The sequence below is a fragment of the Zingiber officinale genome, chromosome 5B, assembly GCF_018446385.1.
Source record: "Zingiber officinale cultivar Zhangliang chromosome 5B, Zo_v1.1, whole genome shotgun sequence".
Lineage (NCBI taxonomy): Eukaryota > Viridiplantae > Streptophyta > Magnoliopsida > Zingiberales > Zingiberaceae > Zingiber > Zingiber officinale.
In genome coordinates, this window is record NC_055995.1 from 92448840 (window position 1) to 92520928 (window position 72089).

The 72089-nt window shown below is 41.8% G+C and overlaps 2 protein-coding genes and 1 long non-coding RNA gene across 3 annotated transcripts; 2 read left to right on the forward strand and 1 right to left on the reverse strand.

Annotated features, from left to right (window-relative positions):
- The first annotated feature begins 19001 nt into the window (after positions 1-19001).
- On the forward strand, positions 19002-43162 carry LOC121985018 (eukaryotic translation initiation factor 5B-like). Its single transcript, XM_042538254.1, has 11 exons — positions 19002-21864; positions 21976-22083; positions 22178-22278; positions 22427-22517; positions 22736-22846; positions 22935-23000; positions 40768-40827; positions 40933-41490; positions 42180-42299; positions 42383-42502; positions 42658-43162. Exons 1-11 carry the CDS (start codon positions 19183-19185, stop codon positions 42721-42723), a joined length of 4083 nt encoding a protein of 1360 aa, XP_042394188.1. The 5' UTR covers positions 19002-19182; the 3' UTR covers positions 42724-43162.
- Positions 30269-30731, reverse strand: LOC121985019. The gene is made up of 2 exons (XR_006113053.1): positions 30623-30731; positions 30269-30537 (listed from the first exon to the last, which is right to left on the reverse strand). It is a non-coding gene; the product is annotated as an uncharacterized LOC121985019 (long non-coding RNA).
- A 12306-nt stretch (positions 43163-55468) lies between the features above and the next one.
- LOC121987634 (1-aminocyclopropane-1-carboxylate oxidase 1-like) lies at positions 55469-56889 on the forward strand. The gene is made up of 4 exons (XM_042541378.1): positions 55469-55599; positions 55706-55857; positions 55932-56155; positions 56230-56889. The coding sequence occupies exons 2-4, from the start codon at positions 55753-55755 to the stop codon at positions 56792-56794; spliced, it is 894 nt and encodes a 297-aa protein (XP_042397312.1). The 5' UTR covers positions 55469-55599; positions 55706-55752; the 3' UTR covers positions 56795-56889.
- Positions 56890-72089: the final 15200 nt, after the last annotated feature.

The following is a 72089-nucleotide window of genomic DNA, read 5'->3' on the forward strand; positions in this document are numbered from 1 at the left end:
TTTAGAGCGGTACCCGCTCTGATACCACTTGTTAGATCGTGAAAGTCGAAAGGGGGGTGAATATCGATTTAGAAATTCGTTGAAAATCGAGTGCACAGCGGAAAGAAAAACACAGCGCTAACACAAGTAATTTTTTACTTGGTTTGGAGCTTTGGTCGACTCCTACTCCAAGGCCCGCACTCGTCGAGTGCTTTCGTTTGGCAATCCACTAGCAGTTCGAAAATTTGATTATAAATTTAAGGTACAAGAACTTTTTAAAAAATACTGACAGTAGTAACGAAATAAAGGCAGCACGTTGTCGGAGTCGCTTCGCGGCGTCGCAGGAGCACAGCACGGCAGAGCAAGCTTTGGAAGGCTTTGTTGTTCGTTGTTCTTTGCTCCAGGGTGCATCCTCCTTATATAAGAGGCTCTGGGCGCCCGGATCCCTTCCGAGCACCTGGAGTGTGATGTAGCTCGTCCAACCATGAAGCTCCACGTGGCGAAGCACGTTGGGGATAAAACTTGCATCCCGGGCGCCCGAACCTTTATTTTTCCAGAACCTGAAAAAATCATTAGTTCGAGGAAAAATGCAAAATTACCATGCAAAACAAAGTGTTAGCACAATTAAGTTTATAAGAGTAAAATGCAGTAATTAGATTCCGTCTCCTCGAGACCGGAATCTAGTCACGATCTCAACTTAGATTTCCGAAATGGATCTAAGTTGGATCGACGCCTAATGTTCCCTTCCCACAAACGCGTCCTCACAATCACTCCCCTCTAGTGACTTACCTCAACTTACCTGTTAGATGTCTGGTCAGCCCTTCGACCCATCTGAACGTCGTGCCAGCTATCAGGTCAACCCGTCGACCTAACTGGACTTCGTATCAAGCGTCAGGTCAGCCCTTCGACCCGTCTGGATTTCGTGCCAGGTATCAGGTCAGCCCGTCGACCTAGCTGGACTTCGTGTCAGACGTTAGGCCAGCTCGTCGACCCGTCTGGGCTTCTCCTTCACACTTGGTCAAAGTGCTAGAACAATATGAAACTAACTTAGCCTAGTTTGTCATTCATCAAAACTTGAGTTAGACCATTAGTGCTAACCGCACCAACATTTATAGCTCTGCTTGAGGTGTCTGGAAGGGTTCCAGACGTCTGGAAATGGATAAAAGTTTTTCCCCAATGCAACAAGATGTGTCACATCATGAATGGCTAAAACTTCTATTTCGGGCGTTCGGAGGGGTTCTGGGCGCCCGGATTGAGTCAACTCGCCAATTGACTTTTTGGTCCGGGACTTCTGCTCTAGCTACGCTCGCTTGGGTGATCTCAGCCATCCGAAATAGGGCTCACCCGAGCTCAACTTTCGACCTTCGAGCAATCTTTCGCTCCGACTTCTCGTCCCTTGGAAACGCTGTGCGCCTCCTTCTCATCCGCCCGCTTACTCTTCCGCACCACCTCGTCTCTCGGACGCGCCGAGCTTGTCGGCTCTCTCCTGTGCCATCCTTCTCACTAGCTATGTCTTTTGCTAGACTTCCTGTAGAGCGTAAACGAGTAGAGCTGAGCCGAGCTTTGGGGTGTTCAAGCTTGTTTGATAAGGTAACAAAGCCGAGCTTAAAATGAAACAAGCTTTTAAAATGATTGTTCAAGCTTGGCTTGGTTTATTTTTTATGAGCTTGAGCTTGTTTGAAGCTTAGCTTGTTTAGATGTTATCGAGCTCTCAATTCAAGCTTGGCTTGAACTTGGTTTGAGCTTGGATTGAGATTGGTTCAAGCTTGGTTTGTTTAGATGTTATCGAACTCTCAATTCAAGCTTGTTTGTTGTTTGAAAACTTTAGTTGTTTAATTGGTTATTGAGATTGATAATTTAAACTTATTTGTTTATTTTATTTTATTATTTATTTATCATATTGAAAAGAGTTTTATTAATGAATATGGTTCATGAACATTGTTCACGAACATTATTCACGAACGTTAACGAGCTGAACACATGTGTTCATGTTTGTTTGTTTAGTTTAACGAGTTGTTCAAGCTTTTTTATTTAATTAATCTTGTGTATATTAAATGAACATAAACAAGCTCTTACCAAGACGAACATCAAGCTTGTTCACGAACGCTTGGTTCATTTACATCCCTAACTTTCTATGCTCCTATGTTCCTATACACTTAGACACATGGGTTAAAAATCAACAGGATCTAACCTGACTTGGTTGATCACATTAAAACTAACTTGGGGTACTAACAATCTCCCCCTTTTTGATGCGATCAAATCCAAGTTAAGTTAGGGCAAACTATAAACAAATAGTTATAATTTTTACAAAAAAAGAAAATTGCAAGTACAAAAATAAAAAAGATTAAAATTATACTACCTCTCCCTATACTTAATCTTTACTACTCCCCCTTTTGATTACATTAAAAGTGGGATACGTTAAACATATTACTAGGAAGGTCTAAAACGTCTAAAGAAAAAAAAATATGAAAAGTTAAGTTTCAAAAGCTTTGATTTAAAAAAAACTCTTTTAATAATAAAACCTTTAGCAAGGGTTGAACAGAAAAAACTTCACAGAAAGTTGAATTTTTGGCAAAATAAAAAAAAAATTGCATTTTGATCATTAGTTTATAAAAATTTCTAACGAAAAAATTTCAAAAGATTGTTTAGATTAACTTAAACAAATTTTTAATAATTGGACCCTTTTTAAATAATCTTTTCTAGCAAAAATTTAAAGCATTGGTTGAATGTTTCACAGTAAGTCAATTAAATATTCAATTCAGTAATTGACTTTCAAGCTGTCATGAGACACTATACCTTCTTGATTATTGGAGCATCAACCACTTCTAGATAAAGTCTCTTAAAGAATTTAAATATTTAACTTTCTTTCTGAAAGCCCTAAGAAAGTAATTAATCTAAATATAATTTTGGAACCCAAAATAGGCTCCTTCCTACATGATTAATCAGAATTTTCTTAGGAATGTATTTTTGTGATGTTTCCTAATTTGACCTTTATGGTATTTAAAATACCAGTATAAATTATTACTTCTCCTAATATTTTGATTATTTGAGCATGCACGATTTTTTAAATATTCTATTTCTATTTTCAATTTGTCATTTTTTATTTTTAAATTATCAAACAAATCTACAGAGCATGCATTCGCTAATTGTCTTTTCAAGTCTATGTTTTCTTATTTTAATTTTACTAAATCCTTGGAAAGAATCTTAATAAATTGAAATGACTTTTCAGGAGATAGGGCGCGTACTTGACTTACCTCATATTCTGATGCTCCCCCTTCATCGTAGCTTTCCTCTGATGATCCTCCCCCCTTCATCAATGCTCAACTCCGAGCTATTTTTATCTTCTTTTTGATGGTCTGTCATTAAGGCTAGTCCGGCGTAGGCTTCGATTTCGGGTTCGGATGACATGTCATCCCACGTTGCCTTTAGATTATGCTTGGGTCAGGTTGGCTTCTTGTTCTTCTCCTTATCCTTGTTCTTCAATTTTGGACAGTCATCCTTGATGTGCCCTTTTTCGTTGCAGTTGTAACATCGGGCCTTCCTTTTGTACGGATAATACTTTCTCGTCTGTGATTTAAATTTATTAGATTTAATAAATTTATTAAATTTTCTTATAATAGCGCCGCTTCATCTTCGTCAATTGACGCTTCTGAGTCTGGATTATCCGTTCTTGCCTTCAGGGCAATGTTCTAACTAGGCTCCCATTTCATCTCTGCACATCTAGATTCGTGAAGTTCAAAGGTGAAAAAAGATTTTCTAATGAACTAACTTCTAGATCTTTAGATATATAAAATGAGTCAACTGTAGAGGTCCACTCAGGTGTAGAGGAAACTGAAGGAAGAAAGTGAAACAGTACCTTAATGAATCTTAGTTCGTTACCTTTTCTTTGAGATTCGTGAGTCTGATGATGATTTCTTTGATCCTCGAGTGCAGATGTGCCACTGTTTCACTTTCTTCCTTCAGGAGGTTCGTTAGTTGGTTTCGGAGCAGATCTCGTCTCGTGAGCTTTGCTTCGGAAGTTCCTTCGTATAGTTCTAGGAACTTCTCCTAAAGTTCCTTTACTGATTCGTAATTTCTTATTCGATCTTCCTTTTCATTTCCTTATTGGTTTTTGGGAGTTACAAAATCATATTTGATTATCAAAGAATTTCAAAATCAGTTTTAAAAAAAATACCTCCATGCATTTTTCCCATAATACAAATTCTCCCTCGAACTTCGACGGGCAGATGCTCGGTCCAACCATCGTCTCGGTGCTTCAGTCGGCGGTTAGTCCTTCTGAGACATTTTGGCTCTGATACCACTTATAGGACCCTTGACGGCCAGCTAGGGGGGTAAATAGCCCTGCAAAGAAACACAACATTCCTTAAACTTTATAGCTTAATAATTATCAACACTTGCATAAAATAATTAAAAGACTAAAATAACGAGGCATAAAGAAATTACTTGGTTACAACCGAGGAGGTTGTTAATTCAAGAAAGATATAAAGCTCACTAAAATTCTCCTCTAGATGGAGAAGTCTCTTACAGCAGTTAAATCTCACAACTAGAAAGCTGAACTGAATCAATTACAAGTGTTGCTTCTCTCTTTTTCTTGTTGTGTTTAGCTTCTGGGAGCAAGGCTGCTTTTATAGCCCTGCTCGGGGCACCTGGAAGGGTTCCATGCACTTGAAAAGAGAAAAAAGTTTATTCCCGATGCAATGGGATGTTCAACGTCGTGAATGGCTAAAACTTCTGTCCGAGCACCCAGAGGGGTTCCGGACGCTCGAATTGTCTGCGCGCCTAAACTAAATCCAGGCGCACAAACCAAGTCAACTCGCTAGTTGACTTTTCGGTCCAGACCTTCTGCTCTAGCTCTGCTCACTTGGATGATCTCGACCATCTGGAATAGGGCTCACTCGAGCTCAACTTTCGACCTTCGAGTAATCTTCCGATCCGACTTCTCGTCCCTCGGGAACGCCGCGCGCCTCCTTCTCGTCCGCCCACGCACTCTTCTGTAGCACCTCATCCCTCAGATGCACTGATCCCGTCGGCTCTCTCCCGTGCCGTTCTTCTCGCTAGCTGCGTCTTTTGCTCGACTTCCTGTGCTCGTAAGTTCCTGCACACTTAGACACAGGGGTTAAAAACCAACAAGACCTAACCTGATTTGGTTGATCACATCAAAATTACCTTAGGGTACTAACATAAACCTTGTATGCTTCTGTCTATACTGTGTTCAGTTTCGTGCATGAGTATGTGGCAGTAGGGCTTGAGCAGATGCTAAACGCTTAAGCGTGTCTAGCTGATAACCCAAAATTGGGAATCTACTCCATCGACCGACCAACCTATGCTTTAAAAATTATGTGTAGCCATAAGTTTGGTTAGGGGTGTAAATGAACCAAGCCGCTAATGAGCTGTTCGAAACTCGATTCGATAAAAACTCATTTGAGCTAGTTTAATGAGACTCGTTAAGATAAACAAACCACGCTCAAGCTTCATAATATTTGGCTCGTTAGCTTGTGAATATGTTCGTTAAGCTCATGAATCAACTTTTAAATAAAAAATAATAGTTTTGATATTGAATTTATAAATTTTACACTCTACTTATGAAGTATACAAACAAATATATTAAATTTCTTTAATAGAATAAAATTATAAATTTTAATAAGAATATTATTATTTTCTCTAAATATATAATTTAGTTTTTAATAAATATTTAAATTTATAATTTATATTTATTAAGCTCATTTAGGCTCGAAAAAAGCTCGAATAAGCTCGTGAGCCATGAATATATTCGTTAAATAAAGCTCAAGCTCGACTCAATTATAAATGAGTCAAACTTAAACATTCAAGAGTTCAGCTCGGCTCGGCTCGATTCGATTACACCCTTAGGTTTGGTGTATCTCAGATGACCTTCTCTTGGTTGCGTTACCAACAATTCTTTAGTGTTATGTCGACAAAATGGATAGTAAGCAGATAGCAATTGAGCATTTCATCTCTAATCGCCTTATCTAGTCAAACAACTGAGCGATGCCAAGCGAGCGACTAAGTAGTGCTAAGCAAGCGTTCGAATTTTACACGGGTAACCCTATCTATGACGTGGTGCTAGGGTACAATAGTCTAGGGCTTAGGCGGTTGAGCGAGCACACTTATGACTCGACCTAATGGTTCGAGAGTCTATAACTTAAACACATGAGCATGCATGTTTATAATTCAGTCGAGCGGTCTGAGAGTCTGGAAATTGGGGCGCGCAAGCAATCATGCTTATAACTCGATAAAATGGCCCGAAAGTCTAGGACTTGGGCATATGAGCAAGTACGCTTATAACTCAGACAAATGTTACGAGAGTCTAAGACTTGAGCGTGTGAGTAAGCATGCTTATAACTCAACCGAGCGATACGAGAGTTTGTGACTTAGGCACGTGAACAAGCACACTTATAACTCAGCCAAGCAACACAAGAGTCTGAAACTTGGGCACGTGAGCAAGTACATTTATAACTCAGCCGAATAGTTAGAGAGTTTAGAAATTGGGGTGCGTGTGCAAGCATACTTATTGTTGGTGCGGTTAACACTAACGGTCAAACTCAGGTTTTGATGAATGACAAATTAGGTTAAGTTAAGTTTGTTGTTGTCTAACACTCTGATCAAGTGTGCAGGCGAGAAGTCCAAGCGGGTCGACGGGCTGACCGGACGCTTGACACGAAGTCCAGCTAGGTCGACGGGCTGACCGGATAGCTGGCGAGAAGTCCAGACGGGTCGAAGGGTTGACCGGACATCTGGCAGGTGAGTAAAGGTAAGTCACTGGAAGGGAGTGACTGTGAGGACGTATTCCCGGGAAGGGAACTTAGGCGCTGATCTGACTTAGAACCATTTTGAAACTCTAAGTCGAGATCTTGACTAGATTCCGATCTCGGAGAGACGGAATCTAAGTCATACTCTTTATGTTGAATTTATAAACTATGCTAATACGTTGTTTTGCAGGAAATTCATTATATTTGCCTCGGACTAACCTTGTCTTGCAAGAGAAGGACTTTTCTGGAGAAAGGTGGTCCGGGCGCTCGGAGGCAAACTCTATCCTCTGACGCGACGTCGACACGTAGAGCACGTTGGTTGGGTCAGCCACGTCATGATCGAGGCACCCTGAAGGTTCCAGGCGCCCCGAACCCTCCTATATAAGGAGGGTCAAGGCTGAAGCTTAAAACAACAACTCTGAGAATTGACGATCTGCTCTCCTGCGCTCCTACGACGTTGCAACGCTACTCCGACAAAGCTCCGTTCTTTTCTTATTGCTTTATATTTGTCGGTATTTTATTTCTAGCTTTTCTGTACTTAATTCTTGTAATCAATTATTCGAATTGCTAGTGTATTTCCCAACGAAAGCACTCGACGAGTGCGGGCCTTGGAGTAGGAGTCGACACAGGCTCCGAACCAAGTAAAAAGAACCTGTGTTAGTCGTGTTCCTTTTTACTTTACTTTTCCGCTGTGTTTACTTTGTTTGAAAGTTTTATATCGATATTCACCCCCCCACTATCGATTCTTCACTATTCAACAAGTGGTATCAAAGCAGGTACCGCTCTGATTTGGTGCAACCACCAATCAGACAAAGGGGGGATCTATTTTAAAGTTTTTTTCTTCATTTCTTTTCGTCTTTGGTTTTAAGTTTTTCGTATAATTTTAAACTGGTATTATTACCTTTTTGGAAATTTTTTCCGTTGCAATTAAATCTAAATTGGTGCAACACCAATTTAGTTTTTTTTTCATTATATCTTAATTCTTCCTGCACTCCTAATCCAAGACTAAGTCTTGGGATATTTTGTCTAGTTGTTTACTTGTGTGCAAGATGTCTCAGATCGAAGGTTTTAGTACGGTGCATCCTCCCCTATTCAACGGGGATGATTTTCCGTACTAGAAGAAAAGGATGGAAGTCTATCTAAAGACAGACTTCGATCAATGGTTGAACATCACAAAAGCATACCGAGCACCAGTTGACAGCTCCGAAAATCTGCTCGATCCAGAACAATGGACAACAGACATAAAGAAGAAGGCGTCAACGGAGAACAAGGCGATCAATACATTACAATGCGGATTAACAAGAGAAGAGCTGAACCGGGTCGGACCGCATCAGAATGCTAAAGAGCTATGGGATAAATTGATCAAGTTGCACGAAGGAACTAGCGACGCTAAGGTAACAAAAAGGGATTTATTATTAAATAAAATATTTAATATAAAAATGTAGGAAGGAGAAACAGCGAGTCAGCTGCACGCGAGGATCAAGGATATCCTCAATGGACTCCATGCGATAGGCCACCAGATGGACAACAGAGACCTAATCAGGTACGCGTTAAACGTATTCCCACGCAATAGTTTGTGGGCATCCATCGTGGATGCCTACAAAATTTCTAAGAATTTATCTAAACTTAAATTAGATGAATTGTTTTGTGAATTGGAGTTCCATGAGCAGACTAACGCTGGAGCCGAGAAAGGTGTTGCTCTATTTGCACGTTCCTCAAAGAAAAACAAGCCTGAACCTGAAGAAGACTCTGACCAGAGCTATGAAGATGAAGAGCACCTGGTGAACCTGGTAAGAAAGATGTTCACCAGGAGGAAGAGGGGCTTCAGCAAGAAGGATCTATAAAAGATCAGTTCTCCAGCCGATTCGAGGAACATAACATGCTTCGGATGCAACAAAAAGGGGCACTACAAGAACGAGTGTCCAAGACTGAAGATCAACAAAACGAAGCCGACCAAAAAGAAGGCCCTCAAAGCGACGTGAGATGACTCCTCCTCGAACGAATCGGAGGCCGAAGATCAAAAACATCAGAGCCACCTCGTGCTAATGGCTCGCGAAGCAGAGTCGGAAGACGAATCGGAAGACGGGTCCGAACCCGAATTGAACCACGAGTCCGTACTCGTTTCCGAAGGTTCCGAAGAGGTATACCTAAACTTAAATCGAAAGTTTTTTAAAATTATTTCTTTCTTAAATAATAAGTTAGTTAAATTAGAAAATGAAAACAAATTGCTCCTTGAGGAAAATCAAATCCTCAAGGAACAAATTGTAAATAATAAACCAACTCAAGATCTAACACTTGAGGGGGAGAATTCATCATTAAAATTAGAAATTAATAATTTAAAAAATATGTTAGAAAAATTTACTACCAGATCAAAAAATTTAGACTTAATCCTAAATAATCAAAAAACATGTTATAATAAAACCGGACTGGGATATAAGTCAAACTCAAATAAAACTTTTAAATCATTAATAACCCGATACAAACCACCGAGTAAAGCCTGGGTTCCGAAAGCGTGTTTGATCACGCAAGTAGGACTTAACCAATACTATATACCTAAAAAAAATATATTATATAAATCCGAATAAACCAAATCAAAACCCAAAATGCAAACCTAAACCAAAAAATTCAAAATTTAAATATTTTAAAACTCACCAAAACTTAGACTATCACCAAGTAAATTATAACTATAAAAGAAATAGACATAAACCTAGAACTAAAAATTAAAGTGACGGCCAATAATTTAGGGGAAGGCTCCAGAATAGCTGGCACCTCCAAAACTAACCTACCCGACCGGGTAACCCTAACCAACCTACCCGACAGGGTAATTAGGACTAGTTAAGAAGGGTTCAAGTTTAACTTGAAAAATGGTACTGGTGAAGTTTTGGATGATAGTATGTTAGGGAAGCTTAGTCTATGCATGTCTAGGAAGATATGGCTTCGACCTGGTGCATTTGGCTAAGTAAAACTGACCGAAGCTACCCTTTATGGATCCTAACCAGTTAGACCAAGATTTTGTAATAAGTCCAGTGGATAGGACTATTTGGAAAACCTTGAAGATATGATTACTCTAATGATGTCCAACTGACTCACTATAGCCCTGAAGTTTATCCAGAGAACGCCTATTTGTTGAACCCAAAGTTAAACCTGAATCTAACACAAGTTAAAAATAAACCCTAAAATTGAACCTAATATATCTCACAAAATTATAGGATTCCCTAATTGAAAACATAAATCGGGTGAGATAACTAAGGACCTAAATGAAATTAATTAAATTAATTAAAGTAAATTAAATTAAACTTAATTTAAATTAAATTAAATCAATTAAATTAAATTTAAATTAATTAAATTAAATCAATTAAATCAAATTAACATTTTAAAATTAAAATTAATTTTTTAACTTAAAAATTTGTTTTAAAAATTAAACTTAATTTTTTTTAACTTAAAAAATTATTTTAAAATTAAACTTAAATTTTTTTTAATTTAAAAATTAAACTTAAATTTTTTTTAATTTAAAAATTAAACTTAAATTTTTTAACTTAAAAATTTATTTTAAAATTAAACTTAATTTTTTTTTAACTTAAAAATTAAACTTAATTTTTTTAACTTAAAAATTTATTTTAAAAATTAAACTTAAATTTTTTTTAACTCAAAAAATTATTTTAAAAAATTTAAACTTAAATTTTTTTAACTTAAAAATTTATTTTAAAAATTAAACTTAAATTTTTTTTAACTTAAAATTTTATTTTAAAAAATAAACTTAATTTGTTTTAACTCAAAATTTTATTTTAAAAAATATAAACTTAAATTTTTTTTTACTTAAAAATTTATTTTAATTTTTTTTTAACTTTAAAATTTATTTTAAAAAGTAAACTTAAATTTTTTTTTTTAACTCACAAATTTATTTTAAAATAAAACTTAAATTTTTTTAAACTTAAAAATTTATTTTAAAAATAAAACTTAAATTTTTTTAACTCAAAAATTTATTTTAAAAATTAAACTTAAAATTTTTTTTAACTTAAAAATTTATTTTAAAAATTAAACTTAAAATTTTCTTTAACTTAAAAATTTATTTTAAAAATTAAACTTAAAAATTTATTTTAAAAATTAAACTTAAATTTTTTTAACTCAAAAATTTATTTTAAAAATTCAACTTAAAATTTTTTTAACTTAAAAATTTATTTTAAAAATTAAACTTAAATTTTTTTAACTTAAAAATTTATTTTAAAAATTAAACCTAAATTTTTTTTTTAACTTAAAAATTTATTTTAAATTTTTTTAACTTAAAAATTTATTTTAAAAATTTTAAACTTAAATTTTTTAACTTAAAAATTTATTTAACTTAAACTCAAAAAAAAAAAAAAAAAAAAGAATTCAATCTTATTCAACTTGCTCTTATCAAATCTAAAGAATGACTATAAGTCAAATATTTAGACTAACCCCAAAATTCCTACCTATTGTAGGAAACTAAGTGGATCTTGGACAGTAGTTGCTTCAAATATATGACTGGAGATCACACCAAATTCACTCAACTTACCTATAAAAGCCTAGGAACAGTTGCCTTTGGAAACAACGACAAACTCAAGGTAATTGGTATAGGTAGTATCGAACTAAAAATTGACTTTATTATCACAAATGTTTTACTTGTTGAAAATTTCAAGTATAATCTCCTAAGCATTAGTCAATTGTGTGGTACTAGATATAAGGTTAGGTTTTTATCTACCAAATGCCTAATCAAATACCTAGACAACCCTAACATAAGCCTAAAAGGGCTTAGAAAAGACAACATCTATGCAATCAACCTAACAACTTCTTCAATTAAGTGTTACTTAACACAAAAAGAAGAAACCTGGTTATGGCATAGAAGAATGTCACACACGAATTTCAGAAACATAAGCAGACTAAATAGATTAGTTAGAGGACTACCAAAATTACCTAACTTAGATTCAACGATATGTACTACCTGTCAACAAGGTAAACAAACAAAATCTACCCACAAATCAACTAATCAATCACAACCAATTCAATATTAGAACTTTTACACTTAGACCTATTTGACTCCCACGGAGTCAAATCAATAAATGGAAACTTATATTGTCTAGTAATAATAGATGACTATTCTATGTTCACTTAGGTCAAATTCTTAAAAAATAAAGATGAAACCTTTGAAATATTTACAAATTTTTGTAAACAAATTGAGAATGAAAAAGATATTAAAATTAAAAGAATTAGAAGTGACAATGGGGGAGAATTTAAAAACCACAATTTTAGTAAACTTTGTCTTGAAAACGGATATCATCACGAATTTTCGTGTCCAAAAACCCCCCAACAAAATGGAATTGTAGAAAGAAAAAATAGAACCCTACTTGAAGCTTCCAGAACGATGCTAAATGAGTATAATCTACCTAAGTATTTTTGGGTAGAAGCTGTTAGTACAACCTGCTATGTGCAAAATAGAACAACACTAAATAAAACTCACAATAAAACCCCTTTTGAAATTTACTATAACAAACAACCCAATATAAAATATTTTAGAGTATTTGGGTGCCCAGTCTTCATCCTAAACACAAGAAAACATTTAGGAAAATTCACTTCTAAAATAGAAAATGGAATCTTTGTAGGCTACTCCCTAAATAGTAGGGGCTACAAAGTTTATAATAAGGTTACCTTAAGAATTGAAGAGACTACCAATGTGAAATTTGAAGAATCCAATCAAAACCTAGAACAAACTCAACTACAACCAATTGAATTTATTCAAGAAAACAATTCTGAAGGAACCAACCAACCCCGAAGTCATGAAGAAGAAGATCAACCTCAAGAGAATCAACATCCTAGAACTATAAGAGTCAACCCTAATCATCCAACTGATCAAATAATTGGTGACCCAGACCTAAGAGTTCAAACTAGGTCATCCTTTAGAAATCTAAGCCAAATATCTTTAATCTCAAAAATTGAACCCAGAACCATAGCTGAATCTCTACTTGACCCAGACTGGGTCATAGCCATGCAAGAAGAGCTAGCTCAATTTGAAAGAAATGAAGTTTGAGATTTAGTGCGACCACCCAAAGATAAAAAGATAATAGAAACAAAATGGGTATTTAGAAATAAATTAAGTGAAAATGGGGAAATCACAAGAAAGAAAGCTAGATTAGTGGCTAAAGGGTTCAGTCAAGTAGAGGGACTTAACTACGATGAAACTTATGCCCCAGTGGCTAGACTAGAGTCCATTAGAATGCTACTTAGTTATGCAACCCACAAAGGATTTAGACTCTACCAAATGGATGTTAAGTTAGCCTTCCTAAATGGACTAATAAAAGAAGAAGTCTACGTAGGACAACCACCTGGATTTGAAAATCTAACACACCCTGACCATGTCTATAAATTAAAAAAGGCTTTATATGGACTTAAGCAAGCACCTAGGGCATGGTATGAAAGACTTACGTTGTACCTAATTACTAAAGGGTTCAACCAAGGTCAAATTGACCCAACCTTATTTGTTAAATCGATACAAAAAGATATTTTCATAGCCCAAATCTACGTAGATGATATCATTTTTGGGTCAACAAATTCAGAATTTTTAAATGAATTTACAAGCCTAATGGAACACGAGTTTGAAATGAGTCTAGTAGGTAAATTAACCTATTTTTTAGGACTACAAATCAAACAAACGAATGAGGGAAATTACATTTATCAACAAAAATATACTAAAGAATTACTCAAGAGATTTGGAATGGAAAATACTAAAGAAATAAAAACACTCATGGCAGTAAATACACTCTTAGATGATGACCCCAATGGAAAACCAGTTGATTTAAAATACTATGGAGTGCCATAAGTAGCCTACTATACTTAACTGCAAGTCGACCAGATATTTTATTTGCAGTTAGTATGTGTGCTAGATACCAAACCTATGCTAAAGAATCTCATTTGACTCAAGTCAAAAGAATCTTTAGATACCTTAAAGGAACAACAGATGTAGGAATTTGGTATCCCAGAACCAATAACTTTGAATTGATAGGGTACTCTGACTCTGATTATGCCGGGTGCAAATTAGACCGCAAAAGCACAAGTGGTGGATGTCAACTACTGGGTCCATCACTTGTCAGCTGATTTAATAGAAAGCAATACTGTGTTGCTCTATCCACAACTGAGTCAGAATACATAGCTATAGGAGAGTGCGTTGCACAACTATTATGGATGATGCACACCCTAAAAGATTTTAACTTGAACCTTACAAATGTGAAAGTTTTAATTGATAATATTAGTTCAATTAACCTAACAAAAAATCCAGTGCATCATTCCAGAACTAAACACATTGAAATTAGGCATCACTTTATTAGGGATCATGTTATTAAAGGATACATTGAACTCAAATACATTGAGTCCAAGTCTAATTTAGCTGACATATTCACAAAACCACTCCCTGAAAGTGAATTTATCAATCTGCGTAAAAAGTTAGGAATGTGTTTAATAGGCTAGGATTTTCAAAATTCAAAACTGTCTTGAAAAATGATTGTTTTAAATTCTAAGGTAAAATACTTTTATGTTTTCAAAATTTCCTATTTTTTAGAATTTCAAAAAGGTTTTTAGCCATAGACTAGAAATATTCCCTAGATATCATGTTCCCCTAGGACTAGTACTTGAGCATCTCACCAACACCCTAGGTTTACCTTGCTTGTGATTGACAAACATAGAAAGGGGTGAGATGCATAGGCCAGTTGTCTGGACTTAAGATGCTTATGTCAGTGCATCAATAGAAATCTGGGCGTTAAATACAGAACAAACATTGATCAAGTTAAGATATTCAGTTTAGTCAAACGCTAACTGGTTACAATACACTTAACTTGACTAACCAAGTGAAAGCTACTATCTTCTGATAGTTAGTAAGTACTTAATTGGTTAGACAACTATTTTGAATGTCAAGTTTAGGGGGAGGATTAAATCATCTCTTTACACTTAGCACCAAATTTTTTTTCAGCTTTAAAAATAATGTCTTCTCTTAAAACTTCTCTTTAAAATCTAATCTTTGGAAATCTAATTTGATATATCTATTTTTGAAAACTAGTTCTTATAAAACTAAGCTTTTAAATTGGATTTTATAAACTAAGTTTTTGAAAATTGAATCTTGTGCAAAGTTAGTTTTAATTAGTTTTGAAACGTAGCTATTTCAAACTTAGTTTTGAAATTTTGGTTTTGAAAACTCATGTTTGAAAATTGTTTCAAAGTTGAAACTTATTTTGAAAATTTAAACCTTGATCTTGAAACTTTGGTTAGTAAAGTGTTTCAAAGTTGAAACTTATTTTGAAAATTAAATTTTTTTTTTTTGAAATTTGGAACTTAAACACTTTTGTTTGAAAATTAGACTATCTAAACTTATACTTGAAAATTAGCTTTTAAAAATTTTTTCTTGAATTTGCAAATTCACTATCTTTCAAAATTACTCAAAATATATTAAGTTATGTTGCTAAATTAGCTATTTTTCAAAACTTAGTTATTTTATAAAAATTAAGAAATAAAAGCTAAAATACTATGTGTTAAAATTTAAAAAAAAACTCCCTCAAGTTAACTTGGCATCATTTCTTACAATTTTCTGTATTCTGCATTACTGATTACTTGACTATTTTTTTTGATGAATGCCAAAGGGGGAGGAATAGGTGGTTAAGTTAGAACAACAAAATGTCAAATTTAATAACTAACTTAAACCTTAAAAAACCATGCTTGTTTTTCACTTGAATATTTTTTTCACTAACTTAACCAGGTTGTCATTCCATCAAAAATGGGGAGATTGTTGGTGCGGTTAGCACTAACGGTCAAACTTAGGTTTTGATGAATGACAAATTAGGTTAAGTTAGGTTTGTTATTGTCTAACACTTTGATCGAATGTGCAGGCGAGAAGTCCAAGCGAGTCGACGGGCTGACCAGACGCTTGGCACGAAATCCAGCTAGGTCGAAGGGCTGACCGGACATCTGGCAGGTGAGTAAAGGTAAGTCACTGGAAGGGAGTGATTATGAGGATGCATTCCCGGGAAGGGAACTTAGGCGCCGATCCGACTTAGAACCATTTCAGAACTCTAAGTCAAGATCTTGACTAGATTCCGGTCTCGGAGAGACGGAATCTAAGTTATACTCTTTATGTTGAATTTATAAACTGTGCTAATACGTTGTTTTGCAGGAAATTCATTATATTTGTGTAAGACTAACCTTGTCTTGCAGGAGAAGGACTTTTCTGGAGAAAGGTGGTCCGGGCGCTCGGAAGGGATTCGGGCGCCCGGAGGCAAACTCTATCCTCTGGCGCGATGTCAACACGTGGAGCACGCTGGTTGGGTCAGCCACGTCATGATCGAGGCGCTGTGAAGGTTCCAAGCGCCCCGAACCCTCCTATAAAGGAGGGTCAAGGCTGAAGCTTAAAACAACAACTCTGAGAATTGACGATCTGCTCTCCTGCGCTCCTACGACGTTGCGACGCTACTCTGACAAAGCTCCGTTCTTTTCTTATTGCTTTATATTTGTCGGTATTTTATTTCTAGCTTTTCTATACTTAATTCTTGTAATCAATTATTTGAATTGCTAGTGGATTTCCCAACGAAAGCACTCGACGAGTGCGGGCCTTGGAGTAGAAGTTGACACAGGCTCCAAACCAAGTAAAAAGAACCTGTGTTAGCCATGTTCCTTTTTACTTTACTTTTCCGCTGCGTTTACTTTGTTCGAAAGTTTTATATCGATATTCACCCCCCTCTATCGATTCTTCATGATCCAACACTTATAACTCGACTGAGCGACATGAGAATCTAAAAATTGGGTGCGTGAGCAAGCATGCTTATAACTCGACCGAGCCACATGAGAGTTTAGAACTTGGGTCCATGCAAGCATGCTTATAACTCGGCCAAAGAATCCGAGAGTATGGAAATTAGGGCGTGTGAGCAAGCACACTTATAACTCGACTGAAAGGTCCCAGAGTCTGGAATTTAGGCAGGTGAGTAGGCACGCTTATAACTCGGTAGAACGGTTGGAGAATTTAGAATTTAGGCGCGTGAGCAAACACACTTATAACTCGGGCAAACGATCCGAGAGTCTGGAAATTAGGGAGCATGAGCAAGCACGCTTATAACTCGATTGAACAGTCCGAGAGTCTGAGATTTAGGCACGTGAGCAAACACGCTTATAATTAGGTCAAATGGTCCGAGAGTCTGTGACTTGGGCGCGTGAGCAAATACGCTTATAACTCGACCGAGTGGTAAGAGAGTCCAAGACTTAGGCACGTAAACAAGTACACTTATAACTCAGCCGAGCGACATGAGAGTATGTGACTTAAACCTTTTAAGTAAAGTTTGTCTGCATTAATTAAATGTAGATATTCAACAGGATATATAAATGTATTACAAGCATACTCTCAAGCCCGATAGAGTTGTAGATGATTTACACTCCACAGTCGATCTAAATTTCTCCCTTCAGCATCTTGAAGATAATAGGAGCATAAAGCGAGCTTTTGCACCACTTTGTATGATCCAGCCCACAGACGGTGCCAAATTTGGTCTTGTCTGGAATCGGGGAGGATGATGCATTAGATAGGTGGATCCGATGTTGACCACTAGCAGAGTTCAGCAGGGAGGGACCTGGTACTACTAGCGAACTTGCGTGTCAAGGAGATGAACCAGAAGCAAAAACTGTCAGTCATCGGGCCAGGGAGGGGTCCCCATCACAAACACTTCGACGCTCAAGTCAGGAAAATAGCGGTGGAGAAGATAAAGAACAATAATGATAAATAATGAACTGTGATAGCAAAGCCTTGCATACTTGCACTCGTAAATAAAGATCCCCTTATATAATGTTACTTTTTCTCTTTGTATGAATTTCAATGCATTACTAAAATGAGGCCAACTATTATGACACTTTGACATCTTTTCTGAAATATGCTCACAATTCCTGTGCGTTGCAGGGTAAAAGCTTCCTGTGTATAGCTTGTACAGAGAATATTCTTCTGATTCTCTAACAATGGTTATACAAAATGTAAAAAAAAAATGATAAACTTAGTTAGTCTCATTGACTAGCCCTGGGATGACCGACCCGACCTCATGGAAATTTTTCACTGGCCACCAGGGTAATTAGGAAGTGTGTACGGTGGACAGCCCGGAAGCCCAACATCCTTTGATTGCACACCCCATTTGAAGGAAAAATTCTTGTAAATACATAGGACTCAGCTTGGTCTCTTTGAGGACTCGGAGTTCGATCAAGTGAAGAGGGGACTTGGGATCTGATCGATCGAAATATCTGATCGGTTAGATCACTCGATTGAGCCATGTGACCATGTGCTTATGATTCAAACTAAAATAACTCAGCTTGTGATTTTCTCGAGCCATGAGGACTAGGGCTCTGACCGAACCAAAAATCCAATTGCCTAGATTACTTGACCGAGTCATGTAACCATGTTAGCCTGTTAACTTTGACAACTACATTAACTAACTTTCTTAACTCTAATCTAATTTTCCTACCGTATTTACCGTTTCAATCATGTTACCTTATGATCACATATTCGAATTAAAAAAAAAATAACCTCTTAAACGATAGGATAACGGACGCATTATCCTACATCGCAATATGATCTGACTTTATATTTGAAGAACTTTACCCACCGAATGAACAAAATAGAACATTTTAAATTTTAAACTACAAGGTAATTCATATAATGCGGATTGAAATATATTATAATTTAAAATACAAATTAAATAATATATTACTAAATTAGTATCTATTTTAATATTGGAAAACATATAAAGATAAGAAAGAAAAATAAAAAACAATTAAAGAGAAGATAATTACTTCTTTATTATTTAATAAGTCTATTTATTTATATCATTATTAATATATAAAATATATAATGATAAATAAGGTAATATATTATGATAAATATGAGAATAATAAATATAAAATAATGATAAATATAATTACAATTACAATAAAATATAATAAATAATATATAAGAAATTAATTTTTGATTAATATTTTGAATTTTTTTTTCAATTAATGCCTATTAATGAAATATTTTTTTTTCAATTAATGCCTACTAATTATCTTAATATTACAAAAATATAACATCATTATTTACTATTTTTTATTAGGATTAATATGGATTGAAGTATATTGGACTTGTATAATTATATGTATTAGAAACGTTTTTATTTAGTATTTTTTATTAAAAAAAAAAAAGAAAGAAAAAGTTAATAAAGCAAACACGCCCTAATTCTAGTTCTAGAGAGGGCGTTTTGAAAAGAAAATCGTCTGCGGGGGATGAATAAAAAGTTCCCCTGTTTATAAACCGAATGCGATTTTAGCGTTAGGGTTCTTGTAGCCGATCGCTCTATCTCGCTCATCGTTCGTCGTATGAATTGGAACGAATCCCTTGTGATTTTTTGCCCGGGCGATTTGATTCCATTGAGGAGCGATGGGTCGGAAGAAGAACGTTACCATCAACGACGACGAGTACTCGTTGGCGGAGGAGCAGCAGCAGCCGTCGCCGGCGAATCATGAAGCAGTGGCGGAAAGTCTCCCCGCCGCAGGCTCAAAGAAGAGTAAGAAGGGAGGAAAGAACCAGCGCAACGACGCCTTCGCAGATGAGACCCCGGATGTGCTTTCCACTGCGTCGGCCGCCGATCCTTCTCGAGAGGACGAAGGTGATGGCGCCCCCTTAGTCTTCTCCGGTAAGAAGAAATCCTCTAAGTCTAAGAAGACTAACACTGTTGCGGGTGGGTTCGCCGCCCTTACTGCATTGGGGGACGAGGCGGACGATCAGGAGCCGGAAGAGAAACCGACATCGGAGGTCAAACCTGAGTCTGGCCTCTATGCGGATGATGAAGTGGATGAAAGCAGGGATTTTGGCGTGGAATCAAGCCGCCAGGTAAATTTGGAGGATGCAGATTCAAGGAAGCAACAGAAGAAGAAAAAGAAGGGAGGACGGTCTGCTCGGGAGGAGGAGGACTTGGTTAAACTCCTTGCCGATCTGGGTGAAGCTCCCGCACCAGGCCCTTCTGAATCGCAAATGGTGGACGAAGTCAATGTTCCTGGAGCAGAACTAAGCGAACAGGCAATAATCAGTGAGGTCGCTGATACAAAGAAGCAACAGAAGAAGAAAAAGAAAAAGGGTGGACGGAATGCCCAAGAGGAGGAGGATTTAGAAAAACTCCTGCTTGAGCTAGGAGAAGCCCCCGCAGCAGGCAATTCTGTATCACATGAGGTGGACGAAAGCACAGCACCTGATGAGGAATTGAGTGAACAGGTAATCAGTGAGATTGCTGATTCAAAGAAGCAACAGAAGAAGAAAAAGAAAAAAAGTGGACGGAATGCTCAAGAGGAGGAGGATTTAGAAAAACTCCTGCTTGAGCTAGGTGAAGCCCCTGCTGCTGCTCCAACGCAAACATTGCCTCCAATGTTAGTTGCGAATGATGGAGAGGAGATCAATGATCCAGAACTTGACTCCCAAAAGCCAGGGAATGGAGCTGAGGAATTTGCCTCGAAGAAGCAGCAGAAGAAAAAGAAAAAGAAGAGTGGAAAAACTGCTCAGGAGGAGGAAGACTTGGATAAGATTCTTGCTGAACTTGGGGAGGGTCCACCACCGCTGCTACCGAGTGTGGAAGCTCCAGGACCGTCTTCTCAGGTGGTGCAGGAATCAGTTTTAGCCCCTGTAGAACAGCCAGAGGTAGAGGATAAAGATGGTGAGATTGAGGGTGAGTCAGCAGCTGCTAAGAAGAAGAAGAAGAAGAAAGAGAAGAAGGCTGCAGCTGCTGCAACTCCATCTGTTCCCGCCGCTAAGGATGAGAAGAACGATGAAGCAAAGGGAAAGGTTCCAGACAAGAAGTTACCCAAGCATGTGAGGGAGATGCAGGAAGCACTGGTGAGGAGGAAGGAAGCGGAAGAGAGGAAGAAGAGAGAAGAGGAGGAGAAGCTGAGAAAGGAGGAGGAAGAAAGAAAGCGGCTAGAGGAATTGGAGAGACAAGCGGAGGAGGTAAAAAGGAGAAAGAAGGAAAGGGAAAAGGAGAAATTGCTGAAGAAGAAACAGGAGGGCAAGCTTTTGACGGCTAAGCAGAAAGATGAGCAGAGAAGGTTAGAGGCAATGAGGAAACAATTCCTTTCTCAGAATGAAATTATGGGAGGTGACGCACTTACAGAGATAAAAAAAAGACCTAGGTATAATACAAAGAAGCCTAAGCAGGTTCAACCTAAGGCTGCTGAAACAGACAAAGCGATGGAGAACGAGAATGAAGTTGATGAACCTGGTATGCTGCAAGTTGGGGAAGATGCTATAATTGAAGAGGAATTGCACTCTCAAGTTGGGGACACTGAGGACAAAGTTGAAGGAGATCAGGTCGCAGAAGATGTCAAAGCTTTGGATGAGGATGAAGACGACGAAGAATGGGATGCAAAGAGTTGGGATGATCTTGATGTTACATTGCCCACTACAAGCCCTTTTTCTGAAGAGGATCAGGAAGCCACAAGAAAACCTGTGGTTAAAGGAAATACTGAACGGGAAGGAAACTCTTCTTTGGAACTCCAAGCAAATCCTGAGGCATCTGCAAAGCTTGCTGTAAAAAAGGTTGTGCTGCCCCAGAAATCTACGGAGACTATTGAGGCTAATCAAGGGGTTGAAGGAGAAAGTGAATCTGTTAAGGATGTTAAAAAAACAAAAGAAGCTTTTAATAAGCAAGAGTCAACTGATGTGGAGGGTAATTCCAAGAAAAGTGGCCCTGATCTCCGCTCACCAATCTGTTGCATTCTTGGCCATGTAGATACTGGGAAGACCAAGCTCTTAGATTGCATCCGACGCACCAATGTACAGGAAGGAGAAGCTGGTGGTATCACCCAGCAGATTGGGGCTACATATTTTCCAACAGAAAATATAAGGGAAAGAACAAGAGAGCTAAAGGCTGATGCAACGCTGAAGGTTCCAGGCTTACTTGTCATTGATACCCCAGGGCATGAATCCTTTGCCAATCTACGGTCTAGAGGTTCAAGCCTGTGTGATATTGCTATAGTGGTTGTTGATATTATGCATGGGCTTGAACAACAAACTATTGAATCACTTAACCTTTTAAAAAGCAGGAATACAGAGTTTATTGTTGCACTAAATAAGGTGAATGGTTACAATTTTACAATCAATGAGAATTATACATATTTTTTCTGTACTAAGTTTTCCTGTAAATTTCTCACATGTATGTGTGTATATATATTTCCAATCTTCAAGGTGGATCGACTTTATGGTTGGAAATCTTGCCCAAATGCACCCATTGCCAAGACACTCAAACAACAGTCTAACGATGTAATGAATGAATTCAATATGAGGCTTGTGCAGGTCAGTACTGTGGAAACTTTGATGAATTCTTCACTGTATTATCTTTCTGTTAAAATTTATTGAATCTCAATATTCGATTTCCTCCTTTTCCCAGATTATAACCCAATTCAAGGAGCAGGGCTTGAACACTGCTCTGTACTACAAGAATAGAGAAATGGGTGAAACATTTAACATAGTTCCCACTAGTGCAGTCAGGTAACATCTCCATTGCATGAGAAAGTTCTTGCAAATGCCTATCATCTACATTGCATGAGAAAGTTCTTGCAAATGCCTTTGTTTGGAATTTTTTGAAAGAACTTAATGATGCTTAAATAGTGCTTGATATTTGTGTATATTGTATCAGTGGTGAAGGTATACCAGATCTTCTCTTATTGTTGGTGCAGTGGGCACAAAAAACAATGGAAGATAAACTTACTTTTGTTGATGAAGTGCAGGTTTGTTGAGAGTACTTTTTCTGTATTGTATTCTTTTTGCACACTATCGAATGTTATTTCTTCCTTGATGTTAGATGCACACTTTTTTTTTCAGTTAATCTATTCATGCCTTTAGAATATACAAAACCATGAATTTCTGAATGTATAGATTCTTTGTACTTTTTGTCAAAGAAAGAAAAGTTAGATTGACTTGACCTTGCACTTGATATATATTTCAGTGTACGGTGTTGGAGGTTAAAGTGATTGAAGGCTTAGGGACAACCATAGATGTTGTACTAGTGAATGGTGTTCTTCATGAGGGTGATCAGATAGTTGTTTGTGGAATGCAGGTATTCATGTTTTTACCATCTATTTGGTTCTCTTCCTATGCATTTTTTGTTTTCCACAATTTCTGATTGCAGCTAAGTTTATACTCAGGGCCCCATTGTGACCAGTATTAGAGCTTTGCTGACTCCCCATCCTATGAAGGAGCTCCGAGTGAAGGTGATTTTATGACAGTGATTGTGATATTGTTGTTGGTTTATTGTATGTGAGCTAAAGGATATGGTTTGGTAACTAAAATTCAATAGTTCTTCTCTCATGCCCCAAGCACACACATAACTTGGCCATTTATATAATATCTAATATCATAGCATAAACAAGAAATTGTAGATTCATTTGTATGTGCTGTCTCTAACAGTCTACATCTGAAAAAGTTAATCACATTATGCCATGGTCCAAAGTTAATAAACATTACACAGCTGCATGTCATAATGTAGATTTGATTCTAATGCTAAGGCACCGAATAGGATCCTTCCATGGCAACTAAGGTAAAGTATAAAGAAAATATATACAAGGTACAATTACACAATTTGAACTATTCTATTTTTATAAAAAGGGCAGCTCGGTGCACGAAACTCCCGCTATGCGGGGTCCCAGGAAAGGATCTATTGTACGCAGTCTTATCCTATTTTTTTATAATACATAAATTTGGATTGGATAACTATAAGTAGAACAAACACACTCCATATACTCACTGTGGCAAATAAAGTAAATGTATCTAGTTATTCTGTTAAATGTTGTCTGCTAACACACTTATGACAAACTACCTTGTAGATGTACCATTAGGGTGCGTTTGATTCAGGGTTATTCTTGATAACCTTGGTTATCCATCCAAGGTTATCAAAAAAAATTTTGTTTGGTTTAAGTATTTGATGATTCCCGAGTAATGTTCTATGCTTGATACGTCAGCAAAAGGGTCATGCAGCTCGGAATCGGAAAACCTCATAAAACTAAAGTTTTTTTTGATTCTAGGGTTAACGAATTTTTTATACCAAAAAATGTAAAAATAGGAAAAATGTAAAAAGGAAAAATGTAAAAAAATATTAAAAAATGTAAAAAAAATAAAAAAAATGTTTAAAAAATAAAATTTAAAATTTTTAAAAAAATTTAAAAAATTAATTTGTTTTTTAATTTTTTTTTAAAAATTTAAATTTTTTTAAAAAAATTAAAAATTTTAAAAATAAAATAAATAAATAAAAATAAAAATTTAAAAAATGTAAAAAAAAAAAATATATATATATATATATAAATATGAATAATATAAAAAATATAAAAACATTAAAAAAATAAAAAAACACATAAAAAAGTAAAAAAAATATATAAGAAAAAGAAAAGTAAAAAAAAAAAAAAAATAATAATAATATTAATAATATTATGTATAGTTGATTTTGTAACTGAGGGTAATACGGTAAAATATTAAACTAAGATATTCATTAAAACCTTCAAACAAACAAGTTTTTGTTACATTACCTAGGTTGAACCAAATAACATTTGGTTATGTTTTATTCCCCATAACCTTGGTTATGTGATTACCTGGTAATCACATAACCAAGGTTATACATGATAACTTGAACCAAACGCACCCTTATAGTTATCCAATCCAAATTTGTATTTTATCCATGCTTTATGGATATAAGTGATGGATAGTAAACTAACAATACATGCAAAAGTTAACATAGTAAAATTTGAAATAGTCAGATGTTTGTGTTTGGCTGATGGGAGAATTGTTTGGACAAACATTCAATTGTTCATTGCTGATGCATATATTGTTCCCACTAAACTCAATATTTGCAATTGATGCGGTGATAGAGGGGCCTCATCCTGCGGAGGATAGCGGCCACGGTGGAGGTCAAAGTCAAGACGGTCAATGCGCAGATAGCATAACACTGGTTGGTCGGGCGAGCATACCCGACCGGGTGGAGAAGGTCCTGGTTTGATCACGCCTTCGACACAGGGAGGTGTCAAATGACGACGCTCACTGGAATATTAGATGTCGGACGGAGGAGAAGACGATGTGTAGAAGCCGTGCCGAGCGGACGGAACACAGGAACAACGAAGTTCCGGCCGAGCGGCCAACCCGCTCAACCCAGTAGCATACTCCCTCTGATATCCATCGATATCTTTTTGGGAGTTAGTGCTACTGACACCAGGCATGAACAACTAGAAGATCATACGACGGAAGCTTTCATTGTCACTTCAGAAATATGCCCTGCTTGTTAAGGTACTGTGTCAGGGATACTTTACTGCCAAGTCTTTTCAGGGAAAACTTTGGGAAGCGTGCTCGCCTTGGGGAGGAGCTCTATATAAAGAGGGGTCCAAGCATCGGCGGAGGTACGCAATACGCGATAGACATTGTTCTCGCTACTGTTCATTCTTGTTGCTTCACCTTCTACTTCATCGCCGGTGACTGACTTGAGCGTCAGAAGGCCAACGCCAAGGACCCCTTCCCTGGCTCAGCATTGACGTAATTTGTGTTGCAGGTTGGAGCGGAGTCTAGAGGCGGCCAACGGGAGCGTCACACCCTCAACTTTCCATCTTATCGACTTTCGGATAGGATCATATTTAGCGCCGTTTGTGGGAATCTTAACCTGCATTCGAGTTGAGAAGATGGAGGACGTTGGACGACTCACCATCGTGACGCTCACCAAAGTGAAGCTCGACATGCTTGTGCAAGCTCGAGCGACGAAGATGTTCGAGCAGCAACAACAGTTGGCATTAGCTGATCGGCTAGTACAACAGCCGACGACGTCGGCGGCAGGAGGGCGAGCGGGATTAGAAGATTGACCAGAACCAATTTTCATATGGGGGCAGCATAGAGGGTCGATCGACACTCAGGGGGAAGTGCCGCCCGCACCCATCCCCTTTCATCCCGCCTTGTTCCAAACTCTCTCAGAAATAGCTCAGGCGAACCAGGAGAGGGGGTCATCTTCGGACGACGCTTCCGTTCGGGATGCGCGAAAAGGAAAGACACTTAGAAGTCACGCATCGCCCGAGCGGATCAATCTGCAGTTCTATCAGGCGATCTTGAGTGACCCTCTACCCAGGTAATATACCCACTGACGATCGGGGAATACAATGAAACTACTGATCTAGATGATCATCTGGATAAGTTTGATAACGCGACAACGCTGTATCAGTATACGGATGGGGTGAAGTGCCAAGTCTTTCTCACTACTCTCTCCGGCTTAGCACAACGTTGGTTCCGAAGACTGCCGGACGGATCGATACGTAGCTTCAAGGGCTTTCGAGTTGTGTTTCAACACTATTTTGCCAGCAGCCGACGCTATCAGAAGACGAGCGTTAGCTTCTTTGCCCTAAAGCAGCAGCCCAAGGAAACACTCCGAGCATACATCAGGCGTTTTAACCAAGTAGTCATGGATATCCCCTCGGTGTCATCCGAGACGATGATGAACACCTTCACTCACGGGCTCGTCGAAGGAGAATTCTTTCGGTCGCTCATCAAGAAACCGCCCAGGACTTCGACCACCTACTCAGGAAGGCCAATGAATACATAAATGTGGAAGAAACCTAGGTAGCAAGGAAGGAGACGCCGGCCGAGCCTGCGCCAGCGCCAGCGCCAGCGACCGTGAGCAGCTATCAACCACCCAAAGGGCCAAGAGCGAAGGGAGCACAGCCATACCAGGAGGCTAGGACACATGTTGTGCAGCATGTGACCTCTAATCGGCAGAAGACGACAAGAGGTAAGGTATGAACGTCCATGTTCTGCTCCTTTCACCAGTCAGCGACGCACAACACGTGCGACTGTTACGATCTAACACCGATCGACAGTCGACCGACTTCGAGAGGATACCGTCATCGATCTCTAAATCCCGAGCGGCGACATAGACCATGATTTGTTGGGCGACGAGAGGAGTAAAGAAGAGCGTCCGAACGACACAATCGACACTAGGGGAAGGATAACCTTGATCCTGCCCAAGTCCCGGCAGAGCGAAATAGACTCTCCGTTCGGGAAGAAGAAAATAGAAGCAACGCCGTCCGAGGAGAAATAGGAATGATCGCTGGTGGGTCGACCGACGGTGACTCCAATAGAGCTAGGAAGTCGTACGCTCGGCGATTGGAGATCCACGTCGTCGGATGCAGCAAGGAGAAGGCAGAAGGGCCCGAGATCAGCTTTGGCCCAATGATTTGGAGGGAGTGGAGATCCCTCATGACGACACGCTGATTATCCGGGCGGTAATTGCTAATTATACTATTCACCGAACTTTTGTTAATATAAGGAGTTCGGTGAACATCATCTTCAAGAAGACGTTCGATCAATTACAAATCGATCAAAATGAGTTGTTGCCCATGGCGACCCTACTCTATGGCTTCACGGGCAACGAAGTACTGTCGCTCGGATATGCTCGATTGACCATCTCGCTCGGGGAAGATCCACTGAGGAGAATCAGGACCGCCAACTTCATCGTGGTGGACGCAACGTCGGTCTACAATGTCATCTTGGGCCGACCGACCTTCAACGAATTCCGGACGGTAGTGTCTATCTATTTCCAAAAGATCGAGTTCCCGGTGGACGACCGGTGGGCGAAGTCAAAGGCGATCAGCTGGCCATTCAACAATGCTACGTCGAGATGGTCAAGACCAAAGCGAGAAACGCTCAGGAGAATCCTCGCTTGGAGGTGAACGTAATCATTGAAAAACCTCCTACATTGGTGTACCAAGAAAGGAGGTTCAGATTCACCTCAGCTGATCGGAAGCAACCACTTTTATCGTCGCCGGCCTGGAGGTGGAGAAGAAGGCAGAGTCGATCGCCTGCCTTGGACAAAATTATGATGTGTTCGCATGGTTAACACACGAGCTTCTTAGTATCTCCCCGAGTGTGGCTCAGCATGAGCTTCATGTCCGACCGGATGCTCAGTCCGTGAAGCAAAGAAAGAGGGACTTCAGCGCCGAGCAAAATTTGATCATCCGAGCGGAGATAGAGAAGTTGCTGGAGGTCGGCCATATTAGGGAAATTCAATTCTCGAGCTGGCTAGCCAATGTTGTGTTATTCTCCAAGCCGGGCAATAAATGGCGGATCTGCATCGACTTCCGCGATTTGAACAAGGCGTGCCCAAAATACTCCTATCTGTTACCTAGGATAGACCAGATGGGGGACTCAACGATAGGTTGCAAGCTGATCTGCATGCTCGATGGATACCAAGGATATTACCAAGTGTCGCTCGCCCGCGAAGACCAGGAGAAGGTCAACTTCATTACGGCCGACAGAACGTACTACTACAACATCATGCCGTTCGGACTCAAGAATGTCGAAGCCACTTACCAGAGGTTGATGAACAAGGTGTTCCGACGACAGATCGGCCGAAATATGGAGGTATACGTCAATGACATATTAATAAAATCCCTCCGAGCTGCTAACCTGTGCGCAAATATCGAAGAGACCTACCGAACTCTAAGGGCTTATGGCATAAAGCTGAATCCGAGTAAGTGTCTGTTAGACGCGAAGAGTGGCCGCTTCTTGGGTTACATCGTCACCGAGCGGGGCATAAAAGCCAATCCAAGCAAAGTCAGAACGTTACAAGACATGCCGCCGCCTCGTAACTTGAAGGAAGCTCAACGGCTGACCAGTCGGATCACGGCGCTGTCTAGATTTATATCCAAGTCGTCTGACCGGAGCCTGTCATTCTTCAAAGTGCTTCGCCGAGCTACAAAATTCCAGTGTGACGCCGAGTGTGATCGGGCATTGGAAGAGCTTAAGGAATATCTTAACTCCTTGTCTGTATTAACCAAGCAAATTATTGGTGAGCCGGTCTGGATCTATTTATCGTCCAATGAGTATGCGGTTGGGTCGGCTCTAGTTAGGCAGAACGGTCAAGAGCAACAGTCTGTATATTTTTTAAACCATATATTGAAGGATGCAGAGTCTCGATACACCGGTCTAGAAAAATTAGCTTATGCTTTAATTCTTGTCGCTCGGAGACTTCGTCCATATTTCATCGCACACTCAATCATCGTGCTGACTAACAACTCCTTGGGACGGGTTCTTCTCAACCCCGAGGCATCAGGAAGACTGATCAAATGGACGACTGAGCTGAGCGAATTCGACATACAATATCAACCCCGAGTGGCAATCAAGGCTCAGGCCTTGGCAGATTTCGTAGGTCCTGAATGACGAACCGGAGGCAACATGGAAGATATATGTTAACGACTCGTCCACTTGGCATGGTAGCGGAATCAGCATATTGCTCATCTCACCACGGGAAGACCGGATACAGCTTTTTGTTCGGCTTGACTACCGCGCCACTAATAATGAAGCAGAGTATGAGGCATTGATAGTCAACCTACAAGTAGCTAGGCATGTGGGAGCCGTTAAAGTCCTCATCCACTTGGACTCTCAATTGGCCGCTCAGCAGCTTTTTGGAATGTTCGAAATAAGCAATGCCCGACTTAGGTTCTATGCAGAGGTCTTAGAGAAGCTGAAGACCAACTTTCAGGAGGTCATTATACAAAAGATCTCCCGATCGGAGAACCATGCGGCAGATGAGTTGACAAAATTAGTCAGTTCATTATCACCGATTGTCATAGGGCAATCGATCGAACAGGTCTCGCTCGTGACACATATTGACCGAATGGAAGGAATGATTTTCCCGAACGACTGGAGGACGACTTTGACAGATTTTCTATGGTCGGGAGTGACACCTGCGTCGATCAGGAAGAAGTTCGCTTGCTGAAAAAGAGGGCCGGATGATTCACTTTGGTCGGGGACCAGCTTTATAAGAGTGCATTCTCTAGGCCCCTACTCAAATGCGTCGTGTCAAAAGATGTCGAATACATTCTGCGGGAGGTGCACCAAGGTTCCTGTGGAGACCATCCGGGCGGTCGTGCGTTAGCTCGAAAGATACTCATGGCCGAATATTTTTGGCCAACCCTCTAAGAAGATGTCTCTCAGACGGTGGCCACCTGCTTGTCCTGCCAAAAGTATCACAATCTTTCGCACCGACCGATCGAGGTAATGAAGGCATCCATAGTATCTTGCCCGTTCGACCAATGGGTATGAATATCGTTAGGCCATTCCCCATGGCGACCGGTCAGCGGAAATTTTTGCTTGTCGCTGTGGACTATTTCTCGAAGTGGGTGGAAGCCGAGTCGCTTGTAAGAATAATCGAGTATATGGTCATTAAGTTCATTTGACAGAGCATCGTATGCCGGTTCGACATCCCACGGCGGCTCGTATTCGATAATGGGAGATAGTTCGCCGGTCAAAGACTCAGAGAGTGGTGTGAGAGCTATGATATCTAACAGGCCTTCACCTCTGTGGCTTATCCCCGGCAGTGTTTTAAATCGCGTAGCGTTGGTTCATAGCGTTTTTGTCTTGTCATTGCGTAGCGTAAATAGCGTAGCGTATAGCGCAAGCTTTTCGTGCACGTCAATGTTTAAATTTTAAAAAATAAAATATACTTATATAAGTAAAATAAAAATAACATAACCTAAAATTAATCATAATAATTCATTACATGTCAAAATATCCCATACCAACAATTTAAAAAGTCTTATAATTAAAACAACATAACTTAAAAATAATCAGTATCATCCAACTCTATATCACTATCATCATCAATAGTGTCTATGGTTGGAAAATTTCCACTATCAAAAGTTGGAATTACTCCATAATTTTCAGCATCAAGATGATTATCTTCCACATCAACAAGACTCAACCTTGCTTGTTTGTCTTTGCTTCCACCTATTATATAAGAGATACAACATTTAAGAATCAATTATAGATGAAGTAGATATAAATAAATAATTTGCATATGCTTAGTGCTTACTTGAATTTTCAGCAACTCTTTTTTTTGAATTCGTAGGAGGAACTTCAACTATATCCTCAACATCTTCGACTCGCTTATCTGAGTCGAAAAGACTTTCAAAGGTAGCAGATGGCACACTCACAATAGGGTCACTTTCAAATAATTCATCATCTTCAAGCCATTTAGTAGTTACGGGGAGAACTGGACCTTCTTTCTCAGTTATCCATTCATCATCTGAATTAATTTCATCAACTACAATGGGATCAATCTTGTCTCTCCTCCTAATACTTCTCTCTCTAAGCTTGAAGTTATATTTCACAAACACCAACGCATTCAACTTTGCATGTTCAAGCCTATTTCTCTTTTTTGTATGAATCTAATATTACAAAAAAGAAAACATATATATATAAAAATAAACAATGATATGAAAATTATAAAACAATTAAAATTCAAGTAGAGTTAGAAACTTAGAATACTCACCGATTCAAAAGTGCTCCAATTTCTTTCACATCCCGAAGCACTACAAGTGAGACCAAGCACTCGAATTGCAAATGTAGTAAGCTCGGGTGTCTTACTTCCAAAACGTTCCCACCACGAGACTAATAAGTAATAACATTAAAAAAAATTACAAGAATGTATATAATTTTAAAATATGAATGCTAGTATAATTTTACAAGAACGGTTACAAGAAGAAAATTTTACGAGTTCGCAACATTCTTGTTCGTTTTGCTATTGGAGTTCCAAATTCTCCTTCACTTTATTATATAAGTCCAATTGGATGTCTGCTTTAAGACGATCATCAGAAGACAACATCCTATCCATGCAAGTATACAATCCATCTCTAACTTCATCACAATAAGAAAATCTTTCTTCATAACGCAATTGCGGATTCAAATAGTACCCGGCCGCGTGTAGAGGATGATGAAGTTGTGGAGTCCATCGTGAATCAATTTTTTTCCAAATGGGTTTGTATTTTCTGTCAACTCCCCCACAATTAAATTTTATTGTCTCTTTTGCCTTATCCATAAGTTCATAAATATATCCCATGGCCGATCTCTCCTCCGAATCAACTTCCCTTAACACACTTACAAGAGGAACAACACTCTTAACACAAAATGCAACATGTGGCCAAAAGTTGGGATCATTAATAACAATTCTCTTCACGACCTTCCCCATGAGTTGTTTGAGATAGTGGTGAACTAACCCAATCTTTGGAAGCAAACATTTGTTCAAGTGGCCTTTTAACCTTATGCATACTTTGAAGAGTGAAAAATGAAGTAGCAAAGCGAGTAACAGCAGGACGGAGAATTTCTTTACCGTTTGTATACTTTCTCATCAAAGAAAGTATAGTCCCATGACCATAAAGGAACTTCACAACCATCTTAGCATGCTCAATTGTGTCAGAAAAAATCTTCAACTTTGCAATATCCTCCAACATTAGATCAATGCAATGCGCCGCACAAGGTGTCCACCAAATTCTATGTCTAGTCTCCATAATTTTTTTCCCCGCCTTAATGCAATTCGAAGCATTATCCGTGACAATTTGAATTACATTTTCCTCTCCCACCTCATCAACAACATCATTAAGATATTTAAAGATCAATTCCCATTTTTAATAGAATCTAATGCATCAATAGATTTCAAAAAGAAAGTGTCGGTGGACTATTTACTAAAAATTGATCAAACTTCTATTCTTTCCATCCGTCCAACCATCGGACATAATAGTGCATCCATATTTTTTCCATGCCTTTTATGCTCCTCATATATTAGGTTTATGCCATCAACCTCAGCTTTAAGTATCCAAGTTCTTAACTCATGCATTGAAGGAGGCTTGAACCCTCTTCCATATTCCGCAATGCCCTCAACCATAGGCAGCCAATAAGGATCATTCACAACATTAAACGGAAGTGCGGCAGAGTAAATAAAACGACCAATTCTACGCTTCACATCAACCAACAAATCTTTTTTGTATGTCGAATTTAGGGTTGTTTGTCGAGGTTCGGAACTAACAAACCCATGAAGAGTACCTTTACCTTTTGATTCACCACTACCAGATCCAGAACATCCAATTGAATTTCCCCCTACACTTCCAACTTTTGATGATTGTGTACTCATACTTTGGGGACCTTCACCGATCTCTCGTAACAATTCAGTTTGTTTACTTTTAGATGCTCTAATTTTGTCAAGTGATTCTCTAATTTCTTTCTTAATATCATCCGGAACACTAACACAAGGTGCAACCCCTTTATGAGTTTGAGCTAAATGTTCCTTCAAGCGAGTAATCCCTCCATTCGATATATGATGACAAAATTTACACCGAACAGCTTTTTCCCCTTCATTTTGATAACAATACTTCCAACCAATATCTTTTTTATCTTTTTTTGATAAATTCGTAGACATTGCAAATTCTAACTAGACAATCAAAATCCTAGAAAAACAAAAGAAAAAAATCAGAATAAATAATTAATTAATTAGAAACAAATCAGCAAAAAAAAAAAAAAAAATCAATCCAGGGCATCTGGATCGATCCAAGCAATTGGATCGATCCAGCGATCGATCCAGGGTCGAACAGAAAGGATCTGGATCGGTCGCTGGATCGATCCAGACCCTGGATCGGTCGCTTGATCGATCCAGATCCTTCCAGGGTCGAACAGAAAGGATCTGGATCGATCCAGCGATCGATCCAGGGTCTGGATCGATCCAGCGACCGATCCAGATTTCGAACAGAAAGGATCTGGATCGGTCGCTGGATCGATCCAGATCCTTTCTGTTCGACCCTGGATCGATCGCTGGATCGATCCAGATGCCCGACTTCTGGAAATCGCGAAATCGTTTTTGCTCCTTCGAGAAAAAAAACGAGAAGGAAAACCTAAACGAAGAAAACGAAAGGAAGGAGAAAAGCTTACCTCCAATCGCTGTCCCTCGCCACCACTCACAGGTCACCGCTCGCCGATCGCCAGTCTGCTCTACCTTCGCCTCTGCCACAGTCACGATTCGACTCACCTTTGCCCTAGCTATTGGTAAGCAATTTGTAATTTTAGCGCCCGCTATGGGGCGCTAGGGCATGATAGCGCACGCTATGTGCGCTATCGACGCTTTTGTCCCGAATAGCGTGGGCTATTCGGGACAATCGCGATTCAGCGAACGCTCTGCAGCGTTCGCTGGTCGTAGCGCGCTATTCGCCGCTATTGAATACACTGATCCCCGGGCAACGGATAAGCCGAAGTCACCAATCGGGAGATCCTCAGAGTTCTACGCGCTCGGCTCGACCACGTTGGAGGTAGCTGGGTTGACGAGCTCCCCTTGGGCCCTTCGTACGACTCCAAAGGAAGCGACCGGCGTAACCCCCTTCCGCTTGGTATACGGCGGCTAGGGTTGTAAATGAACCAAACGTTCATGAACAAGCTTGGTGTTCGGCTTGGTAAGAGCTTGTTTGTGTTTGTTCAATATATATAAGATTAATTAAATAAACAAGCTTGAACAACTTGATAAGCTAAACAAACAAGCTTGAACACATATGTGTTCAGCTCGTTAACGTTCGTGAACAACGTTCATGAACAATGTTCACGAACCGTATTTATTAATAAAACTCTTTTCAATATGCTAAATAAACAATAAAATAAATAAATAAATAAATAAATTTAAATTATCAAACTCAATAACCAATCAAACAACTAAAAGTTTCAAACAATCAAACAAGTTTGAATTTAGAGTTTGATAACATCTAAACGAACCAAGCTCAAGTCAAGCTCGAACCAAGCTCAAGCCAAGCTTGAATTGAGAGCTTGATAACATTTAAATGAACCAAGTTCAAGCCAAGCTTCAAACAAGCTCAAGCTTATAAAAAATAAACCAAGCCAAGCTTGAATACTCATTTCAAAAGTTTGGTTCATTTTAAGCTCGGCTCGGCTTGGTTACCTTATCAAACAAGCTTGAACACCCCAAAGCTCGGCTCGAGTCGACTTGTTTACAGCCCTAACGGCGGCAAAGCAGTCGCCCCCATGAAGGTCGGGGTAGAATCCGATCAGGTGCTGTACTACGATGAAGGAAACGCCGAGCAGAGGCTTATGGAGCTCGACTTAGTGGACGAAAGGCGGGAGAAGGTAGCTGTTTGGCTAACGGTGTACCGACAACGAATGAAGCAGAACTACAACCGGAGGGTGATCCCGAGATCCTTCTAAGTCGGCGATCTCGTCTCGAAGAAAGTGAAGCCAGTCGGTGACGTCACCAAGCTCAAAGCCCTATGGGCTGGACCTTTCAAGATCGTGCAAAAATTTCGTTCAGGTGCCTACTACTTGGAGGATGTGGGGGGAAGGCAGCTTGACAGGTCGTGGAGCGCGAATCATCTTCAACTCTACAGGGCCGGATGAGAGGTGCGCGAATGAATACATGTATTTTTGTATATTTCCTGAACGTAGGGCAAATATGAATAAAAGCAAAGAATGTCACTCTTGAGATGCGTCTTTCCCAACAATCGAGTGACGACCTTAAACCCTAGTCTTCATCAACGGTCGCTCTCTACATTAACGGTTGAGCGACGACCTTAAACCCTTATCTTCACCATCGGTCGAGCGGTAACTTTAAACTCTAGTCTACACCAACGATCGAGCGACGACCTTAAACCCTTGGCTCGATGAGCGGGCAAGCGCCGATCTTATAATCCGAGAGCGATGAACAACCGACCATGAATACAAGCTACTCAAAAAGCTCCAAGTCTTCAAAGTACGACGACCATTTGGGACTATACTTCAAAATACTCATCACTGATCGGAAGATCGTAGAATCATAATGTGCAACTCTAAAAACAAAACGGATCGATCGACTGGATAAGACTAGTCGTTGTCGACCGGAGGAGCCACGGCGCCTCGAGTTCATGCAATGTTTGAAAGACGAGTTGAGAAAACAAATACTAGAAGAAGATAAAGCTTAGCCGAACGGGCAAGCATTCATTGAAATTTCAAAATTTTATAGAGGAACTCTCAACCTCACCCAAGGTAATCTAATGCATCGTCGGGTAGTGATTCGGTCACCTTGTCCCGACTGATGACCTTACTTGATAGAGCAACGGAGATGTAGCCGCCTGCCTGGAGTTGGTCGAACGTCCCTTCGATTGCCAGATCGAACAAACGAAGGGCCCGATCAGCGACCTTGTCGTTGAAAGCGTCCGAGCGGATGTAGTTCCTCTTCATAGCCTCAAACCGACTAGGCTATGCATTTTGATAAGTTTTCAAGGCCGTTCGCGAGGCCTCCAGCTCGTCCTTCGCGGTGGCCAGCTCATTATTTTTTTGCAGCAAGTTGCCCTTGAAGGGTAGTTTCTTCGGCCGACCGGCTCTTCCGTTCGGCAATCAGGAAGTCATCGGCTTCTTTGAGTTTCTTAGCGAGGGTCCGAGCCTCTTTATTCTTCAAGTCCCGGTTTTCAATGGCCCTGAGTTTCCTCGCATTGGTCGATTCGATCTTGGCATCAAAAGTGGTGACCTTCTTATTAAGTCGAGCCAGAAAAGAGACCTGCTCTACGCTCTTCCCCCGCTTGGCCTCGGGCAGCGCAATACTCTTTGCCAGATCGGCCTTCAGCTTCGCCGCCTCAGCATTTGTCTGTTCCTGAGAGGCGGAGGATTTGGCCGCCCGACGCCTTCAGCTTCTTGACTTCCTCCTCAAAAAATGCGAGCCTTTGGCACATGGTCAGACTCTATACCTAATACTACGAGTAACCAGGAAAGTATGAGCGTGACCGGGGATAAATTATGAAAAACAGTAAAACATAACACTTACCCCAGTCGGGTATGACTGCCCGCAAGCGCCCCCGGAGGCATCATCGCTACACGAGCTCGGGCGTCAGCCTATATCTGTGCAAGCAATCCTTGGATTATTATTTGGTGCTCAGAGGCTCAAGACTCAGTGCTAGTCGACGCGCGTCATTCTTCAGTCAGATGGACAACCGTCGTTATATGGCGCTGGCCGCTCAGGGCTGACTGGGCTGAAGTCGCTTGTCCGGACGGCCTAGACGAGGACGCTGGATGGATATCAGACTTTTTGACCTTGGATGGCGGTGGCATGAAGGCCACTGGCGGTGCACAGACAGTCCCTTGCAGTAGATCGGACAATGAGGGCGTCCTATCAAACGACGTGGGGGCAGCAGTCTCAACGGGAGCGGGGGTCGAAGTTTCAACCCGTTCGATGGACCGTGCCACCGAGAATGCGGAGCGGGATGAGGGTTCTGCTTGGTGCCTCTTACGCCTGATCAGCGACTCTCCTAAGGAGGCCGAGCCCGACGCCCCCTCAACTTGAACGATCGGGTGTCGGTTGGAGGGAGTTGGTGATCCACTAGCTGCTCCACCACTCATCAAGATTGGAGCCGCTTCACTCTCGTCTTGGGGGTCTTCTTGAGAGCCGTCGGCTGCAGGACACGACTCTCCAACTCTTCCACAACCGTTGCATTGATTGCGGCATCCGTAAGTTTAGCCTTGCTGGCTAAACACACACGTAGCATGACTTCGGCAGCAAAAGTGGAAGAAAAATCAGCTAGAATCAAAGGAGTGAAGAAGTTGCATACCTAGGTTGGACGGAAGCCGGGTGCGGATCGGACTTAGGCCGAAAATGTAGAGGACATCCTCCAACAACAACTTGTGGATGTCATACTTCTGATCGGTCAACATCAAAGCTGCGTTGAGGTAGTTCGATCGGCTCGTGTACTGTTTTAAGGGAGGCTGACTCGTCACTTCGAGCTGCCAGTGGGACGGGAAGTCTGGCCGCTCAGGAAGGCGTACAAAAAAAGAAGTATTTCCCTCCAATGCTTGTTGGAGGTCGGCAATTTGTCAAAGAAAACTAAGCTCACTCGGGCTTGGAAAAGAAAAGTCTCCGGTTCGGACAATTTCGGGTAATAAAAATAGTGGAAGATTCGGGGAGTGAGAGGAATTCCGTGCAGGCGGAACAGAACAATTACCCCGTATAGTAGCCGAAAGGAGTTCGGCACTAATTGATGAAGGGAAATGCAGAAGTATTTACAAACAGCGGGAAAGAAGGGGTGAATAGGAAACCGCAGACCGGTGGTAAACTAATCTCTAAAAAAAGTAAGACAGTCAGGCGGCGGAGAGTTCGGCCAGTCGGAAGGAGAAGGAAGGACAACTTTGTACCCAGAAGGAAACTCAAAAGCAGCTGTCAAGCTCTCAGCATCCCCAACGTCAAACTTGGACTCGGTAGAGGTGTACCAAAGCCCAGGGACGCTGGCGGAAGGTTGTGAAGAGCATGCCATCGAAACTAAAGATTAACGGAAAACAGGGAAGAAATGTGACTCGGAAAAGAGGATCCTACGAGCAACGAACAGTTTCAATCAAAGGAAGATAAGGGCTTACTAGAGAGATCGCAGGGATTGCCGGAAAAGGAAGGCGATGGAGCAAAGCGCGGTGTCACCGAGAGACTTGTCGGCGAAGACGACGAAGCAAAGTGAAGAAGACGGAGCAGACGATGTTTATAAACCAAGGGGCTGACCGATCGGAGCTGTCCGATTTAGGTTGCGAAAACCCAGGCAGAAATTGGACCGTTAAATTTGAATCACTAAACTTCACATCGTCAGCGGATATCCGCCTGCCATGTCAAGCGTGCGGTGGCAGCGGGCGGGACACGTAGCACCTCACCACGGGCTGACATTTAATGAGGACAATTAAAAGGCATGAGAGTGCGCTCAGCTATAATGCGCAGAGATTTGCACGGTCTCCCAGAAATATGATTGACATAAACCTGGATCGTGCTCACCCAAGACAGCCCAAGAAAAGATTTCACAAGTATAAATGTTCGTTGTGCCGATCAGCTTAAGGGAGCAGACCTACGACCGAACGACAATCTTCAACAGGCCGACCGGCAGAGAGCGGTCACATAGCTGACCGTTGCACCACGTTATCCCGATCAGAAACCAGGGAGTGTCGAAGCTGATCGTGTGGCAAGCTGCATAGACAATTTTGTCTAGTTAGTCGGACTTGCAACCTTCTTCGATTAGATTTGAGGGGGATGCATGTGATGCGGTGATAAGGAGGGTCCCATCCCGCGGAGGATAGCGGCCACGATGCAGGTCAAAGTCAAGACGGTCAACGCGCAGATAGCATAGCATCGGCCGGTCGGGCGAGCATGCCCGACCGGGTGAAGGTCCCGGTTCGATCTCGCCTTCGACATGGGGAGGTGTCAAATGATCGACGCTCACTGGAATATTGGACGTCGGACGGAGGAGAAGACGATGTGCAGATGCTGTGCCGAGCGGCTACCCCGCTTGTCTAGGCAGCAGGACTCGACAGGCAGAATGGAACTTCAGTCGAGCGGACGCGACACAAACACAGTGGAATTTCGACCGAGCGAACGAGACATAGGAATAGTGAAATTCCGGCCGAGCGGCCAACCCGCTCGGCCTAGTAGCATATTCCCTCTGATATCCATCGATATTTGTTTTGGGAGTTAGTGCTGCTGACATCAGGCATGGACAACCAGAAGATCGTAAGGCGGAAGCTTCCACTGTCACTTCAGAGATATGTCATGCCTGTTAAAGTACCGTGCCAGGGACATTTTACTAACAAGTATTTTCAGGGAAAACTTTGGGAAGTGTGCTCGCCTTGGGGAGCGTGCACGCACGCTACAGGAGTTCTATATAAAGGGGGTCTAAGCATCGGCGGAGGTACACAATACGCGATAGACACTATTCTCGCTACTGTTCATTCTTGTTGCTCCGCCTTCTGTTTCATCGCCGGTGATTGACTTGAGCGTCGAAGGGTCATGTCGGGGTACTCCTTCCCTGGCTCGACACTGACGTAATCTGTGTTGCAGGTCGGAGCGGAGTCTATAGGCGGTCCGCGGGAGCGCCATATTCCCAGTTTTCCATCTCATCGACTTTCGGACAGGATCAACAGTTATATTAAAATTTTTTTTTGATTTTTGCACCGGCTTCAAGATGTAAATTGACACATTTTTGGTTTGCAAGTTGGTTTGTGTGAATAGGATGTTTCTTGGATTTGAATGCAATTGCTCCTCGATTGAAGGGGAGCCTTAGGGCAACGTTAAAGTTGTTGTCGTGTAACCTGGTGGTTAAGGGTTCAAGTCGTGGAAATATGCTCTTGCAATGTAGGGTAAGGTTGCATACAATGGATCCTTTCTCCGGGTCCTCGCATTGCTGGAATTTTGTGCACCAAGCTGCTTTTTTCTTTTCTCCTCAGTTGAGTTGTACTATATCAGTGAGGTTACTCTTTTGCCAGCCATTATCTTTTACTTGTACATCTTTGTTTTTTTTGTTGACTAAGGATTTCCCACTAAATATTAAGTTGTTAGTTTAAAACCAATTTGAGAATCTTTTGCCATTTTAATTGTGGATCATATTTGAAGTGGCTTGTCATTGAAAGATGTCTTACATGATCAAAAATGGATTCAGAGACGGCCTAGGTTTAGAACTGGATATAGGTGTATCCTGCTCCAACTCATCAGCAGTATCAAGATTGAGCTAAACAATAGTTTAAATAAAAATACATTAAGTCATGAGTTTCCTATCATTCTGCTCTAAATAATGGCACTCAAACATTTGGAGCTGGCAAATTATCACTTCAACCTGATGCTTAAGTTAGTCAAATGTGTTTCTGATCCTGATCTAGGTATACCAGATTGGATTAGAATAGGTTGATAGAGAGCTTTGGTTGGAGAAGCTAGTGTTATTTCTGTTTTCTAATAAGAAAATAGGAATATGGTTGTCATGATCCTATTAACTTTGTCAAAACATTTCCATGAAAAGTTTTATTCGGCAGAATGAGGATCCAGATGGTTCCAGTAAATAGTTCATTTTAAGCAAACTGACAGTTCTGTGATGACACTTTTGTGTTATATTTTCATTGCTAAACAATGATGTTTTTTCATAAGAAATGTTGGCATTTAGATGCTATATGGAAGAGTTGGAGGTTAAGCAAACTGACAGTTCCATGATGATACTTTGGTGTTATATTTTCCTTTCTAAACAATTGTTTTTCATAAAAAATTGTTGGCAACGAGTTGGTATATGGAGGAGATGAAGGTTATTGCTTTTTTTAACTTCAAAATGTTATTTGAATCATTGAGTTAAATCTGTGAATTTTTTTGTTGCAAACTGATGCACTCTTTCACCTTACAATTTTTGTTTAATGCATCAGCGTTTTATGTATTGTTAGGGCTCGTACTTGCATCACAAAGAGCTCAAAGCAGCCCAAGGTGTAAAGATTTCTGCACAGGTATACTTGGATTACAGTTCAATCTGTGTCCCTCTACAAATCTCCCTTCTATAAAAACTGCTTTCTTTACTGAAGTTACTTTGTCTATGTAATTGACTTTCTCAGGGCCTTGAGCATGCCATTGCTGGCACATCCTTGTATGTGGTAAAACCTGAAGATGATTTGGAAGAATTGAAGAAAATTGTAATGCAGGACGTGGAAAAGGTAATGAGCCGAATTGACAAGAGCGGGGAAGGTGTTTATGTACAAGCGTCAACTCTTGGGTCGTTGGAGGCACTTACTGAATTCTTGAGAAGCCCAGCGGTGAATATTCCTTTCTGTGATTTTAGCATAGGTCCAGTGCACAAGAAGGATGTCATGAAGGCTAGTGTTATGCTTGAAAGGAAGAAAGAATATGCAACCATTTTAGCTTTTGATGTTAAAGTCATGGCTGATGCTCGAGAGCTTGCAGAGGAGTCTGGTGTTAGAATCTTTGTTGCAGACATTATATATCATCTGTTTGATCAGTTCAAAGCTTATATTGATAATCTAAGAGAAGAAAAGAAAAAGGAAAGTGCTGAAGAGGCAGTTTTTCCTTGTGTTCTAAAGATCATGCCAAACTGCATCTTCAACAAGAAAGATCCAATTGTGTTGGGCGTGGATATTATTGAAGGAATCCTTAAGGTAATATAATTTGTAATTCTTCTCTCATTTATTTTTATATTGGATTTTTTTTCACTCTTAAATGTTCCAATGACCATCACCCTTCACTTTTCCTATCTTCTGTTTGAAAAGCAGCTTGTGCTCATAGGCTTATGTATTAAAGCACCAATTTGAATTGCATGTTTGGTGCCGTTATGTGGTTATGCTATATGTGCAATTGAATGTGTTTTCATAGTGCAGCCAAAAGTGGAGCATATGAGGATATTCAATCAGCAAAGGATATTATACCAATTCACTGAATCAATAAAGCTTTTAAGAAATAAGCTATATGAACAGAAGTCATATGTTCTAGTTTATATTTTATGTAATGCACATATGCAGTATTAACAAAATGATGAGGAATTCCTTGGTTATAGAAGATAAGAAAAATGCAAGAAAATACCTGATTGAAACAAGATCTGGTGTGGAATTTAGTCGTAGAAGCCTTGGGGAGCTAATAGGCGCTTTTATTATTCTAGGAACTCCAATTGTATTTGTATCTCAATAGCTACGAATCTAATGAACTGAAATGTGATTTAAATGAAGAGTTTGGGGGTTTATTGACAATGTGGATCCATAGTGATTTTAATAATGCCAATATTTTCATGAAAGTGCCTTTCTTTTAGCTTCAAGTGTTTTTCCAACATGCAGTATAATATACTCAATTTCAGGTAGGTACACCCATTTGTATACCTTCAAGAGAATTCATAGACATAGGCAGAATCGCATCAATTGAGATTAATCACAAGCAGGTAGATGTTGCAAAGAAAGGACAGAAGGTTGCCATCAAGGTATTTAGGCCATTTACTATTTTATCTTTATCCTAAGCGTCTTTTCCTAATTTTGGCTCTTCATTTTTCTTCTGTATAAGCAGATAGTCGGCACCAGTCCTGAAGAGCAGCAGAAAATGTTTGGCAGGCATTTTGAAATTGATGATGAGCTTGTCAGTCATATCTCAAGGAGATCGATTGACATATTGAAAGCAAACTATAGGGTAAGAAAAAGATGAGAGTATTTTTGTTCATGCATTTTTAGCACATAAGGTTTACCTTCTGTAGTTATGGCTGGATCTCATCCCTGTAAGCTAGGAGGAATGGTTCTGCAAATGGTTCATATGTTTTTTAACAAACTGAATTTTTGATCTTGTAGGATGATTTGACAAATGACGAGTGGAGGCTTGTGGTAAGGTTAAAGACAATTTTCAAGTTACCCTGAAGGAAATCTCATGCTTGTTTACGTGATATATATGAGTTGGTGGTCATATCAGAGTCCACGATCCAGATTCTCGAACAAAAGAGGTGGAACGTACACAGTGGCTTACCACAATTTTGAGTCGGTCTTGGCAAAATTATTTTTTGAAAGAAAAATAATCCCGGCTGCATGTTTCTTTGAAAGCTTTTGAATATCTTCAGATTGCTCTTGGGTTTATAGTTTCCTGGTATTGGTCCTTGGGTTTCTTCCAAGCCTGCGCTGTGCAGCGAGTTATCCTGCTTTGATTTCCAAGTCATTGCAGAAACAATTTCTATTTTGTTTGTCTTTAAATTTTTAAGAGTTGGCCATGAATGCAAAGGATTTTGATTTATTTGTAATAATATAGAATTTTTGAGGTCCCGAGTGAAAGAAAAAGATTCTTGGAGTTCACATTGTCACAAAATGTGGTGGTTCTTTATTGCTGATCAACAGCTTGGTTGAATCATGGACTATTATGTATTTTTTCAAGTTCCAACTATAGGGCTATAAAACTGATAGGTAAGTAATTATTAAAATTAATTTGCTACTATAGTATACTGCAGCCATGTTCTATGATGCGACGATAAGGAGAGGCTCATCTGGCAGGGGTCGGTTGTCACGATGAAGGTCAGAGTTACGGCGGTCAACGTTTAGGTATTATATGTCTAAATGGAGGATAATCGAATAGGTCGGTCGGGCGATCAAGCCCCTAATCGGGAGGCGAAGGTTCCGGTCCAACCCCACCTTTGACTCGGGGAGGTATCAAACGATCGACTCTCAATGGAGTGTTGTTGGACGCGAGGAGGAGGAGACGATATACAGAATCTTGGCTGATTAGCTATCTCATTCTGCCAGACAACAAGACTCTATGCAGTCTCAGCGGAATTTCGGCCGAGCGAACGACACTTAGCGGAGTTTTGGCCTAGCAAACGTGGTACAGGCGTAGCGGGACTCCGACTATAAGCTGCTAACCCGCTCGACCCAGCAACAGACCCACTATTTTATTTTTCGACATCATTTTAGGAGTTAGTGTCGCTAACACCAGGGATGGTCGACAGGAAGATCGTACGACGAAAGCTTCCACTGTCGCATTAGAGATATACTCGACTTGTTAGAGTATTATGTCAGGGACAATTTACTGACAAATCTTTTCAGGAGAAATTTCGAGAAGCGTGCTCGCCTGGAAAAGCGTGTGCGCGTTACATGAGCTCTATATAAAGAGGGGTCCAAGCATCGGCAGATGTACGTGATATACATTATTTACGCTACAGTCTTCATTCTTATTGCTCCACCTTCTATATCATCGTCGATGACTTACTTGAGCGTCGGAGGGCCAACGTCGAAGACCTCTTCCTTGGTTCGGCACTGACGTCATCTGTTTTGCAGGGCAGAGCGTAGTCTACGAGCGGTTAGCGGGACATCCACATCTCCAGCTTTCCATCTCATCAACTTTCGGACATGATCATATTAGCGTCGTCTGTGGGAACTTAACCTGCATTCGAGTTGAGAAGATGGAGGATGTTGGACAACTTACTACCGTGACGCTCACCAAGGAGGAGCTCGACATGCTTGTGCAAGCTTGAGCGATGAAAATGGTCGAGCAGCAGCAACAACAGGCGTTAGCCGATCAACAAGCACCACAGCCTGCGACATAGGCAGCCGGAAGATGTGCAGGGCTAGAAGACCAAGCGGAACAAGTTTCCATATGGGGACAGAATAGGAGGTCGACCGACACGTAGGGAGAAGCGTCGTACGTGCCAATCCCTTTCCATCGTGTCTTGTTCCAAACCCCCTCAGAAATAGCTCAGGCGAACAAGGAACGAGGATCATCTTCGGTTGACGCTCCCGTTCGAGATGCACGAAAAGGCAAGGCGCCCGGAAGCCACGCTTCGCCCGAACGGATCAATCTACATTTCTCTCAATAAATCTTGAGTGACCCTCTACTAGGCACTATACCCCGTTGTCGATCGAGGAATATAGCGGAGCGACCGATCCAGATGATCATCTGGATAAGTTTGATAACGTAGCCACGCTGCACCAGTACACAGATGGGGTGAAGTGCCCAGTCTTTCTCACTACACTTTCTGGATCGGCGCAACGCTAGTTCAGAAAATTGTCGGACGGATCCATACGCAGCTTCAAGGACTTCCGAGCTGCATTCCTGCACCATTTTGCCAGTAGCCGACGCTATCAGAAGAAGAGTGCCAGCCTCTTTGCCCTAAAGCAGGGGCCCAAGGAAGCGCTTAGAGCGTACATCAGACGCTTTAACCAAGTGGCCATGGACATTCCATCGGTCTCTTCCGAGATGTTGATGAACGCCTTAACTTAGGGGCTCGTCGAAAGAGAGTTCTTCCAGTCACTCATCAGAAAGCTGCCCAGGAACTTCTATCACCTGCTCAAGAAGGCTACTGAATACATATGTGGAAGAAGCCCAAGCAACAAGTAGGGGTGTAATCGAGCCGAGCCGAGCCGAACTCTTGGATGTTTGAGTTTGACTCGTTTATAATCGAGCCGAGCTTAAGCTTTATTTAACGAATATATTCATGGCTCACGAGCTTATTCGAGCTTTTATCGAGCCTAAACGAGCTTAATAAATATAAATTATAAATTTAAATATTCATTAAAAACTAAATTATATATTTTTAAAAATTATAATATTCTTGTTGAAATTTATAATTTTATTCTAATAAATAAATTTAATACATTTGTCTATATTTTTCATAAGTAGGTACAAATCTATAAATTTAATATCAAAACTATTATTTTTTTTATTTAAAAGTTGATTCATAAGTTTAACGAACATGTTCACGGGCTAACGAGCTGAATATTGTGAAGCTTGAGCTTGGTTTGTTTATCTTAACGAGTCTTATTAAACGAGCTCAAACGAGCTTTTATCAAATCGAGCTTCAAATAGCTCACGAGTGGCTTGGCTCATTTACACCCCTAGCGACAAGGAAAAAGGAAACGCCGATCGAACCCCTGGTTACGTCCGAGCATTGACCGTCGAGTAGCCACCAATCGTCCAAAGGGCCAAGGGCAGAGGGAGCGTGGCCACACCAGGAGGCCAGGATACATGTCGTGCAGCATGTGGCCTCCGGTCATCACAAGGCTGCAAAAGACAAGGTATGGATGTCTATGTTCTACTCTTTTCATTAGTCGATGACACACAACACGCGCGACTGCTACGATCTGAGGCCGATCGTTAGTCGACCGGTGCTGAGAGGATATCGCTGTCAATCTCCATTGCCCGATCGGCGCCATAAACATAGATCCATGGGGAGGCGGGAGGATGAAAGAAGGGTGATCGAGCGACGTAATCCACAACACCAGGGAAGAGATAACGTGGGTCCCTCTCGACTCCTCGCCTAACAGAATAGACCCTCAGCTTGAGAAGAAGAAAACAGAAGCAATGCCGCCCGAGGAGAAATAGGCATGATCGCCGGAGGGCCGACTAGCGGCCACTCCAATAGAGCCAGGAAAGCTCATGCCCGTCGGTTGGAAATCCACGCCATGGGATGTAGCAGGGAGAGGATCGAAGGGCCCGAGATCAGCTTCGTCCCCAGAGATCTGGAGGGAGTGGAGATCCCTCACGACGACGCGCTGATCATCCAAGCAATAATTGTCAATTACACTATTCATCAAATTTTTGTTGACACAGGGAGTTCAGTGAACATCATCTTCAAGAAGACGTTCGATCGACTACAAATCGATCGAAGCGAGTTGCTATCTATGACAACCCTGCTCTACGGCTTCACAAGCAACCAGGAATTACCGCTCAGACAGGCCCGGTTGGCCATCTCGCTTGGAGAAGAGCCGCTGAGGAGAACTATGACCTCAAACTTCATAGTGGTGGATGAACCGTCGACCTACAACGTCATCTTGGGTCGACCGACACTCAACAAATTTGGGCAGTGGTGTCTACATACTGTCAAAAGATCAAATTCCCTGTAGACGACTGGGTGGGAGAAGTCAAAGGCGACTAGCTTGTCGCTCGGTGATGCTACGTCAAAATGGTCAAGTCGGAAGCCAAGAATGCTTGGAAGAATCCATGCCTGAAGGTGAACGCAGTCACTGAAAAACCTCCTACATTAGTATACGAAGAAAAGGAGGAAGTTCAGATCCACCCCAACTGGACGGAAGCAACCACCTTTATCGCCGCCAACCTAGAGGGTGAAAAAAAAGCAGAGTTGGTCGCTTGCCTTAGACAAAATCACGATGTGTTCGCATGGTCGACACACGAGCTTCCCGGAATCTCACTGAGCGCCGCTCAGCGTGAGCTTCATGTTCGATCGGACGCTCGGCCGGTGAAGTAAAGGAAAAGAGACTTCAGTACGGAGTAAAACTTGATCATTCGGGCGGAGATAGAAAAACTACTGGAGGTCGACCATATTAGGGAAGTCTAATTCCTGAGCTGGCATGCTAACGTCGTTCTAGTCTCCAAGCCGGAAAATAAATGACGGGTCTGCATCGACTTTCGCGACATGAATAAGGTATACCCAAAGGATTTCTATCCGTTGCCTCAGATAGACTAGATGGTGGACTCTACCGCGGGCTACGAGTTGATCTGCATGCTTAATGCTTATCAGGGCTATCATCAAGTGTCGCTCACCCAAGAAGACCAGGAGAAGGTTAGCTTTATCACTACTGATGGAACGTTCTGCAACAACGTCATGCCGTTCGGACTCAAGAATGCAAGCGCCACCTACCAGCGACTCTTGAACAAGGTGTTCCAGAGGCAGATTGACCGTAACATGGAGGTATATGTGGACGACATATTGATAAAATCTCTCCGTGATGCTGACCTATGCGCAGATATTGAGGAGACTTGCCAAACTCTGAGGGCTTATGGGATAAAGTTGAACCTGAACAAATATTTGTTCAGCGCGAAAAGTGGCCGTTTTCTGGGTTATATCATCACCGAGCGGGGCATCGAAGCTAATCCAAGCAAGGTTAAGGCGCTACAAGACATGCCTTCACCCCGGAGCTTGAAGGAAGCCCAACGGCTAACTGGTCGGATCACAACACTATCCATATTCATATTCAAGTCATCCAACCGGAGCTTGCCATTCTTTAAAGTACTCTCCTGAGCTACAAAATTTCAGTGGGACGCCGAGTGTGATCGGGTGTTAGAAGAGCTCAAGGAGTATCTTAATTCTTTGCTTGTATTAGCCAAACCGCTTATCGGTGAGCCGCTCTAGATCTATCTATCATCCAACAAACATGCGGTTGGGTCGTCTTTAGTAAGGCAGAATGACTAGGAACAACATCCTGTATACTTTTTAAGTCATATATTGAAGGATGCAGAGTCTTGCTACATCGGTCTGGAAAAATTAGCTTATACATTGATACTCGCCGCTCAGAGGCTTCGTCTATACTTTCTAACACACTCAATCATCGTGCTGACTAACAGCGCCTTGGGACGGGTCCTTTTCAATCCCGAGGCATCGAGGAGGCTAATCAAATGGAGGATCGAGCTATGCGAATTCGACATAGAATATTAACCCCGAACGACAATCAAGGCCCAAGCCTTGGCTGATTTCATCACAGAGGTCTAGAATGTCGAGTCGGAGGCAACCTGGAGGATATATGTGGATGGTTCATCCACTCGGTAAGGTAGCGGGATCGACATAATGTTAAGCTCACCACAGGAAGACCGTATGCACCTGTCCATATGGCTGGACTACAAAGCCACCAATAACGAAGTTGAGTATGAAGCATTGATAGCTGGCTTACAGTGACCCAATGTGTTGGAGCCGTTAAAGTCCTCATCCACTCGGACTCTTAGTTGACTGCTCAGCAGCTGTCAGGGGCGTTCGAGATAAACAATGCCCGACTCCGACTCAAGCTCTACGCAGAAGCCTTCGAGAAGCTGAAGGCCAACTTTAAGGAGGTCGTCATACAGAAGATCCCCCGATCGGAGAACCAAGCAGCAGATGAGTTAGCAAAATTAGCCAGCTCCTTGACGTCGATCGCCATAGAGCATCCGATCGAGCAAGTCTCATTAGTGGCGCATATCGACATGACAGAAGGGATAACCCTTTCGAGTGATTGGAGAATGACACTGATAGAGTTCCTCTGATCGGGAGTCACACCGGTCGATCAGGAGGAAGCCCATCTACTGAAAAAGAGAGCCGGACGATTTACCCTCATCGGAGATCAGTTGTGTAAAAGAGCCTTCTCCCGGGCCCTGCTCAAATGCGTCGGGCCGGAAGATGCCGTGTACATTTTGAAGGAGGTACATCAAGGCTCTTGTGGAGGCCACCCGGGTGGTCGCTCGTTGGCCCAGAAGATACTCTTGGCTAGATATTTTTTGCCCACTCTTCAAGAGGACTCCGTTCGGACAATAGGCACTTGCCTGTCCTGCCAAAGATATCAAAATATTCCACACTGTCTGACCGAGGAGATAAAGACGTCCACAATGTCTTTCCCGCTTGACCAATGGGGCATGGACATCGTTGGACCATTCCCCATGGCGACAGGTAAGCGGAAATTCTTGATCATCGCGGTGGACTACTTCTCGAAGTGGATGGAAGCCGAGCCGCTCGCGAGAATAACCGAGCATGTGGTCATTAAGTTCGTTTGGCAGAACATCATATGTCGGTTCGACATCCATCACCAGCTCGTATAAGATAATGGGAGACAATTCGCCGGTTAGAAGCTTAGAGAGTGGTGCGAGGGCTATGGTATCCAGCAGACCTTCACCTCTGTGGCCTACCCCTGAGCAACGAGTAAGCGGAAGTCGCCAATAGGGAAATCCTCAAAGGGCTATAGGCTTGGCTTGACCACACGGGAGGCTGCTGGGTTGACGAGATCCCCAGTGTGTCGTGGGCCCTTCGTACGACCCTAAAGGAGGGGACCGGCGTAACTCCTTTCCACTTAGTATACGGCGGCGAAGCAGTCACCCCTATAGAGGTTGGAGTAGAATCCGATCGGATGCGGTTCAACGATGAAGGAAACGCCGGATGGAGATTTATGGAGCTCGACTTGGTGGACAAGACGCGGGCTAAAGAAGTCATTCGGCTAATGGCGTACCGGCAGCGGATGAAGCAGAACTACAATCGCAGGGTGATGCCGAGGTCTTTCTAGGTTCGTGATCTCGTGTGGAAGAAAGTAAAGTCGGTCGGCGACGTCATCAAGCTCGAAGCCCCATGGCCGAGACCTTTAAAGGTCGTGCAGAGGCTCCGCTCAGGCGCCTACTACTTGGAGGATGAGAGCGGAAAGCAACTCGAGCGGGCGTGGAGAGCGAATCATCTCCAACCCTATAGGGTCGGATGAGAGGTGCGCAAGTGAATACAGATGTACTTGTATGTTGTTTCCTGGATGCAGGACAAATGTGAATAAAAGTGAAGTACGCCACTTTTGAGCTGAGTCAACGGTCGAGTGGCGACCTTAAACCCTAATCATCATCAACGGTCGATCAACGACCTTAAACCCTAGTCGCCACCAACGATCGGGTGACGACTTTAAACCCTAGTCTTCACCAACGGTCGAGCGACGACCTTAAACCCTAGTCTTCACCAACGGTCGAACGACGACCTTAAACCCCTGTTGTCATCAATGGTCGAGCGGTGACCTTAAACCCTTGTCTCGATAAGCGATCAAGCTCTGATCTTATAACTCAAGAATGATGAATGACCGACCGTGAATATGCATTACTCAAAAGCTCTAAGTCTTCAAAATACAGTGACCATTCGGGATTATTCTGCTAGGACTTCTTGTCACCAATCGGAAGGTCACAAAGCCACAATAAGCAACTCGCAATCTCGCTCAGGGTTTTACGTGACAATATATGAACAACTAAAATGCAAGTCAAATCGAAAGATGTCGAATGGTGGCAAGGGAATGAATGAATAAGAAAAGATCGTCGAACGGGTGATCATTTATTAAAACTTGCATGAGGATTACAAACAAGGGTGAATACAAAATCACTCTAGATAATCAAGCACATCGTCAGGCAGCGACTCGATGAGTTTTGTCCCGACTAATGACGTTGCTGGTCAGAGCAGCCGACAGATAGCCTCCCTCTCTGAGCTGGTCGATCGTCACGTCGATGGCCAAGTTGAAGAGGCGGAGCGCCCGGTCGGAAAGCCGATCATTGAACGCATCTAAGCGGAGGTAGTTTTTCTTCACAGCCTCAAACCGGCCAGCCTCGACATCTTGATAAGTTTTTAGAGCCGCCCGAGATGCCTCCAGCTTATCCTTCGCGGCAACCAACTCATCATTTTTTGTTGAAAGTTAGCTTCGAAGGGTAGTTTCTACAGCTGACTGGCTCTCTCGTTCGGCAATCAGAAAATCCTCAACTTCTTTGAGTTTTTAGGCGAGAGCTCGGGCCTCTTTATTCTTGATCTCCATATCGTCGATAGCTTGGAGTTTCCTGGTGTTAGCCGAATGGATTTTTGCTTCAAAGGTGTTTACTTGTTTATTAAGCCGAGCTATTTGGGTGGCCTGCTCGGCGTTTTTTTTCTTTCTCCGCCTTCAATAACTCGGCGCTCTTAACCAGATCGACTCTTAGCTGAGCCATTTCAGTGTTCATCTGCTCCAGCCGCTCCTGAGAAGCAGATAATTGACCGCTCGGCGCCTTCAGTTGCTTAACCTCCTGCTCTTAAAAAGTGAGCCTTTGGCACTTGACCAGACTCTCTACCTAATACTGTGAGTAACCAGGAAATTATAAGCACCGATTGGAGATAAATTAAGAAAATGCAACACTTACCCCAGTGGACATCTGGGTGTTGTTGTCCGCGAGTGCCCCGAAGGCATGACCGCTGCACGGGCTTGGGCGTCAGCCCATATTTGTGCGAGCGGCCCCTGAATAATTATCTGGTGCTCTGGGGTTTGGGATTTAGCGCTTTTGGACTCTCACCATTCCTTAGTTGGAAGATAGAGAACCGCCGTTATGTGGCGCTGACCGCTCGGGGCTGACTGGGCCGAGGTCGCTCAGCCGGACGTTGGACGATGCTAGATTTTTGAACCTTCGATGGTGGCGGCATGAAGGCAACTGGTGGCGCACAAATGGTTCCCTGTGGCAGACCGAACAGGGATGGTGTCCGATCGAAAGATGTAGGGGGAATGGTCGTTGGAGCTAGAGCTAGTGTCGAGGTTCCAACCTGTTCGGCGGAAGGGCATGGGCTAGTTCATGTGGGGTTCCACACCACCGAGGAGGCCGAATCCGACGCCCGCTCCACCAGAATCATCAGCGACCATTCGAAGGGAGGTTCGATGCACCAACCGCTTCATCGCTGGGCGCCCGATTGGCTATCCCTTCGCTCACCAAGGCTGGAGCCCCTTCGCTCTCGCCATACGGGTCTTCCTGTGAGCCGATCGACTTCAGACCGCGACTCTCCAACTCAGCTGTGGCTGCCGCGTTGATCTCGGCATCCGCAAGCTTGGCCTCTCTAGCCAGACACGCATGCAGCATGATGTCAGCTGCAAAAGAAGAAGAGAAATAAGTTAGAATCAAAGGAAGAAGTGAAGAAGCTGCATGCCTAGGTTGGACGGAAGTCTTGTGAGGATTGGACTCAAGCCGAAAAAGTAGAGGACACCCTCCAACAACAACTTGTGGATGTCATATTTCTGACCGGCTAACATTGAAGCTGCATTGAGATAGTCCGATTGACTCTTGTACTTTTTTAGTGGAGGCTGACTCGCCACTTCGAGCTGCCAGTTAGTCGGGAAGTTTGGCCGCTCAGGAAAACACACAAAAAAGTACTTTCTCCTATGCTTGTTGGAGGTCGGCATTTTATAAAAAAAAACTAAGCCCACTTAGGCTTGGAAAAGAAAACTCTCCGACTCAGACAATTTGGGATAATAAAAATAATAAAAAAGCTGGGAAGTGAGAGGAATTTCGTGCAAGCGGAACAGAACCACCACCATGCATAGTAGCTGAAAGGAGTTCGACACTAGTTGATGAAGCGAGATGCAAAAATATTTACATATGACAAGAAAGAAGGGGTGAATTGGAAACCGTAGATCGACAGTAAACTGATCCCTAAAGAAAAAAAGATAGCCGGGCGACAAAGCATTTGGTCGATCGGAAGAAGAACTTGGTAATCGGAAGGAAACTCAAAAGCGGGTGTCAGGCTCTCAACATCGCCGGCGTCAAACCTGGACTCAGTATAGGTGTACCAAGGCCTAGGGGCGGCGATGGGAGACTGTGAAGAACTCGCCATTGCAAAAAGCAAAGAAGGTGGCAAAAAGATACGATTAAAGGGAAGGAAAGCTTACTGGAATGTCGTCGGAGAAACAGAAGAGAAAGGGAATCATCGAGAAATGCACAGGCTTATCACCAAGGAGCTTGAGGACGGAGATGTGTAAAAGGAGAAAGCAACGCACACGGGTTTATAAACCCCAGGGCAGGTCGATCGGGGCCGACCGATCTAGGGTCGCGAAAACCTAAGCAGAAATCTGGCTGTTAAATTCAAAGTGCCAAAAGTCACATCACCAATGGATATCCGCTTATCACGTCAAGCGTGCGGCAACAGCAGGAGGAGCACGTGGCGCTTGGCCACGGGATGACATTTAATGAAGGTAATTAAGAGGCATGGAGGCGCGCTCAGTCATGATGAGCAGGGATTTGCATGATCTCCCAGAAATATGGGTGACGTAAACCCAGATCGCGCCCACCCAAGGAAGCGCAAGAGAAGAGACCAAGGATGGATCTTGCTCATGCTGATCAACGTAAGGAAGTAGGCGTATCGCTGAACGACAGTCTTCAACAGGTCGATCGGCAGGGAAAGCTGCTAACACATTCACTCAATTACGAGAAAGTGGTCACATAGTCGACCGTCGGGTTACGTTGGTCCGCTCAGAAGCTAAGGAGTGTCATAAGCTGATCGGGTGAAAAGCGTCTTTGACAATTTGTCCAGTTAGTCGAACTTGCAACCTCCTTCGACTAGACTTGAGGGGGAGACATGCGATGCGACGATAAGGAGGGGCCCACCTGGCAGGGGTCGGTTGCCACGATGGAGGTCAGAGTCAAGGCGGTCAACGTTCAAATATCATATGTCCAAACGGAGGATAATTGCATGGGCCAGTTGGGCGATCAGGCCCTCGACCGGGAGGCCAAGGTTCCGGTCCAACTCCACCTTTGACTCGGGGAGGTATTAAATGACCGACTCTCAATGGAGTGTTGTTGGATGCCAGGAGGAGGAGGAGATGATATGCAGAATCTTGGCCGATCAGCTACCCCGCTCAGCTAGGCAACAGGACTCGATGCAAGCTCAGCGAAATTCCAGCCGAGCGGATGCGGCACTTAGCGGAGTTTTGGCCGAGCAGACGCGGTATAGGCATAGTGGGACTTCGGCCGAACGGCTAACCTGCTCGGCCCAACAATATACCCACTGTATTATCTCTCGACATCTTTTTGGGAGTTAGTGTCGTTGACCAGGCATGGTTGACAGGAAAATCGTACGACGGAAGCTTCCACTGTCACATCAGAGATATGCTCGACTTGTTAAGGTATTGTGTCAGGGACACTTTACTAACAAGTCTTTTCAGGAGAAACTTCGAGAAGCGTGTTCATCTAGGAAAGCGCGCATGCACTATATGAGCCCTATATAAAGGGAGGGTCCAAGTATCGACGGAGATACGCAATATACATTGCTTGCGCTACAGTCTTCATTCTTATTGCTCCGCCTTCTACATCATCGCCGGTGATTGACTTGAGCGTCGGACGATTAATGCTAAGGATCCCTTCCCTGTCCTCGTCGGTGACTCTCTCGCCGATGACTGACTCGAGACTTTGGGAGTTAGCATTGCATAATTAATGGGGAGTAATACTTTTTTGAGAGGATGTTGAAGTTCTCTTTTTAGTTGGTATAAATTATCCAATTTATGCCCGTTAATTTTGAAGGTAATGGGTTGATGATTTATCAATCCATTATTCCTAGATCATTTGGCCCGCTACACCCGTGGACGCAATGAAAAAGTTCATTTGATTAATGTTTTGATGCCTATCTCCCATTAAATTTGTTAGATTCTTATAAAATCTTTCACGTGCTCTCTCCCAATGATTCCCATCCACTGTAAAAAGTTAACTCTTAGTAAAATATTGATTAAATTAAAATAATAGATAAATCCAATTCAGTTAATTTGAAATTATATATATATATATATATATATATATATATATATGTATATATATTTTAAAAATCTTGATTGTTTCCCATTATTTGTTGTAATTTAAAATTTAAAATTCTATTAAATTAAATATATATATTAGTTTACTGAAGAGAGCCTTGGTGCTTGTGTACTTTGATGTACTGCTAAATTATTGTCATATAATCTCAAAGTCTCGAGTTTAAATCGTGAAAATAAAATTCAAATAATAAGTTTATCCTTGAAGTCTTTATTGACAGGAGATTCCTGAATTAGTATTTAAAAGAAAATTTCTAATTTGATTATTAAAAGAATTAATTAATTTAATTTTAATTAATTCAATTCCATTGATTCAATTTTTAACAAAATACTAAACTGTATTGTTAATCTCTGCCGACCTGACGCTCGGAATACTTTAAATAAAAAAAAAAACACTCCTAAGCCGTAACCTTCACAACGGCACCGGTTCACTGCACCATTCCTGCACACTCTCCTACGCACTCAGATTCAGCAAACCGCTTTAGTCATCAAGTGGCCGTCCCTGCCCACAGAAACCAGACGCATGCTCTGTCCGCCAAAGCAGATAAGTGGTGAGTGGTGCCCAATAAAATGGAGACCATGCCCGCGGGAAGGAGAGACAAGCGAGCTAAAGCCAATCAAAATTCCACGCCTTATAGGCAGCTATAAAATAAACCCTCTCCCGTCTCGCTCGTAGGGTTCTCTGCACGTAGTTTGCCCCCAAAACCAAGGCGCGAGGGCATTCACCAGGTAGGTTCCATTAATTCTCTTTCTCGTTTCCAGCTTTTTTTTTTTTTTTTATGTGTCTTCTCCCCTATAAATATCACCTGGATCTTCTCTCTGTTATTCAACTCAGGTCGGTACCGTTCTTCTCGAGTAGGAATTAGGAAAGGAAACTTAACCATGGAAATCCCAGTGATCAACCTCGCAGAAATGGAGATCGGTGAGCAGAGGAGCCAGGCCATGTCCCTGTTTCACCGAGTCTGCAGGAACTGGGGCTTCTTTTGGGTAATTAATTAATTAATTAAGAAGAAGAAGTTCTTCTATGCGGACACATTCAGAGTGTGTGTGTGTTTGTGCAGGTTGAAAACCATGGAGTGGACGTGGCTTTGATGGAGAAGGTGAAGCAACTGGTCTATTCCCATTACGACGAGCACCTCAAGGAAAGCTTCTACAGTTCAGAGTTGGCACGAGGACTCGGACCCCAAACGAACGCCGGCGACGTCGACTGGGAGACCACCTACTTCGTGCAGCATCAACCCGTATCGAACGCCGGAAAATTCATCCATCATGGGCTCGAATTCAAGTTACCATTTTTAAATTCGTGTATTGTCGTCGTCGTCGTCGTCGATTAATGTTATATATGGTTGTGATTTGCAGGGAAGTGATGGATGAGTACAGTAGACACTTGATCAAGCTGGCGGAGAAGCTGGCGGAGTTGGCCGGCGAGAACCTGGGATTGGAGAAGGAGTACCTGAAGCGTACTTTCGCCCCTGCGTTCGTGGGGACGAAGGTGGCCGTGTACCCGCAGTGCCCAGCGCCGGAGAGAGTGATGGGCCTCCGCGGCCACAGCGACGCCGGCGGCATCATCATGCTGCTGCAGGACGACGCCGTTCCGGGGCTAGAGTTCTTCAAGGACGGGGAATGGGTGCCGGTGCCGCCGACGAAGGGGAGTCGGATCTTCGTCAACTTCGGCGACCAAATGGAGGTGGTGAGCAACGGGGCGTACCGGAGCGTGTGGCATCGGGTCCGGGCCGACGCGCGGGGCAGCCGGCTGTCGGTGGCCACGTTCTACAATCCCGACGGCGGCGCCGTCATTGGGCCGGCGCCGGAGCTGGTGTTCCCAGCCGGGTACCGATTCAAGGAGTACCTGGATTACTATTTGGGGACTAAGTTTGGGGACAAAGGTGCCCGGTTTAAGGCCGTTAAGGAACGGTTCGAGTGAGAGTATTAATTGCAGCCTAATCATATGATTAGTGGTGGTTTAGTTTGTTAATTTGGTGTTTAATAATAATAATGATGATCTGGCTTGCTTGTTAATTAAGATGGGAATCATATTTATAAAATGCTCCAATTAAATGATAAAAAAATTAAATTTGTCAAGTGTTTCTAAATTCTAATCAAGAAATTGACAAACCGGTTCGACCTTATAGTCTGATCGAGCTGGTCTAGCCGGTCCAGTGCGATCCGGTCCGATCTTGTCGGAAAACCGTTATAAAATGGGATGTAACGCCGACAAAATAACGGGCATCCGCAGTGACGTCATTAGTTGAATCGGGGAACGAACCGACCCTCCCGGTTCTTTCTGCCGAGCGAGTGGAACGCCTCCCGTCGCCATGGCCATGGGCCACATGAGATCGAGGTCCTTCCACGACGCGATGACGCAGATGGAAGCGTACGGCTTCCCGTCAGCATCGGCTGCGCCGCCTCCTCCTGGCCTGCACGACTTCAGGAGCATCGGCTGCGCCGCCTCCTCTGATAGGCTCGTTTAGAAATTTCATTAAATCGAAACTACTGCTCTTATGTTTGAATTTAGGTGTATACTATTGTCTGCAAAGTGATCTGTAGAATATTCCTTGCAAAAGAGTAGCTTTGCTTTTATTCTCTTCCATTACAAAACTTCATTTTCCTTTGCTCTTCCTGCCTGAGAATCACATGCAACAGCTATTATTTTGACCAAAATAATTAAATAAATCTATTAGTTTAGTAATCTAGAACCATCTAGTTCTATTATTTTTTGTTTAAATGAAAACCTTAGGTAGAATCAAGAAATAAAATGTGGAATCTTATATTAAGTATTTAAAGTCTTGGTAGTAGTTTTATCACATGGCTCATAAGGCTATACAAGAGTTCATAAACTCACTCTTGTTTGTATAATGTAAATGCGACAAAGTGTTACTAAGCTACTATTTGAGATCATATCTCAGTCGGGAAACTTGCTGACCCGATCACAAATCTTGACTCGTACTATAGTTTATCAATGGATGTATGTGTTTGTTCTGGTTATTGAACTCATTTGAGGAATTTGTTACTCAACAACATGCATGGTTAATATGGTTTGTTAAGTTTTGGCTGCAACTCCTGTTGCTACTTAGTTTTCTCCCTTTCTTTCTCAAGAGCGACATGTTTAAACCACTTCTTTACGACAATGCAACTTGAGCAGGTCCTTTTTAAGGCATTATTGTTGCATTAACCAGTCTTCTTCCTGCTGTTTTAGCAGTGGTAGTGATTGCTCGGGAAGCAATTCGTTTCTTAGTATTGATTGTGCTTTTCTAATTTTTTCCTTCGTTACTTGAAAGGCAAATCCAAGGAATGACTCCACTAATGCATCTTCTGTGAGTTAGGAAGGTGAGAAGGTGTCGCTTCCTTTTCCTCTTCCAATCCATTCACCTTCCTCCATAAATGAAGGGGAAGAGACCTTCTACATAGGGCTATAAATGAACCAAGCGTTCGTGAATAAGTTTGGCGCTCGGCTTAGTAAGAGCTTATTTATGTTCGTTCAATATATACAAGATTAATTAAACAAACAAACTTGAACAACTCGTTAAACTAAATAAACAAGCTTGAACATATATGTGTTCAGCTTATTAACGTTCGTGAACAACGTTCGTTAACAATGTTCATGAATCATATTCATTAATAAAATTCTTTTCAATATGGTAAATAAACAATAAAATAAAATAAACAAATAAGTTTGAATTATCAAGCTCAATAACCTAGGGGTGATCACGGATCGGGTTGGTTCGGTTATTGGGGTAAAAAACTATCCGGCCCTACTAGATCAGATAATGCAAAATCGGGACCTACATCCGGCCCTATATCTGGCGGTTCTTATGTTTCAGATATCCGACGGGTTGTCAGTTATTTGGATATCCGACCCTATATCCAATGAAATATAAAATATAAATATAAATATAATAAAAAAAAATAATTTTTTTTAAAATGATAATAGACATTACTCATTACACGTTATAGCAGCTAATCGGAAATAACTATTACAACGTGTAGCAGCTTATCGGCAGTAGTTACTACAACGTGTAACAGCTTATCAACATTAGTTGCTACAAGTAGGGGTGATCGGATCGGGTTGGTTCGGTTATTGAGATAAAAAACTATCCGGCCCTACTAGATCAGATAATGCAATATTAGGACCCTACATCCGGCCCTATATCCGGCGGATTATTTTTTTTCGGTTCGGTTCGGGTCGGTATAAGCGGGTTGGTCGGTTTGGCGGATTGACTGCTCACCCCTACAATAACCAATCAAATAACTAAAAGTTTTAAATAATCAAACAACCTTGAATTAAGAGCTCGATAATATCTAAGCAAATCAAGCTCAAGCCAAGCTCAAGCAAAGCTTGAGCCAAGCTCAAGACAAGTTTGAGTCAAGCTCAAACCGAGCCTGAATTGAGAGCTCGATAATATCTAAACGAACCAAGCTCAAGCTAAGCTTTAAACAAACTCAAGCTCATAAAAAATAAACCAAGCAAGCTTGAATAATCATTTTAAAAAGCTTGGTTCATTTTAAGCTCGGCTCGGCTTGGTTACCTTATCAAACAAGCTTGAACACCCCAAAGCTCGGCTCGGCTCAGCTTGTTTACTCCCTACTTCTACAGGACCTTAATGACAGATGTGGATTTTCTGTCATCAAGGTCCCCGCCCAATTTGCATCTGTGTAGTCACTTAGGTTCATCTTAGATCCTTGAAAACAGATACATAATCGGTTGTTCCTTTAAGATATTTTAATATCCTCTTCACTGTTTTCCAGTATCTCAATCTTGGTTTAACTGGAAAAGCCTAACCAAGTCAACACCATAGCTTATATCAGGACGACTATATAACATACTGTACATCAAACTACCAATAGAACTAGCATATGTCTTCATTTCAGCTATTTCTTCAAGAGTCTTGGGATACAATGTTACAATTCAACATATTGAAGTGTTATAGTATCTTAGTGATATAAGCCTTTGAGATAAACCCAAAATTCTTTTTGATGTTCATTAATAATCTTCACTCCTAAGATGCACTCAGCTTCTCCCATATCTATTATGTTAAATTGTGATGAAAGACATGATTTGACTTTTAGCACACACTTCATGTCACTTCCATCTATTAGCATATTATCAACATATAATGATAAGATGACAAACTTTCCTTTTTCCTTTCTTAGGTAAACGCAATAATCCTCATTGATCATTTCAAACCATAAGATAAAATGACTTTATTAAATCTTCTGTTCTATTGTCTTGACGCTTGCTTCAACCCATATATAGACTTCTCAAATCTACATATTCTATTCTCTTGGCCTTCAACAACGTAACTTTTGGTTGTGCCATATAGATTTCTTAATCAAGATTACCATTAAAAAAAACTATTTTTACATCCATTTGATGTAATTCCATGTCAAATTATGTTACTATTGACTAGGATGACACATATTGACACAAACTTCACAATTAGGGAGAATGTCTTTTCAAAATCAATACCCTCCATTTGGGTATATCCTTTTACAACTAAACGAGCTTTGTATCGATTAATCGATCCATCTGCTTTTCTCTTTATTTTGAGAATCCACTTATTCCTAATAGCCTTTTAGCTAGAAGGAAGATCGACTAAATCTCAAACTTTATTCTTTCTCATTGACTCTATTTCCTCATCCATTGCAACTTTATATTCTTTTCTACCTGAGTATCTTAAAGCCTCCTCAACTATTCGAGGTTCCTCATTGTCAACTGGGAGAATCATCAATGCCTCATTCTCAATGTCAAACCTTCTCCAAGGAATAATTTGATGACTACTTCTTTGTAGATTAGAGTATTGAGAAACTAACTCATTCAGTAGCAAATCACTCCCATTAGGTTGACTAGATTCAGACATCTCCTTATTTGTTGATAAAAGAACATTATCCTCCTTCTCTATCGCATATAGAGGAATTGTCTTATCAACATCACCTTATGTTGGGAACTCAATTTCGAGAAAAGTAGCATCTCTTGACTCTATTTCAGATATAGTTCTATCTTATCAGTCACCAATGAAGACATAACCCTTAATAGTCAAGCCCGAGGTAGTTGAGCACAAGCTTCATCTCCTGCCTAATTCCCGGTCGGTTAAGAAGAAGAAGGGAAATTTTTCGGTCGAGCAAAATAAGATCATTTGAGCTGAAGTTGATCAGCTCTTAAGAGCAGGACACATTAGAGAGGTACAATTCCTGTCCTGGCTCTCTAACATGATCCTAGTGTCCACGCCCAATAATAAGTGGAGGGTCTGCATCGACTTTCGGGACCTCAACCGAGCTAACCCCAAAGACTGCTACGCTTTATCGAGGATCGATTAGATAGTGGATTCAATCTCGAGCTATGAAAGGATCTGCATGCTCGATGCTTACCAAGGATACCACCATATTCCTCTCACCCGGGAAGACCAGGAGAAAGTTAGTTTCATCACGGCAGACGATACTTTCTGTTATACAGTTATGCTGTTTGAGCTACGAAATGCAAGGGCTACTTACCCAAGGATGATGGACAAGATCTTCCAAGAACAAATTGGTGAAACATGGAAGTCTACGTGGGCGACATCCTCATCAAGTCTATTGTGGCAATAAACTTGATTTTTGATGTGGAGGAGACCTGCGGCATGTTACGGCAGTATGGGCTAAAGCTAAATCTACTGAAGTGCCTATTTGGAGCTCGAGAGGGAAAGCTCCTAGGATATCTCGTCACTGAGCGAGAAATCGAGGCCAACCTGGAGAAGGTCCAAGCACTCTGAGATATGTAGGCCCCTAGAAATCTAAAGGAAGCCCAGAAGCTGGTGGGAAGAATCACGATGCTCTCCAGGTTTATATCTCGGTTTGCAGATCGAGCGCTCCCCCTTTTTTAAAGTGCTCCAAAGAGTTGCAAGTTCCAATGAGACAAAGAATGTAGCAAAGCTTTTGAGAAACTGAAGCAGCACTTGGAGACCCTGCTCTCATTATTCAAACATATTGCGGGGGAGCCGCTCTGGGTGTATTTGTCAGCTACCCCTGAGGCAGTGGGGGCAGTTCTGGTGAAAAAGCAAGATGATGTACAACGGTCAGTGTATTTCTTCAATCTTCTATTAAAAGGAACCGAGTCTCAGTACACGACCCTTGAGAAGTTGATTTACGGGTTGATACTCATGGCCCGCCGCTTGAGGCCCTATTTTTTGGCACATTAAATTACTGTGCTGGCCAATAGAACCATGGGGAAAGTCCTTACCAGCAAAGAAATAGACGGTCGTCTCATCAAATGCGCAACCGAGCTAGGAGAGTATGATATACAGTATCAACCTCGGCCAACGATCAAAGCACATGCCTTGGCCGACTTCCTGATGGAAATCCATCAACATGATTCTGAGGAAACATGGAAGATATACATAGATGGGTCGCCCACTCAACAAGGAAGTAGAGTGGGGATACTCCTTATATCCCTTAAGAAGATATCATGCAACTGGCCATTAGGTTAAACTTCAGAGCTACTAATAGCGAGGCGAAGTATGAGGCATTACTGGCTAGATTGTAGGAAGTTCGACACATAGGGGCCACGAGGGTAATCATTTACTCAGATTCCCAATTGGTGGTTCAGTAAGTGGCTGGCAACTTTGAGATCAATAATGAGAAGCTACAGCTTTATAGAGAAGTGTATAAGAAAATGAAGGAAGACTTTAAGGAGGTCACAGTAACCAAAATTCCCAAGGCAGACAATCAAAAGGCGGATGAGTTAGCTAGGATGGCCAGCTCTTTGACTACTTGGGTCTTGGATAAATTGATAGTCCACAGTTTTCTGATAGCCTAGATTAACTTGTAGAATAACTAGGAAGAACCAATCGACTGGAGAGCCCCAATGATCATATATCTTTAGCAAGGTATCTTACCCGTCGATGCTAAAGTTACAAGATTGATTAAGAAGAAAACTCATGCTTACGCACTGATCGGGGAACAGTTGTACAATCGGACATTCTCTCGATCATTATTCAAATGCTTAGGCCCGAACGAGGCGGAGTATACCCTGTAAGAGATTCACTAGGGATGTTGTGGCAATCTTGTGGGAGGAAGGACACTAGCTCGTAAAGAATTGTTGGCCAGGTATTTTTAGCCCACCTTGCAGAGGGATACCCAGCAGTTGGTGGCCACTTGCCTCTATTGTCATAAGCATTAGAACCTGTCCCATCAATCGACAGAGATTTTCAAGGCCTCAGTAGTCTCTTGTCCCTTTGATCAATGGGGCATTGACATCGTGAGGTCGTTCCCAATGGCCCCAGGTCAAAGATAATTTCTACTCATAGCGGTAGATTACTTTTCTAAGTGGGTGGAGGTAGATGCCCTGACCAGGATTACGGAAGGAGCTGTTATCCAGTTCCTATAGAAAAATATCCTATGTCGATTCGGAATCCCACACAAATTGTTGGTGCAATATCCCTCAGGTCAAGGTTGACCTGGTTGACCAAGCTTGAGTCTTGGTTTGGGTTTCGATGTTTGACAATACAAGACTTCAATGATATGGACAAGTGCAGGTGCAGTTGTTCATGTGGGGAGATTGTTGGTGTAATTCTCCACTGATCAGGGCTTGATCAGTTTGGTTGTAGAAGAGTCAAGTAGGTCAAGGTTGACCGGATACTTGACTGGGAAAGTCCTAACTGGAATGTTAGGCAGAAGGAAAATCCTGGTGAGTGAAGCCAGATGAAAGTCCTAGTGAGTGAAGCTAGGCGGTATGAAAATCTTGATGAGTGAAGCCAAGTGAAAGCCCTGGTGAGTGAAGTCAGGCAGATGGAAAGTCCTAATGAGTGAAGCTAGGCAGAAGGAAATCCTGGTGAGTGAAGCTAGGTGGAAGTCCTAGTGAGTGAAGCTAGGCAGTGAGAAAATCCTGGTGAGTGAAGCCAGGTGAAAGTCCTAGTGAGTGAAGCTGAGCAGTTGGAAGTCCTGGTGAGTGAAGGCAGGCAGATGAGAAGTCCTGGTGAGTGAAGGCAGGCAGATGAGAAGTCCTGGTGAGTGAAGCCAGGCACGAGGAAAATCCAGATGGGTCAAGGTTGATCAGACGTCTGGTGAAAGTCCAAGTAGGTCAAGGGATTGACCGGATACTTGACACGAGGAGAAAAGTCCAAATTGGTCAAATGGATTGACCAAACACTTGGTGAGGGAGTTCTAGCAAGTCAAGGGTGACCAGATGCTAGGCATGATGTACCAACAGATCATGGATTGACCGGATGTTGATTTGGGGGACTTAGGACTTGGTTGTGGGCAAAAACTAGCATCTGGATTGATTAGCCGATCGATTGGATGATTCCCAATCGATCAACCGATCGATTGAGTGAGTCCCTGCAACAGATCGATTGGGAAGAAATGTCGCGCGCACAGAACGCCTCTGGATCGATCAGTCGATCGATCCAGAGCTCCTAATCGATCAATGGATCTATTGGGAGATGGCGATGTTGCGCGATAAGCCCTGGATCGATCAGCCGATCGATCCAGGCGATTCCTGAGAGCACAAAGGCACTCTGAATCGATCAGTGGATCGATCCAAAGCCTCCCCGATCAATTGAGAGCAATCCAATCGATCGGGATCCGACCGTTGGCGCAGATAAAGGCTGCAGGCGTGTGATTCCTTCAAAAGAACTCACGACATTCATCTCAGATCTTCACCAGCGATCACATAGCTTCTCCACAGGGTTCTCACCGCCAGTTCTTGAAGCTCTTGGAGGTTTTTCCAAGTCAAGAGGCGGATCTACAGCAAGAGGAAGAAAGCTAGGGTTAGGGTTTTCTATACTCATTGTAAGCTTTTGCTTGTATTTGTGTATCCTTTCCCTTTCTTCTTGTAGTGTGAACTTGTAGGGCTTCTCCGCCTTCGGTAGTTACCGAAAGGGAGTGTTTATTAGTGGAGGTGTGTGTGAGTGTGTGGATTCTTGGACTAGTCACCTCCTTTGGAGGTGGATACCAAGTAAATCTATTTGTTAGCGTTGTGTGTGTTGTTTCTTGTATATTTCCGTTGCACATCTTTGAAGAAACAAGCAACGCCGACCACGAACACGCGACAAGCTATTCACCCCCCCTCTCTAGCTACATTTCGGTCCCAACAAGTGGTATCAGAGCGAGGTCGCTCTTCATCGGAATCATCGCCGGAAGGGGCAAACAAAACAAGCAAAGCTAGAGGGTGAAGAAGTTGGAGCAAATTCATCAAAGTCAAAGAATTCAAGAAGCTCAACTTCAAGATGTAATTCCAAGATGGACTTGGATTTGACACAAGGGTGGCTCCACCATACGCTTCAACAAGCTTCGATCTTTGGAAATCAAGGATCGAGAATTTCTTAATGGTGGAGATAGAGCAATGGTTTGCTCTCATGGAAGGTTTCGAAGCTCCAAAGAACTCCAAGGGAAAAGTCCTCAAGAAAAGCAAATGAAGCAAAGAGCAGATTCAAAGGAGCGAGGCAAATGATAAAGTGGCCAAGCTTTTGGTCAACTTATTGCCTAGCCACATTTTGGCTCAAATTGGAGAATTCAAGGATGCCAAGGAGTTTTGGAGCAAGTTGGCAACTATTCATGAGATCCCCTCCACTATACCAATCCAATAAAAATCCAAAGAGGGTGACTCATTGGAGCAAGACCAAGAGGAGGAGAATTCCGAAGTTAAGAGATGCTCAACTTCCGTAGAAGAGGTCCAAGAATCCTCATCCTCAAAGGAGTGCAATCAAAAGAGCAAGGAAGGAGCATATTCCTTGTTTCATGCACAAGAGGATGAAGAAGAAGGTGAATCCTCCACCTCTAGGATTGAGGGGGAGCGACTTTTGGTGGCACCGGATCAAGAAGAAGGAGAAACTTCTACATCCGGGTCAAATGGAGAAGAAGCTTCCACCTCCACAAGTCAAGCAAAATCAAATGGAGGAGTATCATCTCCGGATCAAGAGGAAGTCTCTACTTCCAAGTCAAATGGAGGAGCAAGTGTCACCCCTACACAAGAAGGTATAAATAGTTCATTTAAAAATAAAAATCATATCATATGCTTTGAATGTAGGGAACATGGGCATTACAAGAGCAAATGCCCTAAATTAGCCAAAAAGAAGGGCCAAGTGACACAAAAGGGCAAGGAGAAGCCCGAGAAGATCATTCCCAATACAAAGAAGAGCAAGGAGCACATTGTGTGCTTCTCTTGCAATCAAAAGGGGAATTACCGAAGTCAATGCCCTAAGGGGAAGAAGGCGGTCAAGGATCAAGGAGGAAGCTCAACTCAAGGGGGAGCCTCCAAAGTAACAAGGAAGGTATCATTCATTGAGCCTATCCCCTTAAATAATGGTAAAAAGCATGATAGTTCTAATTTATATCATTTCAATGCTATTTACCATGAAAATAAGAAGCATGAGAGCTTTAAAGAAAAACATGTGGCTCTACATGCTAAAACTACCACACCTAGGTTTAGGAAGGTAGATAAGAATTTAGGCAATAACACTAAGGACCATAGCTACAAGCCTAGAAACAAAAATGCTCATGGACTTAATGGAAAACTAAAAACTAAGGACTTAGTGATGGAAAATCAAGTCTTGAGGTCAAGACTTGACAAACTAGAAAAGACCCTAAAAAGGATGGAAAATATCCTTAAAGGGCAAAATGAGCAAAATCTATGTTTAGGACAACAAGGGTCATCCAATGGCCATAGAGGTTTGGGATACAAACCTAAGGCTAAGAAGGATGAAATGTCATACCATAGGGTTCCATATAGTTATGGAACAAACCCTAGGTCTTGTGGTCAAGTCAAGAATACTAGGGAGGTTATTCCTAAGAGTATTTTTACAACAAATGTGACTAAGACTTCTAAGAAGTCCAAGAAAGTCACAAAGAAGGTCATAAGGGAAGCAATCCCTAGGGTTGACCTAGAAAATGTGATCAAGGATTCTAAGAAGTCAAACAAGGTCATTAGGAAGATATCTAGGGAAGTTATCCCTAGTGAATACCTAGAGTATCCAAGGAGCACCAATAGGTTTTGGGTTCCTAGGAGCATTTTCTCTACCCTATAGATGGGTTAGAGAGTATCAACTCTAAGAAGAAGGGTAGTTAACCCAACTTTGAAGAAATTGACACTCAAGGAGTATTTTTAAGGTTATTATTAACCTTTGAAAATGAAATAGATTTATCATTTACTCTTTGGAAGAGTAAAATGTGCCTAATTCTGGAAATTTTGATTTTAATCTTAACTGGCACAATTTGGGAAAACATAAGAAATACCAAGTTGGGATTTTGGTATTTTTTTAGTGTTACTCTTGTGGAAGAATGAAATATGCCAACATTTGAGGAATAAGCTTAATTTCAATTGGCATAAGTTAATCAAGAGAACTAGAAATGCCAATTTAGGTTTTGGCATTTTATTGGAGCATTTATAGGGCAATCTAGGTTTAATTTTTAACTTAGCTAAGGTTTAAGGACACTTAGATAGGTAATCTAGGTATTTTATTTATGCTAAACATTGTCATGATTGTTTGCCCATTATATGTCATGACATCATGATTATTTTTGCATTCATACCTTATGATGAAAAACATAAAAATACCATGTCATGACATACATACATCATGTAGTTATAGGAAATTTTCTTTTGAAAATTATTTCTTTTTGATGTATGCCATAACATTATCATGCATTATGTTTATTTCCTTAAAATTAAGGACAAATGACATTTATCAACAAGTGGTATCATCATGAACATCCTAGGTGGATGTTCAATATCCACAAAATGCCTAGATAGATATGCATGATCTCTAGACTAGGGCAAAATCAAAATTTTACATCTCACAAAGACCTATAAGATGACTTGTATGTGTTTTGTGCATAGTAGATACAAGTGAAATGTTAGGATGATGAACAAAACTCAACATGCTGATTTAGTGCATTTCCTTGAGTTTTAAGTTCATCAAAACACATAGTTATGTGTTTTTCCATCATTGGGAAAGCTAATGCACAAGTTATGTGCATTAAGCCCAAGAAACATGGTGGGATATTGGTTTTGAAAATCATTTTAAAATGCTTTTGGAAAACCTTGATGAAGACTATCTTTTGATAGTGATCATCATTGAAGAGTTAGGCACAAACTTGAAGAAAACACTAAAGTTTTTGCAAGTTTTCAATTTTGTGTCAATCTTTGAAAATATGATGTATTTTCATAGAAAACTATTTTTGATAAAGTATACCCTAAATAATGTCTACACAAATTTTTATGATTTTTAGAATTTTTGTAGAATTTTCTAGGGGTTTCTGAAATTGGCTGAAATTGAATTTCAATAATTTCAGGTCTCCAATCGATCACCCGATCGATTGGAGTGCCTCAATCGATCAGACGATTGATTGAGAAGGTCATTCTCGCGAGCAGAAGCTCGCTGGATCGATCAGTCGATCGATCCAGACTGGCTGAATTGATCAGTGGATCGATTCAAGGCAGTGAAATCGATTGGGACCCAACTTCAATCGATTGGGGAACCTGATTTCAGCTGGGAAAGCTGATTTTCAGTGGTTTGACCCTTGTTTAGTCTAGGAAACCATTCCTAACCCCTCAAAATACATTTGTTTACATAAAAAGGGCGTTTTCAGATTGAAAACGAGGATGGATTGGTTGAGGAAGACTAAATTGAAGTTTAGGTTGAGGTTTGGTTTAAATATTGAATGTTTGAACCTCAAAACTTCTAAATTTGGGTTTCCTAAAGGTTTAGGGATTCCAAGTCATTGTTGATGCAATGACAGAAGGTACGACCATGTCTTTAGGGGGAGGTACTATTTAAAGACATAAAAACTATTTTTCATGAACCTTGGAAGGTGGTTAATCTTTTTTTAAGAACATGCTCAAGGTTGAGCGTTTGAACTTTAATGAGGAGTGGATATCCTCATTGTTCAAGTGGTTCAAGTTGGTATATGCTCATGGATGAGCATTCGATACAAATGAAGGGTATGAGACCTTCATTTGAGTTATTGGACCTTGTTAATGCTCAAGGGCGAGCATTGATGATAATGAAGAGTATGAGACCTTCATTATCGTGTTGATCACAACGAGTGAAGTTGTGAACAACGATGAGCAACTCTTCAGGGGGAGAGTCTCAAAGGAGGGAGTTTTCAACAAGCGAATTTGTTTGATGTGTGCCACTAGGGGGAGAATGAAGGATTTAAGTTAGGCCTTCATTATCTAAGAGGGAGTCTGCCTTCTTAGAGGGAGAATGTAGGTTATAACTCAAGCCTTCATTACCTAGTGGCATGAAGAAAGTTGAGGCTATGAGAATTAACCTAACTTAAATGAGGTATTGTCAAACATCGAAAAGGGGGAGATTATTGGTGCAATATCCCTCAGGTCAAGGTTGACCTGGTTGACCAAGCTTGAGTCTTGGTTTGGGTTTCGATGTTTGACAATACAAGACTTCGATGATATAGACAAGTGCAGGTGCAGTTGTTTATGTGGGGAGATTGTTGGTGCAATTCTCCACTGATCAGGGCTTGATCAGTTTGGTTGTAGAAGAGTCAAGTAGGTCAAGGTTGACCGGATACTTGACTGGGAAAGTCCTAACTGGAATGTTAGGTAGAAGAAAAATCCTGGTGAGTGAAGCCAGGTGAAAGTCCTAGTGAGTGAAGGTAGGCAGTATGAAAATCTTGGTGAGTGAAGCCAAGTGAAAGCCCTGGTGAGTGAAGTCAGGCAGATGGAAAGTCCTAGTGAGTGAAGCTAGGCAGAAGGAAATCCTGGTGAGTGAAGCCAGGTGGAAGTCCTAGTGAGTGAAGCTAGGCAGTGAGAAAATCCTGGTGAGTGAAGCCAGGTGAAAGTCCTAGTGAGTGAAGCTGGGCAGTTAGAAGTCCTGGTGAGTGAAGCCAGACACGGGGAAAATTCAGATGGGTCAAGGTTGATCAGACATCTGGTGAAAGTCCAAGTATGTCAAGGGATTGACCGGATACTTGGCACGAGGAGAAAAGTCCAAATGGGTCAAATAGATTGACCAGACACTTGGTGAGGGAGTCCTAGCAGGTCAAGGGTGACCATATGCTAGGCATGATGTACCAACAGGTCATGGATTGACCGGATGTTGGTTTGGGGGACTTAGGACTTGGTTTTGGGCAAAAACTAGCATCTGGATCGATCAGCCGATCGATTGGATGATTCCCAATCGATCAGTCGATCGATCGGGTGAGTCCCTGCGACAGAGCTCCTCCCAATTGATCAGCCGATCAATTGGGAAGAAATGTCGCGCGCATAGAACGCCTCTGGATCGATCAGTTGATCGATCCAGAGCTCCTAATCGATCAGTGGATCGATTGGGAGATGACAATGTTGCGCGATAAGCCCTGGATCGATCAGCCTATCGATCCAGGCGATTCCTATGAGCACAGAGGCACTCTGAATCGATCATTGGATCGATCCAAAGCCTCCCCGATCGATTGAGAGCAATCCAATCGATCAAAATCCGACCGTTGGCGCAGATAAAGACTGCAGGCGTGTGATTCCTTCAAAAGAGCTCACGGCATTCATCTCAGATCTTCACCAGCGATCACAGAGCTTCTCCACAGGGTTCTTACCGCCAGTTCTTGAAGCTCTTGGAGGTTTTTCCAAGTCAAGAGACTGATCTACAGCAAGAGGAAGAAAGCTAGGGTTAGAGTTTTCTATACTTATTGTAAGCTTTTGCTTGTATTTGTGTATCCTTTCCCTTTCTTCTTGTAGTGTGAACTTGTAGGGCTTCTCCGCCTTCGGTAGTTACCGAAAAGGAGTGTTTATTAGTGGAGGTGTGTGTGAGTGTGTGGATCTTTGGACTAGTCACCTCCTTTGGAGGTGGATACCAAGTAAATCTACTTGTTAGCGTTGTGTGTGTTGTTTCTTGTATATTTCCGCTGCACATCTTTGAAGAAACAAGCAACGCCGACCACAAGCACGCGACGAGCTATTCACCCCCCTTCTAGCTACATTTCGGTCCCAACAATCTTGTGGGAGGAAGGACACTAGCTCGTAAAGAATTGTTGGCCAGGTATTTTTAGCCCACCTTGCAGAGGGATACCCAGCAGTTGGTGGCCACTTGCCTCTATTGTCATAAGCATTAGAATCTGTCCCATCAATCGACAGAGATTTTCAAGACCTCAGTAGTCTCTTATCCCTTTGATCAATGGAGCATTGACATCGTGAGGTCGTTCCCAATGGCCCCAGGTCAAAGATAATTTCTTCTCATAGCGGTAGATTACTTTCTAAGTGAGTGGAGGTAGATGCCCTGACCAGGATTACGGAAGGAGCTGTTTTCCAGTTCCTATAGAAAAATATCCTATGTCGATTCGGAATCCCACACAAATTAGTCTCAGACAATGGGCAACAATTTCAAGGGTGCAAGATTCAGGAATGATGTCAATGGTTTGGTATAACCCAGGTCTTCACTTCCGTAGCATATCCTCAAAGCAATGGGCAGACCGAGGTCATCAATAGAGAGATAATCAGGGGGCTCAAGACCAAGCTAGACCATATAGGCGGCTATTGGGTTGAAGAACTCGCTAGCATCCTTTGGGCATACCGAACGACTCCACGAGAAAGCACGGGGCTCACTCTATTTCACCTCGTTTATGGTAACGAAGCAGTCGTGCCAGTCAAGGTTGGGGTTGTTGGTGCAACCTTAGGTCAAGGTTGACTTGGTTGACCTGACTCGAGTTGACCTGACTCGAGTTGTGTTTTGATGTTTGACGATGTTTGACGAGGAGAGAGTTGTATTCTTGATGTTTGACAAGAATAGGTGTTCGGGAGATTGTAGGTGCAACCTTAGGTCAAGGTTGACCTGGTTGACCTGATTCGGGAAAAGTCCAAGCAGGGAGCTTGGCACGCGAAAAGTCCAAGCAGGGAGCTTGGCATTGGAAAAGTCCAAGTATGGAGACTTGGCACTGGAAAAGTCCAAGCAGGGAGCTTGGCACGCGAAAAGTCCAAGCAGGGAGCTTGGCATTGGAAAAGTCCAAGTATGGAGACTTGGCACTGGAAAAGTCCAAGCAGGGAGCTTGGCACGCGAAAAGTCCAAGTATGGAGACTTGGCACGGGGAAAGTCCTGGTGAGTGAAGCCAGGCAGTGGGAAAGTCCTAACTGGGATGTTAGGCAGTTGGAAAGTCCTGGTGAGTGAAGCCAGGCAGTGGAAAAGTCCTAACTGGGATGTTAGGCAATGAGAAAGTCCTAACTGGGATGTTAGGCAGTGTGGAAAGTCCTGGTGAGTGAATCCAGGCAAGGGAAAATCCAGATGGATCAGGGATGATCGGAC

Excerpts from the sequence above, each read along its gene's own strand:
- LOC121985018 (XM_042538254.1), top strand. The coding sequence starts at position 19,183 with ATGGGTCGGAAGAAGAACGTTACCATCAACGACGACGAGTACTCGTTG. Across the intron at positions 22,279-22,426 it reads GTTCCCACTAGTGCAGTCAG|TGGTGAAGGTATACCAGATC; the intron begins GTAACATCTCCA and ends ATATTGTATCAG. Across the intron at positions 22,518-22,735 it reads CTTTTGTTGATGAAGTGCAG|TGTACGGTGTTGGAGGTTAA; the intron begins GTTTGTTGAGAG and ends TATATATTTCAG.
- LOC121987634 (XM_042541378.1), top strand. The coding sequence starts at position 55,753 with ATGGAAATCCCAGTGATCAACCTCGCAGAAATGGAGATCGGTGAGCAG. Across the intron at positions 55,858-55,931 it reads GGAACTGGGGCTTCTTTTGG|GTTGAAAACCATGGAGTGGA; the intron begins GTAATTAATTAA and ends GTGTTTGTGCAG. Across the intron at positions 56,156-56,229 it reads CATCATGGGCTCGAATTCAA|GGAAGTGATGGATGAGTACA; the intron begins GTTACCATTTTT and ends TGTGATTTGCAG.